This window comes from Labeo rohita, chromosome 22, assembly GCF_022985175.1.
Source record: "Labeo rohita strain BAU-BD-2019 chromosome 22, IGBB_LRoh.1.0, whole genome shotgun sequence".
Lineage (NCBI taxonomy): Eukaryota > Metazoa > Chordata > Actinopteri > Cypriniformes > Cyprinidae > Labeo > Labeo rohita.
The window spans coordinates 46,193,119-46,264,335 of record NC_066890.1 but is presented as its reverse complement, the minus strand read 5'-3'; the positions used below and the strand labels follow the sequence as shown (position 1 = coordinate 46,264,335).

The 71,217-nt window shown below is 36.8% G+C and overlaps 4 protein-coding genes across 4 annotated transcripts; 1 reads left to right on the top strand and 3 right to left on the bottom strand.

The window, feature by feature from the left end:
• Positions 1 to 18,352: 18,352 nt before the first annotated feature.
• Positions 18,353 to 21,774, bottom strand: LOC127153646 (hepatocyte cell adhesion molecule-like). Its single transcript, XM_051094854.1, has 4 exons — positions 21,597 to 21,774; positions 19,362 to 19,688; positions 18,867 to 19,169; positions 18,353 to 18,725 (listed from the first exon to the last, which is right to left on the bottom strand). The coding sequence occupies exons 1-4, from the start codon at positions 21,640 to 21,642 to the stop codon at positions 18,574 to 18,576; spliced, it is 828 nt and encodes a 275-aa protein (XP_050950811.1). The 5' UTR covers positions 21,643 to 21,774; the 3' UTR covers positions 18,353 to 18,573.
• A 5,586-nt stretch (positions 21,775 to 27,360) lies between these two features.
• Positions 27,361 to 45,635, top strand: LOC127153419 (uncharacterized). The gene is made up of 10 exons (XM_051094473.1): positions 27,361 to 27,527; positions 28,243 to 28,560; positions 29,290 to 29,604; positions 29,738 to 29,845; positions 30,216 to 30,412; positions 40,878 to 41,072; positions 41,505 to 41,562; positions 43,420 to 43,731; positions 43,956 to 44,093; positions 44,916 to 45,635. The coding sequence occupies exons 1-10, from the start codon at positions 27,455 to 27,457 to the stop codon at positions 45,131 to 45,133; spliced, it is 1,932 nt and encodes a 643-aa protein (XP_050950430.1). The 5' UTR covers positions 27,361 to 27,454; the 3' UTR covers positions 45,134 to 45,635.
• Positions 32,303 to 37,458, bottom strand: LOC127153645 (uncharacterized). Its single transcript, XM_051094852.1, has 7 exons — positions 36,922 to 37,458; positions 35,318 to 35,653; positions 34,676 to 35,002; positions 34,435 to 34,560; positions 33,326 to 33,634; positions 32,616 to 32,861; positions 32,303 to 32,455 (listed from the first exon to the last, which is right to left on the bottom strand). Exons 1-6 carry the CDS (start codon positions 36,962 to 36,964, stop codon positions 32,857 to 32,859), a joined length of 1,146 nt encoding a protein of 381 aa, XP_050950809.1. The 5' UTR covers positions 36,965 to 37,458; the 3' UTR covers positions 32,303 to 32,455; positions 32,616 to 32,856.
• Positions 45,636 to 47,088: 1,453 nt separating the features above from the next.
• Positions 47,089 to 67,392, bottom strand: LOC127153644 (uncharacterized). The gene is made up of 18 exons (XM_051094851.1): positions 67,260 to 67,392; positions 61,889 to 62,215; positions 61,292 to 61,636; positions 61,069 to 61,197; positions 60,908 to 60,937; positions 60,607 to 60,636; positions 60,165 to 60,185; positions 55,652 to 55,678; positions 54,332 to 54,355; positions 54,080 to 54,109; positions 53,784 to 53,807; positions 53,426 to 53,455; positions 53,249 to 53,275; positions 52,842 to 52,871; positions 52,658 to 52,687; positions 50,536 to 50,574; positions 50,123 to 50,296; positions 47,089 to 47,692 (listed from the first exon to the last, which is right to left on the bottom strand). Exons 1-18 carry the CDS (start codon positions 67,303 to 67,305, stop codon positions 47,670 to 47,672), a joined length of 1,386 nt encoding a protein of 461 aa, XP_050950808.1. The 5' UTR covers positions 67,306 to 67,392; the 3' UTR covers positions 47,089 to 47,669.
• Between the last annotated feature and the right edge of the window lie 3,825 nt (positions 67,393 to 71,217).

Below are 71,217 nucleotides of genomic sequence, written 5' to 3'. Positions count from 1 at the left end.
TGAGTCAAGTCAAGCCACAGCTGATCTTCATAAGCCAAGTCAAGCCACAGCTGATCTTCATGAGCCAAGTCAAGTCACAGTTGATCTTCATGAGTCAGGTCACACCTCAGCTGTTCATCCAGATGAAATTCCGAAATTCCAGAGCCATCACCCACGGAAGGATCACCAGAGGTGGCGGCTAAGGCTGCAGAACCTCCAGAGATGGTGATGCCTGCTCCAGATCCTCCTGAAGTGGTGGCTATGGCTGCAGAATCTCCTGAGGCAGTACTGTTTACTTCAGCTCTGGTCCCAGTAGTAGCACATACTTCTGAACTCCTGTCCTGCCCTGTTCCGGCCACAGAGCCACTTATGAACTCTCTGCCCATCCTGTCACGACTATGGAGGCCATCAGTGAACATTCTGCCCGTCCTGTTATGGCTATGGAGGCCATCTGTGAATTCTCTGCCCGTCCTGTCACGGCCATGAGGGTCGTCAATGAACTCTCTGCCCGTCCTGTCATGGCTATGAGGGCCGTCAAAGAACTCTCTGTCCGTCCTGTCACGGCTATGAGAGCCATCAATGAACTCTCTGTCTGTCCTGTCACAGTTATGGAGGCCATCAGTGAACTCTCAGCCCATCCTGTTACAGCTATGGAAGCAATCATTGAACTCTCTGCCTGTACGGTCACGGTTATGGAGGCTGTCAGTGCACTCTCAGCCCGTCCTGTTACAGCTATGGAAGCAATCATTGAACTCTCTGCCCGTACGGTCACTGCTATGGAGTCTGTCATAGAACTCTCTGCTGCGTCTGCTCTGCCCTGGAGGGCTCCTGCTCTGCCTGCTCCGCCGTGGAGGTCTTCTGCTCCGTCTGCTCCACACTGGTGGGCTTCTGCTCTGCCTGCTGTGCCCTCGAAGTCTTCTGCTCCACCCTGGAGGGCTCCTGTTCTGTCTGCTCCACCCTGCAGGGCTCCTGGTCCATCTGCTCTGCCTTAGAGGGCTCCTGGTCCGTCTGATCTGCCCTGGTGGGCTCCTGGTCCATCTGTCCTGTTCTGGTGGCCATCAGCCTCGCCTATCCCACCGGCTCCGCCCTGGTTCCCTACTCTGCTGGTCCTACCTCAATCCCAAGGTCCTCCACATGGACCTGGCCCGCCTTCCCTCACCTTGTCCCACCTCCGCCCCACCACCCACCTGGATTGTTTGTTGTTTGGAGCGTCTGGGCCCTGATTATTAATTCTAACAAAACTAAAGTACGAATATTCCAGAAAAGACCCAGATGTCAGGGAAAGAGACACAATTTCACCCTTGGTACGACCAAAATTGAACATGCCACAAACTACACATACCTCAGACTTAAAATAAGTGCAACTAGTAAGCTTAATTTGGCTGTGAATTAATTGAAAGTGAAAGCAAGAAGGACCTTTTATGCCATCAGAAAATCTATCCTGTAGCGAATTAGCTCAAAGGGAAAATGTATATAAATAATTACAATTAATTATATTTAATTACAATTATGTATATCGGCTGCCAGTAGTAACTGTAGCAGGATTAAATTTCCATCAACTAATATGTTTGTCCAGCGCACATTCAGTATAATTTTATATCAACAAAAAATGATAATTTCTTGGCCAGAGCAAATAAATTTCTCAAAGTACTATTGCATTAGAACATGTAGCTTGAATCGGAATAGTAAAGGGACATTAATTTTGCAAAGCAGAACCAGAATCAAAACTCATGTAATTTGTGCACAAGAGTTTTATTAATGAAGGACTAGCACATAACTAATCTAAACAAACAAACATAAAATCACTCATACATGAGAGAAGGGCAAGTAAGAAGCAGTTAGAGAGACAAAAAAATGTAGCTATGAAAAGAGTCAGTTAACCACCTGAGTGAAACCATCAGTGCTGTCTACAGCCTATACTAAACCTCTAATTTGTTTAGTTAAATGTACGATACTTGCATTGCCTTGGTCGTTGAACAAGTGTCCGAATGCAGTCTTGGGTGAAAGTCTTGATGGTTTGGAGCAATGGTGGTTTTGGAATCGCGATCACGTTTTTCCAGGTCTGAAGAGTGATGAACTCCAAAGATGTTCTGACTCGATGGTGACTGGGAGTTTCTTCCCAGAAAATGAAGAAAAACCAAGAGCTGAGAGAGAGAGAGAGACCCTACTGATGTTCTGTGGTCCTTGGGAAATGGAAAGACAAGACTGCAAGGCCTGGCGCAAGCTTAGGGAGGTCCCGAAGAGTTCTAGCTCATCTTCTTAGGTTATAAAAGAACCCCTGACTGACTGAGGCGAGTCACGCATGTGAGACGAGTGAAGAAACTAAAAAAAGAAAGTGCACAAAACTTTGTGGTCGAGAGCCACACCTCTATATTTTTTTCACGCCCTGTGCCGGCTCAGGCTCCCCGTGAATCCTTCCACATGGGCAGCAATCGGAAGATTTTGCAGAAGAGAGGGAAGAGAGCGGGGGATCACTTGTGTGATACATTTAAGTTCTCTGGAGGCTACACCTCCAGGAGGTCTGAGAGCCCATGGTGACTTTCACCTTTGGAGGGAAAGTTTACGACTCTTTGTCTGTGAGCATGGTATTTTGCATATGTAATTCGATTGGGTGTTCATGCAAAACTACTAATGATTTTTAAAACACTAATATGTTGCAAGGGTATCAACATATAATATACACCATCATTTAGATCATAAAAATACAAATTCAAAGAGACCAAACATGGCATAGGTAAGTTATACTACACTAGAGATCTATCATAACAAATGCATACAACAGAATACAATGAAAAACACAACCTACAGTAATACTATACACAATGACCTGGGCTATGTGTGATAGGAAGGTCAAAGATAGGTTTGTCTGTGAATGAATAAAAGTAGTCATTTCCCATAGCAGTATGTTTCTGTTTTAGAGAGATTTAAGTAGGGGAAGATTCTCTCTACATACTTGTAGGTTGTAAAGTTTATCTGATCTGGCGGATGTATTCTGGTTGCCATGGTAACCAGTGGCCTGGTGGGCCATTGGAGACGTCCCAGCAGTCAGTGTTGTGGCTTGAGTGAGGGGGTCTGTGATTATTTATTTCAGTGAAAAATTGATTTAATAAATCGATTGAACAATTGTGTGTCTGATTGGCCCAAACGCTACAATCCAAACTGAAATACCAATTAGAATCTGGCTAAAAATATTCCAATCAGTCAAAGAACCTATTGCATTATATTGCAGTGGAGTGTGGGGTCCTCTTCTAAATCATGAATTTGAAAAATGGGACAAAAATCAGATTGAAGCCTTGCATGCTGAGTTCTGTAAAAGTATCCTCAGAGTACAGAGGAACACACCGAACAACGCATGCATGTTTTATTCACACAGACAGCACGGACACTGACTACTTTTATTTCTACAACCAAAACGGTATGCTGGTGGTCTGCTTGGTGGACTTGTTGCACACTCACACAGTAGAACAAGTAAACAAACATGGTGATGTTCATGTTGTTTTTCCAGTGCATACGCAGTTGGTGATTTTGTAGCCTACTGACGCATGGTCACAGAAAATGGGAGGTACGCGGTAGTGATGGGAGAAACAAACCTTTTCGAAACTTCAAATCAATTGAACCAACTGCTTTGCAAAATGATTCACTGCTTTGAAGCACTTAAAACGCTAGTGATGGCTGCTGGTCAAAAGTGTATAAATGCAACAAAAAACTCAAGGCAAAAACATGCATAAAAAATTGCATATGTTTTATTCAAAGTATAATACATTAACTGCAATAAAAAAATACCAATAAATGTGAAGTGTTTGTATAATATGTGGTTTTTAAAATATTTTATATTAATTAGCAGGGCTTGTTTTGTGTGTTTTATGCAGAGCTTGTATATACCCAGATAGCACATATACGTCTGCAAGATGTCTGTTAAAGATTGCTTGATCTGAAAAGCATCTGCTGTTTACAAACATCTGACATACATCTGCAAGATGTGAGTTTTACAGACTTTCCAAGCCACCTTTCCATCTCCGACATTTGGATACGATTGACGCATTTCTCCTCCTAGTGGCAGTCCCATAGAACTTTCAAACTGGTCATGAAGCAACCTTTCAAAGTAGATATAACTGCCGACCTCCGGTATACACCTCCAAAATGGGGCGTGAACTCCAAAAGTGGGCAGAACCTCCAAAATGGGGCGGGGTCTCGTTGCGCAAAGACTTTCACCATTGGCTCTGGATTCAGACAATTGTTATTAACTTACATTTCAAAATAAAACTTTTTAAATTAAACATTGTGTTTAGTTGATCTAAAATAAAAAAAAATAAAATATGCTGTATAAATAATTATGCTCAGTGGCAAGTGGTGTTCAGACTGGAGTTTGAACCTCTGCTTAATTAAATCAACGGGAATCACCCATGAGCTCTCCCACAAGCCATCCCAACGCAGTGCAGGGGAAAGGTTTTACTTTATCGCTTTTTTTTTTTAGCAACAGGGAGTCCCGGAGCTCGAAATTCGCAGGGTAGGAGGGGGTAGTGGGAGGAAGCCACGCCCTATTTTGGAGCGCCCACCCCATTTTGAAGTTCCCACCACCATTTGCAGATCTCCAGGCTGCAGTAATACCCTTCTCAACCGTTACCCTTATTTACCACAATAAAACGAATGATTTTAATAAATATGATGAATGTATGAATATATCCTCCAGTACTACAAACTAGTGTAGAAACACCCCTGGTAACAACAGAACTTGCAACCAGTTGGCTAACGATGCTTTTGAGAAAAGCACTCCAGGACAGATAGCTCCTGCACATGACGTCTATCTAAGAATTATTTTTATTAAAGGGGCCATCGGATTCCCATTTTCTACAAGTTAACATGATTCTTTAGGACAGGGGTCACCAAACTTGTTCCTGGAGGGCCGGTGTCCTGCAGAGTTTACCTCCAATTTTCCTCAACACACCTGCCTGTGAGTTTCAGGTATACCTAGAAAGACCTTGATTAGCTGGTTTAGGTGTGTTTGATTAGGGTTAGAGCTAAACTCTGCAGGGACACCGGCCCTCCAAAACCGGGTCTGGTTTGATTGAGCGTGATTCGGCTTGTACCGGCCCAGATTGCCCCTAGGTCTGGAGCTGGTAACACTAACATCTATTACACCCAATAACCGAAATAAAGATCTTTGAAAAAAGCATCATATAACCTCTTTAAATGTTTTAATTAAGTTGGCTTGAGAAAGCCAACTTACTGATCTACTATTTAAGATTCTTCTTCTTCTTCTTCTGAGCTAAATTTCGCTATCCTACAGCTTTCAAGCTAGAACCACCAAACTTGGCCCAAACCTTCAGACTAGTCTGACTCGGTGTGCTATATCTTTTTAGACTGATCCGGCTTACAGTTTTCGTGAACCAGACTTTCAAAACCACCAAAAATCCCATAGACTTACATTGACGGAATGTTCAAATGAGCAACACTCTTCAACACTTCCCAGAATCCCTTGAGGCTCAATAAAGCTTCCCTTCTATGTACTATTTATTTATGTACTATCTAAATCATGCTAGCAACATGCTAGTAACATGCTAATCATGCTAACAACTAGGGCTGTGCAAATAATCGCATGCGATTATGATGCGCATCTCTTCAGTAATGCCGGTTCCGTGATTAGTCGTAAATTTCCATCACGTGCAGTCAGACGCATTCATTACGGAGCGGCACTCACTACAAAGAGCCGAAAGAGCCGAAATTCACTGACAAGCCGCGCAATATCGCATTCATTATCGCCTGCGATAATGAATGCGATATTGCGCGGCTTATCAGTGAATTTCGGCTCTTTGTAGTGAGTGCCGCTCCGTAATGAATGCGTCTGACTGCACGTGATGGAAATTTACGACTAATCACGGAACCGGCATTACTGAAGAGATGCGCATCATAATCGCATGCGATTATTTGCACAGCCCTACTAACAACATGATAGTAACTTGGTAATCATGCTAGCAACATGTTAGTAACGTGCTAATAACATGCTAATCATGCTAACAACATGATAGTAACTTGGTAATCATGCTAGCAACGTGCTAGTTACATGCTAATCATACTAGAAACATGCTAATAACATGCTAGTAACTTGCTAATCATGCTAACAGTATGCTAATCATGTTAGAAACATGCTAATAGCATGTTAGTAACATGCTAATCGTGCTAGCAACATGCTAGTAACATGCCAATCATGATAGAAAAATGTTAGTAACTTGGTAATCATGCTAGCAACGTGCTAGTTACATGCTAATCATACTGGAAACGTTAACAACATGCTAGTAACATGCTAATCATTCTAGCAACATGTTAGTAACATGCTAATCATGTTAAAAACATGCTAGTAACATGCTAGTCATGCATTAAACATGCTATCAACATGCTAATCAGACTAGAAACATGCCAGTAACTTGCTAATCATGTTAACAACATTCTAGTAACTTGCAAATTATGCTAACAACATGTTAGTCATGCTAACAACATTGTAATCAGCCTATAAAAATACAAACAACAAGCTAATCATGCTAAAACATGTTAACAACATGTTAAATCATGCAAGCAATGTGGTAAATCAAACTTTCAGGCTAGGCCAATAAACAAACAAACAACAACATAAATTAATAACAAAATAAATGTTGTTCTGTATGTCATCCCAGCTAGCTATGAAACATTTTGAATAATAAATGCTGTGATTTTGTATCAATAAAATAATGTGAAATGAAGTTACTCACAATAGACAGTAAGATTGAATTTTTTGACTTGGTCACTTGGCCCTCCCTTGATGTTTAGTTCATAAATTCCAGAGTCTGTATTTCTGGTGTTTGTGACAGTCAGAGATCCATTGTGATCCAGCTGCAGTCTGTCTCTGAATCTCCCATCAGGACCATTATATAATGAGATCTGACTGGTGTGCATTAGAGCTATGAGAGCACCTTCATCTCCAAAAATCCACAGTATTTTTTTCCCCAGTATTTCAGTAACATCAGTGTTTAGAGTGACAGAATCTCCCTCCATTACAGATACTGACTTGATTCCATCTGTATCAATGCCAAACACACCTGCAGACACAAACAGTTATTTGAGCTGTGTCTGAAATCACTCCCAAATAGTAAATAAATCACTCCATAAATAGTGCACTTTATTGGGTGTCAGCCATTTTGTAGTGGTGTCTGAACTCTGAATGAACTTCATTCACTTCATGTATATACATTGAGAAAATACATTTATATATACTTTTTTTTAACTAGATAAGTGAAATTTTACTGATAACAAAGTTATGTTAAAGTGCTCCTATTATGCCATTTTAAAGGTTGCTAATATTGTTTTATGAGACTCCTAAAACAGGCTTACATGTATGCAAGATCAAGAAAAACTTTAGTTTTCTCCGAAAATAGATTTAATTTTACCTCATTTCTAAATTATTCGTAAACGATACACGCGAAGCAGTTTGAAGAGTCAGTCTCTCTAAACCCCTCCTTTCCGTGAGCTCTCACTGCTCTGATTGGTCAGATGGGGCAGTCCTTTATGACTGGTCTACTGCGTACAGCGTGTCGGAGAATGAAACGCCCATTGCCATAACTGAATGACAGCCCTGGAGACTTGTCAATACATAGATAAGATAGTATCGATTTTACCTTACCAATGTGACATGTGCATGTTTGGTACACAGCATAACATACGCAACGACGTATTTTGAACGATCGCTAGAAAATACAATCTCTGTAGATTCATCTTTTGGAAGTGAATATAAAACAAATTTACTCACAGCTTAGGATACAGCGTCTTCTGGACATGAGGTAAACCACATGGAAATTTTCTGTTTGTGGGCGGGCAAGTGGTTTGCGACGTAGAACGTGGGTGGACGTTATGCAAATATGTTACTTCCTGACGTGCGGCCGTAACAGAAAAAGATTCGAATTTCTGACTACTTATTTTACTTTTTACTTTATTTATTTATTTTATTTTATTTTATTTTTTGATAGACAATAATTTTATTTATCGTGCACTGTCGACTTCACAACTTTGCAGATTGTTCATGTTCACATACAGCTACATGACACTGCATGAAAGGTCATATTTGAAAAGGCATAATAGGAGCACTATAATTTAGGCATTGTTATTTCGGTGTTTTCTCAGACATGTGTTTTTAAGATTTTGATAAACACTTTGTATTGTATTGAATTGGAGTACTTGGATTAATAAAATGTGTAACTCTAGGCTGTAAAATAATTGTAGGGTATAAGTGTTTGTATTTTTACAGTAAGCATTTTAACAAATATACCATACAATATCTACAAACTATTCAACATAATCCAATGTCAAGCCAATGTTTTCCAAATAAACAAAATCAGATAACTCAAATAAATCTCACAAACTGACTAAATCTCACAAATGTTGATATTCAAATGAAATTACAAAATTAGAATAGCGTAGTTAGCCGTTCATTAAAAGTGCTCAGACGACATTTTGTGCTATCTGTGGTCAGCTGGAAAAACAAAAATAGATAGATAGATAGATAGATAGATAGATAGATTCTACTATTCGCTCACAGCTCGGGATTTGCCAAATGGACGTCCCCAACTACCCTTGCTGCAAAACTCATTAATTAAATATAATGCCTGATAGTTTTTTACTGAATAACGGAAAATACGCATTATATGACACATTTAAAGAGTTGTTTATTTCTGACGCCATATAAATAGATAACTTACCAACCAGAAGCAATGGATAACTCAGCAAATTAAAGACGCGAATCATTTTCTTCAAATGTTCGCCTAAGTCTTCTTTAATATAATTCGGCAGAAATGTTTTACTGGTCTGGTCACGAATCTCTAGTGTTTTTCTAAAGACCGCAAGCTCTGTAATTCAAAAAGAGACGAGACGAGCCATCTATACAGTGAAGTGATGTAAAGGTTGACAGTCAGTGAGAATAAACTCCCGTGCGCGCGCCGCCTTTCGCTTGTGTCAAGTTTAACCCAGGAAACACAAAGCACGACTTTTATTGGTGTCCAGTCCTCTTCCCTTTTCGTACCCTTACGAAAATTATTATTATTATTATTATTATTTATTTCTTGTAGTTAAACCATAGTAACTACAAAATTAACCATGGTTTATATAATAAAATCGTAGTAACTACAAAATAAGCCATGGTTTTACTGCAAAAACCGTATTTATTTATTTATTTATTTTTTTTTCTTTTTGTAGTAAAACCATAGTAACATGGTAATTACAAAAGAACCATGGTTTGTCTATGGTTTTTTGTATTAAAACCAGTAACCACAGAATTAACCATGGTTAAAGCATTTGCAGTAAAAGTGGTAACTACAAAATAAACTACACCAACCATGGTTTAGCTATGTTTTTTTGTATTAAAACCATAGTAACCACATAATTAACCATGGTTTTACTACAGTAGCCATGGTTTAACTATGTTTTTGTAGTAAAATTACAGTAGCTACAAAATGATTTTACTACAGTATTGACAGTGAAATCATAGTAACTACAAAATTAACCATGGTTTTACTACATTATTGACAGTGAAACCATAGTAATGATGAAATGAACCAAGCATCTGTGTTTTCTGGTAAAACCGTATAGCACAAAATTTAATATGGGTGCACTATAATATGTGTGCTGACATTTTTATACCCTGGAAGAAATAATTAAGCATGATTCTGTAAAGGAAAACAAGAAAGAAATAAAATAATAATTCATCTGCAATTATTCTGCAGGTAAGTGGCATTATAAAGTGTCAAGTCAAGTCACCTTTATTTATATACCGCCTTTAACAATACAGAATTGTGACAAGACGGCTGTACAGTATTAAATAGGAAACAGTACATCAACAATGCCAAAGTCAACAGTAAACACTCACATTTTAGGTAAAGGTAGTTAATCAACAACAATAAAATAAAATGCAATATTGTGTTAAGAGAAAGTGTCCCCAACTAAGCAAGCCAGAGGCGACAGCGGCAAGGAACCAAAACTCCATCGGTGACAAATGGAGAAAAAAAACCTTGGGAGAAACCAGGCTCAGTCGGGGGGCCAGTTCTCCTCTGGCCAAAGTTCCCGTGGTCTTGTGCCGACAGCCGACTAGGTGATGTGGTCTTCACTGTGGATCCGTCTCTGGGGCTCATCTAGTTGATGTGGACTCCGCTGACATTCAGGGCTGTAGAGGTCGTCTCTAGGTGCTGATCCACCATCTAGGCTGGGTTCGGACTAGATCCGGGGGACTGCAATGACCATCTGATCTGGATACGGACTGGATCTGGTGGTTAATGTGACCTCGGAATAAGAAAGAAACAGATTAATATTAGCGTAGAGTAGCGTAGCGTAGCGCACTTTTCAAAATCCTGTTCAGCACCGTAATTTTAATACCACGCATTTAGAGAGCGACTCCCCAATGCGTGCAAATTAGGCTACATTACATATTTAGGATGTTATTAGTATGTAGCCTATAATAATTGTGTAGTTGTCTATAGCTCTGTATCATGTAAAAATTTGGTCTCTTTTTGCACTTTGAATATTGAGAGAGTAGCCTACATTGGTTATGGCTGCACTTACTGCACTTATTGTTCGCACTTAATACGACTAAGAAATGAGTTTTGTTTTATTTTACTTTATTTTATTTTTGTTTTGTTTAATTTAATTTTATTTAATTTTGTTTAATTTATTTAATTTTATTTTAATATATTTTTTTATGTATGTTCAATTTGTGCCTAGGCTGCTTTAGGGACCTTTATAGAAATTTACTTTACAGTACAAAAAGAAGGCCAATAAATCATTCAAATTAATGTTTACAGGGCTATAGTAAAGACCTAGTGAGCAAACTGACTGAATATATTTTGCCAATATATCGCCTTAGACAATACTTCCAATATTTCCCTTACTGTACGTACAGCACACAAGAATTTTGTATAAACATTATAGAAAAAAATCACTAGGCTATATGAGTAATACAAGCTTTACAGTTTGGCAATGTGATATTTTAAAAGTACATTACAATTTTATCTTTAAATTATTTTGAATGAACTATTGATCTTCCTTTTGAACAGTGAAGTAAATTTGCAGACGGTCCCTAAAGCAGCGAAAATTACGGTCCTGTGGTATATTGTGCGTTCGTGGGCCGTGCCCCCCGAGACAAATCCCCCGGGACACAAAATGGGGGAAAATGTTTTCGATTTTGAATCCCATTTCTACATACTAATAACATCCTAAATATGTTATGTAGCCTAATTTACACGCACTGGGGAGTCGCTCTTTAAATGCGTGGTATTAAAATTGCTTTTGAAGGCGCGTGCGCGTTTTACTTTCGGTTTTGTTTGAACGATCGCGGGAACTCTCGGCGGTGCTGAACGGGATTTTGAAAAGTGCCCAGTGGAAATTACGCTCCTGGTACATCGTATGCTATATTAAAGGTCTTTTAAAAACACTGTTTTAATACATTAAGTCACGTTAAGCGTTTAAAATGCCCCAGCATCAGGAGATTCCGCCGGAAGTGCCGCTGCTTCCTTTTACAGTGAAATCCTTTCCGTTTGCACTGAAAAGTTCACGCACATCCACATATGAAATAACTTGCATACATGTTTATGCACAGCTAAAGCATACGTCTTATTTTTTTCAGATCAAAAAAGATTATTAAAAATGCTTGCACTTGTGCATTTACCAAATTGTAAACTTTTTCTATCTTTTTACAAACATGATTATATGCAACGCATTCCATATCCCAACTGTTCTGAAGGCATACGGTAGGGTTTGCCGAGAAACACATCGAAAATGTAATCTGTTACTAAGCGAAAATCTCCATTGTGCATATATACCCGTGCATTTGTGTGCGTTTTATACGAGTGTGCGGCAGTTCGCGCCGGCGCGCCTACACTGTAAAAAACTATTTGTTGAGTCAACTTAAAATAATTTGTAACCTGGCTGCCTTAACATTTTAAGTTCAGTCAACTCAAAAAAAAGTTTATTCAACTTGAAATGTTTAATTATACTAAGTACAACTTAGATATTTGAGTTGAATCAACTTAAAATTTTAAGGCAGCTGGGTTACTTACAGGGGCGGATCTAGAAAATAATTTTTAGGGTGGCAATGGGGTGGCATGGGGTCTATGAGGGGTGGCAACACCAAAGCAAACCCCCATGCATAGTTTTAGGGGATTTATAGTCTGACATACACAGTTGTGTTCACAAATATTGCATTACCATTAAGTATTCATCTATACTGTTTAAAATGAAAAAAATAAATAAAATAAAATAAAATCAATTTCAATATTCATCATGGCACCAAGTCAATACACAACATAAAAAACTTCAACAGGTTATAAATGTTTCTGAGCTTGTATCACTAAAGAAGACATGCAGTTCTATTAAAATTACATAGGCTACTTAGATGGTATAAATCACGTTTTAGTGCAAGTTTAAGAGCAACAAAAACTTCTGAATTTCCTAACATTAGAAAGAAATACAATAGTATAAAAGCACTGAAACTGGATCAGTTTTTTAAAAAAAAAAACATGTTTGATTTTCTATTAACAGAGGTCTGTAATCACCCACACAACACACTATCAACCATATACTCTAGCAAAACCCCAGAATCTGCATAGCAAGAGCCTAGCAACCACCCAGAATACCCTAGCAACCAACTACCAACACTTTAGCAAACATCTAGAACATCTAACTGACCAAACTATTTGTTTTTTAAACAAGACTTCAAAACAAGCCAGCATTAATTTGTCTTTCAAACTTTTCAATCTAGTTATCACAGGTGTTCTTAAATGCTTACACACAATTCGAATACACAAACGACTTTCCTTCCCAGTGAACACTCATGAGATCAATAACACTATAACAAAAAACCCATATTAGGGTTCAGGAAGTATTTTTGCAGCTCAATGTTTATTACAGTATACAACATAATTTAAAAACAGATACAGATGTATAATTCAGCAATAGAATAGTTCAAATACCAAATAATTGTATTTTAACTTGGTATGCACCACAATACAGTACAGTAAATCTGATTGATGTGTCATCAGTTTTGCTACCTAATGTTTAACTTACTCATTGTTAAACTTTTTGAGAAATGTATCTTTTTGACAGTTGAATTAATGGTTTGGGAAAATGGGCCATCTAAAATCAGTTATATTATGTTAACAATTGAGAAAATTACAATACGACTAGATTCTTACCTAACTCTGCAATTAGTTTCTGTGATCGGCATCATCTTTTTGATTTCATGTTATTGTTTCTTCGGATATAGGCCTTTTTTGCCATATCCGAAGAAACAATAACATTAAATCAAAAAGATGATGCCGATCACAGAATTTAATTGCAGAGTTAGGTAAGAATCTAGTCGTATGCACCACAATACACAACAATTAAAGTATTGTATCACCAAACAATTACGCTATGAATTTTTCCGGACGGGGTTAGATTTCTCAGAGGAGTTCTGAGTTAGTCAAGCAGCAGTAATCTGACTCAAAAATAATCGGTTTATAAGAGTCATTGGTTAATGAAGCTTACTACACTGGGCGCGCTGCATACACGCGCAACCATCGTGCACAGTTCACTGAAAGACGTGTTTGCCATATTTTGCTTTATGCTACCTCGGCTGAAAAGTAGCACATGAAAAACTGCTTACATTTATATTTTATTCTGTGATAATTGTGGGGTGGCACAGCTTTTTCTTAGGGTGGCAGTTGCCACCCTGTGCCACCCCGGTAGATCCGCCCCTGGTTACTTACCCATCTGTTAAGTTTAGCAAACACAAATATCTAAGTTGTTACTTAGTACAACCTAAAATTTCAAGTTGACTAAACTTATTTTAGTTGCCTGAACTTAAAATTTTAAGGCAGCAGGGTAACAAATCATTTTAAGCTGACTCAACAAATTGTGTTTTTTATTTTTTACAGTGTAGGAAAATCACACAAGAGAGTCATTCTGAACCATCAAGACAAATAAAATTATGATTTGAAACACAATGCTTTCTTTACTGAGGTGAATCTGTTCTGAGACAGTAATATACAGCCTAGAATGTGAGCAAAGAGCACTCCCTCATATAATCACTAATGTCACTCACTTTCACTTTCGATCTTACGACATTCCGTTAATACACTCTCTACACTGCACAATGAATCTCTTATTTACATTGTATCTACACTTTGTTAGAGAGGATTCCCGAGCTTGCAGAACTCCGCAAACTCTGCATTTTGAGCGGTGAGTGTCTTATTGCGTTCAAGAAACAAACCGATATGTCTGTGATTGGCTACATTGTTTCACACTGCAAATATGTTTGGGCAATATCAGATGGGGTGCCTTGATTCTCTGGGGCCCTAAGCGGCCGCTTACTTCGCTTATTGGTTAAGTCCGCCCCTGCTAAAAGTAACAGATCTTACAGATCGGGCATACCGAGTTTAAACAATTAATTTTTCATTAAATAACTGATCGTTTCGCTATATAAGACTCTTCTTCCTCGGCTGGGATCGTTTACAACTGCATTTGGGATCGTTTGAAGCCACATTTAAACTGCATTTTGGAAGTTCAAAATCGGGGGACCATATCTATGGAGTGATTTTTGTGCCAATATTTATGAAACAAATCCAGAAGAAAAAGCAACTTTCAAACAAACGCAAAGTGATTTGCAAATATAAAACTCTATTTGAGAGAAAATGCAGTGGTATAGACAAACATATATATTGTGTGTTACAACTGTGAGACTCAGTTGCCTTTTTCTGAGAAAACTTGGCTCTATTTTCTCACAAATGTGTGCAGGCAGATTTTCTCACAAATGCAGTTGAGCAACTTCCTTTTCCAAAAAAAAAAAAAAAAAAAAAAAACAGCAGATTGCGCTGTCGGTCAATTTACACTAGTCTCCTGAGACCCAAAACACTTTTGGGTCTCAGGAGTCAGGGCTTTCAGGCAGGGCTTATCCAGCTATCATCAAAGTTTGTGAAAGATAAAAATTTACCTAATTAATCTAAAGACCATTTCTAATTCTGTAACTCTCCTTAGAATTCATCCACCAAAAATATATATATATATATAAATATATATTATGTATCAATGCTGCGTACGCACAAAAACTTTGCTTACGCCAGTTTTCACGCCCACGGTCGGATTTACTAACAGTGAAATTAACGTGAGAATATGCGTTCCTCCACGCCAACTTCATGTCTGGTGTGCGTGCATTTCTCATGTCTCATGTTCACCAAAAATATCTTAAATTGTGTTTATCTTAAAAGGGTTTGGAACAACAAAGGGTGTGTATATATATATATATATATATATATATGTGTGTGTGTGTGTGTGTGTGTGTGTGTAGGGTAGTTTGAGCTATATGTGCTAATCAGGAGATTGTGCTTGCCCCAGGGTGTCGGTAAAAACATGGCACAGGATTCAGAACAGTCTGAATTTGCTGATGTAATTGTGTGGTCTGAAATAAACAAATAATATAATTACAGCATATATACATGATATTATACATATAATATTTACATTTACATGTAAATGTACATGTAAATATTATACACCTAATAGTCACCTTAATACAATTCTTAGTAGACTGCAATACTTAAATTTCCCTTTAGATGGCGCATGATTCAATAGACCATTCATAAAGAACCATTTACTTCACAATTGAATGAATCAGCCATTTGAACGAATCAAATGAATTTACCATCACTTACTGGCAGTTTTAGTTTACTATTAGAGTATCATTTCATTAAATTTCATTATCATTATCATATTTCCATAGTAATGCCTCACGCTCTCACTCTGCCGATGTAAATCTCACGTCAAATTGGCAACCTTTCTTGCGATTTTAAACAAAGTTTCTGTGTTGTAAGTTTTAATACCAAAATCAAACGATAAAAACCGTTTTGGCGCACGTAATGTGGCGTAAATCGTAAATTGTAGCGCTTCTGTTAATGCCACTGAAAAACAGAGTTGCGACAAGCTTTGATCTCGCCGGCGTCACCGCCACGCGGTCACGTGATTCGCGAAGCTCTCAAAACAAACCAGCCTTGACAGTATATTTAAATATGTTTACGTAGGATAGAGACAACAGCTTCACTATACAGGTATTTGCAGCAATTTTTGGTCAATATTACAGCATATTATGCATTGATTTTTACATCGATGTGTAATTTTATTCTGGAGAGTGATGGAGAGGCAACCCTTACGAAAAAACAATATGGTTTTAATGAAACCAAAAAAACATGGTTACTATAGTTAAACCATGGTAACCACAAATTAACCATGGTCTTGCTACACTAACCATAGTTTAACCATGGTATTTGTAGAAACTATGGTTATACAAATGGTAATCAATGCGCCAAAAACATGGTTATTACACTTTTACTATAATAAAACCATGGTTAATTTTCGTAAGGGTTAATGTGGTTTTCTTGTATTTAACCCTCAGGTATTGCTTACTTATAATGTGACCACACAGTTTAAAGTGCCCCTATTATACCTTTTCAAATATGTCCTTTCATGTAGTGTGTCATGTAGCTGTATGTGAACATAAACTATCTGCAAAGTCGTGAAGCCGACAGTGCACGATAAATAAAGTTATTGTCTATCAAAAAAAAAAAATAAATAAATAAAAGAGTCGACTCACATTTGTCTAAACGAGCCGTCAGGACTTCGAATATTTTCCTGTTACGGCCACACATCACGAAGTAACAGATTTGCATAATGTCCGGCCACAATCTACGTGGCGAATAAGTTGTCCGACCACAAACAGTCAAATTTCCATGTGGTTTACGTCACATGGAAATTTACACATACACTATACAGAAGACGCTGTATCATACGCTGTGAGTAAAACTGTTTTATATTCACTTCCAAAAGATGATGAATCTACAAAGATTGTATTTTCTGGCGATGTTTCAAAATACGTAGTTGTGTATGTTATGTTGTGTAACAACCCTGCACATGTCATGCTAACCGGCTAAATCACGTCTGTGTAGTTCTGTTGTTCAGATGTGGACCCACTGTAATCTGACAATTTGTGATTGATGCAGCTTGACTGTCTGTCTGTCTCATTAGTAATGATAAAGGATGGCGCACGAATAAGGGCTTTCACACCGAATGCAGAAAGCGCTGTGCTATGAAACCTATTCGTTTCAATGTCTTCCGCCCTGCAAGGACGACTTGTGAAGGGCTGCACTGAACCCAGCAGTCAGCGCAGCGCTTTCCGCGTTCGGTGTGAAAGCCGCTTAATGCATTATACAATGTTGAAGTTTACAACATAGAGGTGTGCCCGGTTCGCTTACATAAGCAAACTGCGAGCGCTTTCCATGCTAGACCGTGCTAACCTGTCGATCAGCCACTTCAGCCGTTTCATCATCAGACTCCGGCTCGAATTGTTATGGTAAAATCGATGCCATCTTTTCTATGTATTGACAAGTATCCAGGGCTGTCAGTCAGTTATGGCAATGGGCGTTTCATTCTCCGACACGCTGTACGCGGTAGACCAATCATAAAGGACTGCGCCATCTGACCAATCACAGCAGTGAGGGCTCACGGAAAGGAGGGGTTTAGAGACACTGATTCTTCGAACTGCTTCGCACGAGTCCTTTAGGAATCTTTTAGAAATGGGGTAAAATTAAATCTATTTTTGGAGAAAAGTGTTTTTTGACCTTGCATACATGTAAACCTGTTTTGGGAGTCTATTAAAACAATATTATAAACCTTTAAAATGGCATAATAGGGGCACTTTAACTATTTTTCAGTTAAATAAATGTGCTATATTTTAGTTAAATAATATTAATTTAATATTTTAAGGAGATAATTTAGTACTAAATACTATTTGTTCAATTATTATGGTCCAATAATGGCTTAATACATGATTAGCAACAATATATATACATGTTACTTATATTAAAATTAGTGTAGTATTTAAGGTTAAATAGAGGGTTTTAAATTCCAAAGCAAAGAGGCAAATTAGTCATTTTGTGGTTGGAAAAAAATGCCATGGTTTACCCAACAGGTACCTGTATGGCTCTTTACTAAATATACATGTATCTAGAATGTTGCAGGTCATATATGCTTACTTATTTTTAAGTTCTTTATATAAATAAATAATAATAATAATAAAATAATAAATGATTAAAAACTATATTTAAAAAATGTGAAATTTAAAAAGTTAATAACTTACATCCTTTTTTAATGTACACACAATGAATGCAAGCAAATACTGAATTTAAACCAAGTTTAAAATGGTGCTAAAAAGGCATTCAGCTGCATTCTTATCCCCTTATATATATATACATACATACATACATACATAAATTAAGAAACCAAAATGACACATGAATGTGGTGATCAGCAATTCAAATTATTTGTTTAGCACTTTTTTAAACACACATACTGTTACAGAGGAAATTTACAAAGAATAGAGCTTTACATATTAACATGTTTTTAAAATGACCTGCTTGCAACTACTGCAACCTTGGTTTTAAAAAAAGAGACACAAGATTTTTGTGATATCAACATCATGCCACACATGCTGTTGGTTGAGGACAGCAAGGACATCACTACATGTCCAGATGTGAGAACATACAGTAGGATTTATTATTAAGGGCCTTGTGATGATGTCTGTTCTATACTCTTCTGTTTTGCATTTCTGGATCTGATGTCATAAACTACAAAAGCTACAGCAGCCACACCCACCAAACCAGTGATGACCAATCGGATTACAGCTTCAGTAACACCACAACAGTAGATTTCTAAAGGAGAAAATTAGGATTTCAATTAGGATGCTAAAAGAGGTTCATTTATTTGATGATTTTCTTTCTTTCTTTTTCCTTTTTTTAATATATTAATTTATATCAGTTACCAAACTAATGCTAACATTAACACTGACATACCTGAACATGTGTGGCAAAGTTGGGTGATGTTGAGATGTGTGGTCTGGTTGCTGATGGAATTATTTACCACACAGCTGTAGGTGTTTTTATCCTGATATTCCACCTCCAGAGGTAGAGAGAGACTGATGCTGAGATCAGACACACTGATGCTGGACAATAAACTGTTTCCTTTGTACCAGGAGAGACTCACATGACTCACATTCACCACTGAACACACCAATGAACAATTCTGCTGTGATGATGATGATGATGATGAAGAACATTGGGAAGAGTTTCTGGTGGTGATGGGACCGAGCAGATGAGCTGGACAATAATCAGAAGTAAAAATACTAAAACAATAGTAATTTTGTGCATTTGTGTTGACAAAGTTATCATGATGACAGTCAAATTAAAGTAATTGTAATCTCAATTTAAAAATTTATCAAAAACTTATGAATCACACATATTTTTATTTTGTGTTTTTGTATCAATAACAGAAATGAACAGGTTACTCACAATAGATGGTAAGATTGAATTTTTTGACTTGGTCACTTGGCCCTCCCTTAATGTTAAGTTCATAAATTCCAGAGTCTGTATTTCTGGTGTTTGTGACAGTCAGAGATCCATTGTGATCCAGCTGCAGTCTGTCTCTGAATCTCCCATCAGGACCATTATATAATGAGATCTGACTGGTGTGCATTAGAGCTATGAGAGCACCTTCATCTCCAAAAATCCATAGTATCTTAGTTCCCAGTATTTCAGTAACATCAGTATTTAGAGTGACAGAATCTCCCTCCATTACAGATACTGACTTGATTCCATCGGTGTCAACACCAAACACACCTGCGGAACAAAACAAAATTCGAGACAAATTAAAAAGTACCTGAGAGAAATAGAAAAGCACTAACCACACCTTAAATGTATAGACAAAAAAAAAAATGTCATTAAAAAAAATAATAATAATAAATAGCTAACAATTTTTTAATAGTTAACACAGAGAATCTAGTATGCTTAATAATTAATATAACAATTATCTGAAGAATTATAAAATTATGTACAGTACATTAACTAAATAAAAATTTTATTTGACTATATACTGTAGAACCAAATGTCCCCATAAGGATTCACTCGAGATCACATACAAATCTTTTATCATGGCAATCTATGTAACCGTATTCTTTTTTTACCCTCCCAGTCATGTAATGAGGTTTGTCTACAGACTTTCCTAAAGTAAGCTTTGTGAACTCCATGGGTTTGTGAGTTATTGAGAAGTTAATAATTATTTTAAATAAATCTGCAATATATCTTAAGCATGTTTAAACTAATTACACAGTGTTTCAGTATATGAGCAGTTCGGTTCTCATTAAATGTTGCTCCATATCCATTTCTGAAGGTGCTTTTGGAAAGTGCATTTAATTAAGAATAAAGGATTTTGAAGGGCACAACCCATAGACACTGTGCTCCCATGATTCTTAGCACATTTTAATTCTGGCAACGGTGCCTTCTTAATTGGTTTGGCATGAAGTGCATTCCCAGTCATAGCTTTTGGTCCCCATCAACCTTCATCCCTTTATTTAAAAGGATTAGGGCATAGGGATAAGCCCTTCAGAATGTAATGCAGCACTCTTCCCTGATGATGCATTTACTGAACAGAAACCTTTCCCAGCATCCTTTCAGTCACATGAGATCAAAGCAATAGCAAATGACAATGATCCAATCAATTCCTAATATAGACAGGCATGAGGTGAGCGAGGTCGGGACCTTGGAACATTTTTTTAATGGGCAAATTCAAAGTTGCTAAATCTTGAGGCAATGCATTTGGGTGCGCCGCGCGAGGCACAAACTAACACGGGGTTGTAACACTTATGGTATTTACTAGTTGCCAATACCAACACTATATAAAGAAAAACGTTCGCAAAAATTCAAAAATCTTTTGAAGATATCGTTTAACTTTTATTTTACCATAGCAAAAGTACATTTTTCATCTCAGGTTTTAGTATTAGTTTAAAATGAGACAAATCTGCTATTATTTTAATTGCCAATCCGTTATATATCAGTTTAAATACTAAAGCCTAATGCTTCGCTAACTAGCATAAGACACTAACCAGTTTTAAATTCCAGTTGTGCAGATGGTAAAGTTGTAACACTTAATTTCCCCGCTATTATTGAACTATGCTATTCTATGATATTAGCGATGAAATTTACTTTTATGGACTTTAATGAGTAACCACGAGAACCGAATAAAGGCTGTTCGGAAATTATTATTTCAAGAAATGTAAAGCATTTCGGCTTTATGTGTTTCCTGTTCTGTGAGAGCTGTGTGTGGAGGGAGGTGAGGGTTTTGTTCATCTGTTTTTTTTTTTTCCCTAAATGTTTGAATATGTTTCTTCAATTTTTTTTTTTTTTTTTTTTCATCAGATCAGATAATATTTTAAGATGACATATGGTCATGTTACAACGTGCCCTTCAAATGTACCCCACATACGGGGCATGTTGTCACACTTCACTTACATTCTTTTGAGGTAAATAAAGACAAAACTGTACTGAAACAAAGCGACATATTTCTACTAGACAAGTGTTAAATTGATGTGGATAAAAATTATACTCTGAGATCCATGATGGATTTACACAAACTGAGAACATCAAAAAGTGGCAAGAATCATTAGCTGCGTCGCGCACGGCATGTAGGGCAATTTCAACCCTTTTGTTTTACAAGTGTCAAAAACTGAAGCCACAATGTAGATAACTTACCAATGAGATGCCACAAATAACAGAGCAATGCAAACAGGCGAAGCATTTTCTTCAAAATTCGCCGACGACTCCAGTACCAGTTGGTAAAGATGTTATACCGACACGCACATGAACATCCAAAAAACTCTTAAAAGCCCACGAGATTTGTAATTACATAACGGATCATCTGAAAACAAGAGCTGTCTGCGGTGGAGTGATGTTGTGAAGGTCGGCAGTCAGTAATAAACTCTGGAGTGCGTGCGCCCCCTTTCGTATGTGTCAAGTTAAATTCAGGAAACACAAGGCACGAATTATACTGGTGTCTTTTTCCCGTTTCGTAACCCCTTTCGAGTTGAATGTACTACCAGTTGACAAAACACAATATTTTTATATATTAGTTTCTTAAATGCACGACATGTAGATATAAGATTAACAGTATGTATACGTATGAATCAACGTTTATACAATTGCATAAGGGCTTCTGTATCTTGTTCTGGACTATTTGCATCTGATTAACTGTAGGCCTCATTTTTCTGAGAGAAGGTACCTCATTTTTGAGTGAAAAAATAATTTGTTATGAATAATTTTCACAATATGAGACAAAAAAATATGAAAATTTGCACTGTGTAACACACTGCTTTAATGTTTAATTAGGAAGTTTGCTTTTAAGTGCTTTTATTTTGTACAAAATTGCAAAAAGTCAAACTTGTGGTGTTCCCGGTCAAAAATGACCAGATTCGAAAACAACTGCTCATAAATGTGTTATTATTATATATTTTCACCAAATATTGGATTTGATCTTTTTGTCAACTTGTTTTCTTTCATTTAGGACAGGTTTTGTTTCTCAATTTGCATCTGAAAGTAGGCAAAACTGTACAAAATTGCACAAAGTCACACTTGTTGACCCCCCCAGTACAGTAAAACTACACATTTTAGAGTGGCCTCTAGTGTGGCCAGCCCAAGGCACACCTGTGCAATAATCATGTTGTCTAATCAGCATCTTGATATGCCACACCTGTGAGGTGGATGGTTTATCTTGGCAAAGGAGAAGTGCTCACTAACACAGATTTAGACAGATTTGTGAGCAATATTTGAGAGAAATAGGCCTTTTGTGTCCATAAAGGTTTTAGATCTTTGAGTTCAGCTGATTAAAAAAACGACTCTGGCTTTTGCCGCAATACATCTTTGCCTACAGTAAGTTTCAATATCCTGGAACATTTCTGGCCAATAACATCTAGCTCTGACCAACTTAAAAGTGCGTTTTACCCCCTAATGCCCATGTTCATCATGTAACCTACGAAGAACCTCCTCCTTCAAACTTTGGGGCAGAAGCACCTGTTTAATTTGGCCATGTCTAGTATCCACAAACTGGCGATACAGGACTCCTTCCTCCTCTACCAACTTCTCCCATTGCCGCAGGAGTTCCAAGGTCTTACCAACCTCTTTAGCCCTCGCCAATCTGCCAGGTTTAACTTGCTGACTCCAGTACACTTACAATACAATAATGGGGTCAGTCTGCTGTTGGGCTGCCCACACTGCAGGTGAAAACATGTGGAAAACATGGGGAAACATGGGGAAACTACATGTGGTTGTCTGCTTGTTAACCATCACTGTATGGCCCTTCTCTGAAATTTGATTAAATATGCTCCCCCCAAATGCAGGTTATTTAATATGCCCTGGCCTATATTCAATTTCAAATTCAAATCTAGCCCACTCTGAGACCCATCTCTGCTCAACGGCACCAAACTTGGCAGTCTGCAGATGGCTCAATGGATTATGATCTGTAAACACAATAAATTTGTAACCCAACAAATAGTCACTAAACTTATCTGTGACCATTTCAATGCCAACAGCTCTAACTTCATGTCACTGTAATTCTCCATTTTCCGCTCCGATGGTCTCAGCCCACAACTTGCATATGCAGTTGGTCTTCTTCCCCCTTTCCCTTATTGGGACAGAATTGCTCCCAAGCCACGATGACTAGCGTCATTTTGTAAATAGAAGGGCTTTGTAAAATCCACATAGCCAAGTAACTAGCTTCTCTTTTAATACCTGGAAAGGTAATTCACCAAAGGGTACTCTCATGGTCTTTGACTTACCTGCCTTTGGCATGGCCAATGAGGCAAGGGCATGCAGGGGTGCTGCCAACTGAAAAACCAAAAAAGATCTAAGTTTTGTTACTGTAGTTGGCCGGGTTTTCTCAGGATCTGTTGTGACCCCCTCAGTTGATATCACATGTCCCAGATAAAACCTGGCACTGAAAAAGCGAACATTTACTCCATTTTACCTTTAGGCCACACTCCTGAAAACGTGAGAGCACTAACCTAAGACGACCAAGATTCTGTTCAAACCCAGCAAGCAATAGCCGTCATTTCAGACCCGATATAGTCTGGCTATGTGTGACCCCCTTCTAGCCCAAATAACTCTGAATTTGGATACATGTCATTTTATGGCAAAATAATTTGTGAGATGTATGATATTCCATCATGTGAGCACAGTCAACATCGTTTACCAAGTGTTTGGTTTCATTTCTTTGACATATACGTTCTTTGCACACCCTGTGCATAACCTCGGTTTAGCTCATAGTCAGACCGGCTATTTGTAGCCCACTCATAGGCAAATCTGATTCACTGTAGTTTTTGGCCAGGCAGCACATGAGATGGTTGATACCATCATGTTCGAAGTGTCAATTATATCTACAAAGATGTAAGTGTCATTTCATGACATGGTATATATGTAGCCACAATTTATATATATGTAGCTCTGAACTGGATGGACTACGTGTAGTCTGCTTTTAGCCCACCCAGCGAAATCGAAGCAATCAGTGGTCTAATTTTAACGGCTTGGCTATAACCTAATATCAGACCAGCAATAAGCATGGCCAAAATAGACTTCAAATTGTTTACATGTCATTTTTCCCACGCAGCTTATTATTAAATGCAAGTAAACTTTTGAAACATTTAAATTAGCATTATTTTATATTTTAATTATTTTATAGCATTATTAAATATAACATTATTAATTATGCCAAAATAATGTTAAATGTTTCAAAAGTTGAATTGCATTCAATAATATGATGTCAAGCATCCCACAAGCTGTTAAATGTAACATTCATACACATTATACAATATTATTTGACTTTCATTTTATAAATAAATATACAATTACAATTCCCAACCGCTAGATGGCAATTGTCAACCTACTGAGACAGGACTACTGGCAACGCCAGACTTGAAAGTAGAGATCACTGTTGCAAGATTCCGTGATAATTCCGCCGTTTTGAATTGTGTTTTTACAAGAGAGAGCACTAAGTTTACCTGTCGGAAAGCAACGGGCAAACAACAAACGATAAAGCACATTCCTACTTGGTCTTGTAAGTATCTGTGTTTTCGTTTTGATATGTGTTCATTGTTTATATATATTATTTGTTATCATGAGTAGGAACCGTGACATATGTGAAGGGAGATCATAGTTGATAGTGATCAGGGACTAGGCCCCACGGTTCAGTATTCATGTGATCAGAGGATTAAGTGCAAAATTTAATAGATAATACAGTGAAAGTTTGTCATTTGTATGTGTTTACAAACTCACGCGATTTTAAAACAGCATAACGTCATTTTGTCCGAGGGAAAACCACGCACTTGGCAACACTGTTGCTGAATGAAACATCGCAGGATCTACCCATCATGCGGTATTTTGATGTCATGGGGGATGGGATCTCGCGATGGGGTGAGATCTCACCATAAAGTTGTCAGCACAATTAAAGTGGCTTTTTTTTTTTTTTTTTTTTTTTTTTTTGGCTAAATGTCATGAGAAATGCATGAGTGTTGAAATCATAGACTGCAAACATTTTTTAGATTTTGATAAAATTAAGTAATCCAACTGTCAGAACAACAACAAAAATAATTTTAAAGACACATATGTGCACTATATGGGATTATGTTTGCACTTGTATATTAAACAAATAGGATCCCGTGTGTTGCCCATTTTGAGCCCATGCACACATTTCCCATTAATTACCCAACTGGGAACCACATGGGAAGCCAACCTGAGTTCACCCATGTGCCATGTGGATCTTAGCTGGGTCAGCCAAGTGGGCCCCAGATAAGATGCCAATTTGAGCCCATGCGGATTTTATGTGTAGCATATTTTGAGCCAATACACACATTTCCTAGTATTTACCCAACTGGGAACCACATGGGGAGCCCACCTGGGTTGACCCATGTGGGTCGTAGCTGGGTCACTCAAGTGGGCCCAGATAAGATGCCCATTTTGAGCCCATGCCCACTCCGTACCCCTGTAGCACATGTAAAACCCATGTGGGCCCCACATTAACGTGTTTCCTGGGAACTTGGTACAAGGAGGTGGCATTATGTCACAAGCATGGCTCTAGCATTGTGCATCCTCATAATAATGATCACATTTTCCAGAATGGATTTTTCAGACCCCTTAAAAAAAAAAAAAAAAAAACACATTTAGTGATTTTAACAAGCCACCAATAGAAGGCGACAAATTACCAGAAGAGATCCGCAGGGACCATTACAGTTTCTAATACAGCCAATACAATTCTTATTATAACCAATACAGCCATTACAAATGCTGATGGTAAAAATGAAATGGTTTCATTTTTGCTTTACACGTTTCATTTTTTCATTACGCATTTTCCATCAATATTTTACATTTTCTCACTCAAACGCTTAAATGAATGAAAGCCATTTCTACCACATAAGAAAAAAAAAAAAACTTAAAAATTATATAGGCTAGGCTAATTAATAGGTAGCCTACTCATAAATTAGGACATAAAGAGTTGAAATTATTACTTATAAAGTCAACATTACAGAAGCCACAATTATGACATAAGTCGAAGTTATGATATATGACATACTTAGTTGAAATTTGCCTATATTATGACTTGAAATGGGATTCCATATCATTTTGACTATTTAAGTAATAATTAAGTAATAATAAAGTAATAACTTTTTCCTGATGATTTTTAAGTCATAATTTTGAATTAATAAGTTATTAATAAGTAATTAATGTCAACCACAACATATTTTTAATGCATGATCTCTTTTTTCTCCGAATGTGGCGGAAATGTATACAGTGAGCTGTGTTTCATAACTGTCCAGAGCACGTTTATTAAGTCAAACCAAAATTTATTCAGATACCTTCAAAATTTCTCACATTATCAAAGTTTATTCTCTATAGTTTAGAAAATGGTAATAATTATGACAAGAACTCAAGGGTCCAAAAAAAAAAAAAAAAAAAAAAATCATCTTGATAATGTCAGATAACTTTGATAGAATGTAACAAAATATGATAAGGTCAAAGTGTCAAATCACATTTTTGTTCCCAAATTTGTATACGTTTTAGGGGTAGCCCATTATATGAACAATTTCCAGGTATAAAACATCACAGTTTACTTTATTTTGGTATCCTCATTTACATAAATGAACTGTAAAACCAAAAAAAAAAAAAAAAAAAAAATCAAAAATTATATCTGGTGTCTGAATAATTTTTGGTTTGACTGTATGTAGGCTATATATAAAGAAAAGGAATGCACTGTCAATGACATAACATTCTAAGTTAAGGTTTCTGTGGAGCAAAAATGGGTGTTTCTGACTTTGTGGGTTGTGGGTTTGTGGTGTTTTCAAACTGTTGGGTGTTACATGCAATAAATATGATACTCCTTACCTGACCCCACCCCCAAAACTTACCGTCACACCGATCTGGTAACTTCCTTTACTTTCTTTCAGAGACCTTTGCTTGTAAAACCTGCTTGTGTCAACTAGCAGTGGGAACGCCTACTAGCGACTGGGAACTGGTGACATGCAGCTACAAAGTTGCTTGAGGTGTTAACAGAACGTTTATTTATTAGAATGGTGGGCAAACGGCCAGAGAATATGCTCCAGTCATTTATTCTGTGTGGATTGTGGGTGTGGCGTATAGTTGGTAAGTTAAATGTGTTTTTATGACTTCAAATTCTGCAGTTTAATTTGAGAGTAATACGCTTCGGAAACTAAATATGTTTACTATTTCAAAATAAATCTAATGAACCTTCACTGTTTGCAACATATATTTAGCATTTATTTCAAATATATTTTGGCCACAAAAATAAATACATATTTTTTGCCATACGGGGTAGCCTACCAAAATAAAATGTTTTGTCTTTTTTTATATACTGTTCATTATTAATACAAATTGTCATCTGTGTTACAATATTCAACATGTTTCAGGCATTCATTTAGTTCATTTACAGCATTTAATTTTCTCAGTATACAATGAAATGAGTCCATGAGCCAGTCAATAACTGTAACTGGATGAAGAAGCTTAAAGCGGTCTCATCCACAGATCATGTTTTATGTTTCACTTCTGTTTACACATCAAAATGTGTGCGGAAGAAAAAACACTGAGGAGGAACAAATCATTTAAGTAATGCTCATCAGCATTTTCCATTTGTCCGGCATAGACATGGTTTAAATCAGATATTTATTGTACACAGAGATGTATTATGGATTGGGACCAAAGCTCAGGGGTCTTTCACTATAGGAGTAGGAGTACATAAATGTATTTTGTTTGTGTGCCTTATAGCCCATACAAGGCTCAGATTGTCATTTTCTTTGTGCATCTTATTCAGTAACAAAACATGTTCCTGTTTGTTCTCCAGGTGTGTTTGGTGTTAATTCAGAAGAAATTAAGTCTGTATCAGTGATGAAGGGTGATTCTGTCACTCTAAACACTGAAGTACAGAAATATTTGTTCATGCAGTGGATGTTTGGAAGCGCTCGAATAGCTGAAGTCAACAGACTCGCACAAACCAGCTTGACATATGATGGTCCTGAGGGGAGATTCACAAACAGACTACAATTAGATCAAACTGGATCTCTGATCATCACAGACACCAGAACCACAGATTCTGGGATTTATCAACTAACAGTTGTCGACAAAGAGACCATTTACACGAGTTACAATGTTACAGTCTATGGTAAGAGAATTACTGCATAGTTTTCTCTTAATTTGAATTATGTCTTTGTTATTGTAATATTTTAAAATGGTTCTTTTCTATTCATTTCAGTATTTGTTCCCATAGTTAAGAATGTGAATGTTAAACGGATAGTTCAACCAAAAATAAATATTCTGTCATTATTTACAAAGTTCTTCTAAACATGTTTGATTTTCTTCCTTGTGTGAACATAAAAGAAGATATTTTGAAGATTGTTGGTAACCAAACTATTGCTGGTAGCCATTGACTTCCATAGTAGGGAATAAAAATACTATGGATGTCAATGGTTGCCAGCAACCAGCAACTACTTTTTTTTTTTTTTTTTGTTTCCAACAGAAGAATGAAATTTCCACAGTTTTGAAATAATGTGAGGGTAAATAAATGATGACAGAATGTTAATATTTTAGGAACTATGCCTTTAAAGCAGTCAGATCCAGAGATGAGCATTTTGTTTGCATTTTGAGTGTTTTGTTTCACTTCCGTTTGCACATGAAAGTACTTAAGTAACATTAACTCACACTGAACTCCTAAACTTTTATTGTTATTGATCTCTTATTCATCTTAGGTCTTAATTTAAAGTTTTGGTTTGCTTATCATTCAACATTCATATTAGTAAAATGTCTGCATACAGATTTAAAGATTAATTTGGTCATTAATAACCAACATAATGATCTTAGTTTGTAACAAAGCATGTTTCTGTTTGTTCTCTAGATGTGACAGATGAAGTGAAGTTAATATCAGTGATGGAAGGACATTCTGTCACTCTAAACTCTGATGTTACTGAAGTACAGAGATATTTGTTCATGCAGTGGATGTTCGGAAGCTCTCGAATAGCTGAAATCAACAGGCTAGCACAAACCAACTCGACATATGATGGTCCTGATGGGAGATTCAGAAACCGATTAAAGCTGGATCAAACCGGATCTCTGACCATCACAAACAGCAGAACCACAGACTCTGGACTTTATCAATTATCAATTGTCAGCAGAGAAACCAGATACGTAAATTTCAAAGTTGCAGTGTACGGTGAGTAATAGAATTTCAGCATAATCATTTGAATTGCATTGAATTGCAATTGCATTCACCTGTTTTCAAAATTTCTTAAACACACATTTTAATGATATCAACTCATTTAATTAACAAAAATCTTCATCACCAGAAACAACATCAAGCATAAATTGTGTGTCATCCAGCTGTGCGGTGAACAGTTCAACCGCAAACCAAAATGAGGAATCCAGCATTACTGAACTCTATCAGCCAAGTTCAAGTAAGTCACTGGATTAATATGAGGAACATTTGCTTCCGTGATTCGAAAGGAACAGAAAACAGATGTCAGGCATTGACAGAGAAGTGAACATTAGGCAAAACACAATTAAAAAACATCATGGAGAATCAATCACAATTAGAAAGATTCCTCAGGGCGCCCATAAAATAGTCTAGAATCGCTTCTGTTAGCCATGTTATTTGGCTAAGCAGGGAAAGATTGCAGACAAGCATTCACACATTAAGCTAATGGATTTTTTTTCTTCTCCAAAGATGCTTGAGCTATTAATAACCCACAAAATTCACACCTGTAATCTGTTTGAAAGAGAAGCAAATGCACAGTTGTGATGAAGTGTTCTTTTTTTTCTTTTCAGAACACATCCACTGTTGTGGTTTTGCTGAAGCTGTGATTCGATTGGTTGTTTCTGCTCTAGTGGGTGTGGCTGCTATTGCTATGCTGATTTATGACATCAGATCTACAAGAAGTGAGTTGAACAGGACAGAAGAGACTGGATATCTCTATCAGACCCATGGAGTAAAATCAGACCAACAGTATGAACCAAGCAGAAGGGTGAGTTCCAGATATATCCAGATGTAATGCAAAACACACACAACACCTTTATTGTTCCTCACACAGCTGTTTATTAACACATTATTTTTGCATTCATTGGTGATATACTGGATGTATTTGCACAGAATATGACTTTTATTGATTTATTAAATTATTTACATTGTTATAAATTAAATAATTAGCAACAAACACAATGTCATGATCTCAAAAGCTTTTGTACTCAGATCTTTGAAATTACTTTGTCGATCTGAATTTGTTTTTATGGAGATGTGGTGGGGATTTAACCTACCAATAAAAATAAAATGCTACATTAACAACATTAACAGCAGTGTTGGTGGTAACACATTACAAGTAATGTGAGTTATGCAATCAGATTACTTTTTTCAAGTAACTAAAGTAATCCATTACTTTTTAATTTGCTCTTTTTCAAATAATTAATGCCTGTTACTTTGTTTTTCCTTTTATTGGCTGACAGCTCTCCTGTCCCCATGCTAATTATATCATGATATTTTCTAGTATTTATTGCAATATTTATATCAATAATGATATAATAGTACCATTCAAACTGGGTTTGGCTAAGCAATAGCTGCATGCAGTCTTGAGTGACTCAAGAAACAAACATTTATCTAAACGTAAAATTAAACTGCAGTAAAATGTCAAAATCCCTGGTAGTCCTTCTGGCAAGCATTCTTCAGATTATGGTACAGCCCTAGATTAAATTCAACTAGCTTGAATAAAAATATGATAAAATAAAAGATAGGACAAAGGTCAAAACATCAATAAAAGACACAAATATATTATTTACATTATTTACAGGCTGTATTTTTAAATAAAATTTAAGGCTTTTAATGACCATTTTTAAAATATTGCACAAATAAAATTAATACTATATGAGTGGGATAGGGAAGTGTCTATGGTTAGAAATTAAGTAAAAGTAACATAATTAGTTTCTTAGGGAGTAATGCAATATTGTAATGTATTGCTTTTAAAAGTAACTGTCCCCAACATTGAGAGTAACAGAGAATAAGTAAATACATACTGATAACACAGATAACACTCTCATTGTAATGTACAACATTCCTGTTCAGTGAATTATTGATGCATGTTCAGACTATTTCTGCACCACACTGACCATCCAGAATTATTTCCAAAATAGTAAACAATGTTAGGTTTTGTACACTCTTAAAAATACATGTTCTTTATTGGCATTGATGGTTCTATAAAGAACCTTAAACATCCATAGAACCTTTCAAAGGCAGAAAACATTATTTATAGTCGAAAAAGTTTCTTTAGATTTTTAAAAAACGAAAAATGGTTCTTAAATGTCATTACTGCAAAAACACCCTTTTGTAAAGTATTTGTTAATGTTGTTCAGCTTAGTGTAGCACTGCTTTTCCAATACCAATGGTTGGTAACTGTAGCACCATGGATTATTGGAAAGTGATTATTGGAGTGTTGACACTGAATGGTTAACTGTGACATCTGGCTCACTATGTTCTTCTGTAGTGATTTTAGTCTTAATACACTTTTGATTTTGTAACCTGCTGTTACATAGGTGCTCCTCAAACAAGGCTTCATTTTAGCTTTTTCCAGCATACAGGTTTGTTTCTTACTTTCAAAGAAGAATTTTGTAGTTGAGGTTTAATGTTGACGATATCACACTGAATAGCACTGGTGGGCGTGTATTATTCCATTAAAGTGACCATGTCTCTTCCTGCTCATTCACTCCATCCTCTTCATCTGCATCCAACAGCAGCCTCAAACAAGGCTTAATTTTTGGTTTTTGGAACCTGGAAGAACATACAGAAACAATCATAGAAATTAAAAAGAGAGAAAGCAGTACCTTTGCTATACATACACATATTTTATAGATGATTTTACAGCTAAAAGTTGATGATGGCACAGTGATTGGCACTGGTGGGCCTGTCTTATTCCATTAAAGTGACCATGCATCTTCCTTCTCATTCACTCCATCCACTTCATCTTCATCCAACAGCTGCATTACTACAGTGTCTAATTCACTCACATGGTTTCCTGGGGAACCTGGAAGAATATACAGAAACAATCATGGAAGTTACAAAAACAGGAGAAAGCATTAGAAATTTTAACAAAAGTATGTTATATACATAATCCTAAAGATGACACAAGAGTTCCAAATCACAGAACTGTTGTATATACAATTAGATAGTGATGTTCTACTCACCGGTGACAGTCAAACTTACTCTCCTGAATGTCGTCTTTTCAGTGTTAATGATCTGTAGTTTAAAATGTCCAGAGTCTGATTTTGTGATGTTTGTGATGGTCAAAGATGCAGTCATCTTGCCCAAACTAAGTCTGCCTCTGAATCTCTTATTAACAGTAGTTGTTCCTGAATCTTTTTAGCAACAAGAAGGTTTTCAGCTCCAAACGTCCACAGTATCAGATCATCACTCTGTATTTCAGCATTAGTCTGGAGAGTAACAGAACCTCCTGCCGTCACTGACAATGTCTTTCACTTCATGTCACAACAGCACACAGAAACAGGACAATTCAGTATTAGTGACTGAATTAATTTTGCCTGCCATTTTTATTTTTAAAACAACATAAAATCAGACTAATATAGCTGTTGATGTAATGCTGTACTAAATGCATGCGAATTATAATAAGTATATATTAAAAAAGTCTTATTTGGAGACTATTTTCAAAAAAAAGTTGTAATATATATATATATATATATATATATATAAATGTCCTAATTCATGCAATGTCATGACAGAACTGTACACTTTTCCCACATAACATTGTGAATTTACAATATGGCACTACTTTCAACAAATCTAAAAGTAATTAAAATTTGAGTACTTTCCGAAAGTGTTAGTTTCAGATCATCTAAATCACTGCATGGTCTTTTACAGACAAAGACTTATTACTTACCACTGATGGTAACAAGAAATTTCATGTATTTGTTTCTGCCTATGCTGCTGATCTTGAGTTTATAGAGTCCAGAGTGAATGGTCCTGATGTTACTGATAGTGAGATCTCCACTTTCATTCAGATTCAGTTTGCTTCTGAATCTCCCATCAGCACCCTCATATGTGCTTCTGTCCCCATTTTTGATTTCAGCAATGAGATTGTCATCAGTTTCATAGCACCACTTTATCATAACATCTCCATGTGCTTCAGTAAGATCAGCATGTAGAGTGACAGATTCTCCCTCTGTCACTGTCTCTTTCTTCTCTTTGACTGACACAAAAATGCATAGAAATATGAGTGTTAAGGTGAAGATCTCAGTTACTGTACATTCATACACTCACACCATAAAGTTCATATGACTCATGCTATATCCAAGTCTTCTGAGTGAGAAATGAAAACCCTGCCACAGCACGTCAATGCTTTTGGGAAAACACTGGCATTGAATCAACAATTTTAGTTTGTTTGTTGCACAAAATTATGATTTGATTTCAGAAGACTTGACATATATGGCTTGAATTACAACATTACGATACTTTTCCCATTTAGACATTTTTAACATTGTGTTTAGTACGAAGTGTACGGAAAGGGTTTTTTTAAGTTGAACATTGTTTTTAAGTTGTTTTTTTGGGTTTTTTTTTTTTTGTTTTTACAGTGTGGGGAAATTAATTTTTATTTTAGTACAAATAACAACACATAAAACATAACTGTATATATGTATGTATGTTACTGACATATTTAATGGAGACAAACTTATTGAATGCCATAGTTGAAAGCCAGGCTTTGATGACATAAAGACCAGAAATGATGGATTAAACTGAAATAAGATTCTGAGCTGACAAGAAAATATAGAAATTCACTAAATATTAGAAATTTTACTAATCCGATGCTTATTTTAGAACATGAACATCCTAGTCTCTCGTTTGATTTTAAATGGGGAATATATAGAAATTCACTGAAATCTTATTTGTGCTTATTTCAGAGCATGAACATCCTAGTCTCTGGATTGATTTTAAATTAAATGGACAAACAAATGACTTAAATGGAATATTATTTAAGTATATTAAACTCACCCATTTGCCCCTTTAATTTAGAGATCCTGTGGTGATAATAAATCACAAAAGCAATCAAGATCAGCAGAACAGGAGCAATAACGCCAACAACTATTCCTGCTATAACACCTGAAGAAAGACCTGGATCTAGGACAGGTAGGAAGAGAGACACTGAAAGTGTCAGTCAATGTGATGATCTGAATTTGTTTCAAATATATGCTAATAATACCATTAATATCGTTAAACTTGAAAAGTTACTTACCACGGACAGAAACCAGGAATCGCTGTGATCTCTCACTGCCTCTGATCTGTAGTTCATAAAGTCCAGAGTCTGTGGTTCTGGCATTCTTGATGGTCAGAGATCCAGTCTGATTCAGCTGCAGTCGATCTTTGAATCTCTCATCAGCATCATGTAATGAGGTCTTGTTGGTCTCAACGTCAATTTTAGCCAGGAGTATGCCTTTATCTCCAAACCTCCACAGCATCAGAGCATCTTTGTGTGTTTCAGGATGAACATGTAAAGTGACAGAATCTCCCTCCAGGACTGATAATGATACTGACTTCATTCCATCCGTCTCACCAACCACAGCTGGAAAACAAGCCGTACAATAATAAAATGTAGAGTTTCATAATATTTCACAATTTAAATTCTGAAAGAAAGTTAGTCACATTATGAAGACCTGCTTGTGCTGTGCAAAATCTGGAAACTCACCTAATAAATGCTTGCTACAAACAGATGTGTCAGTTATTCAAATGCAACCAAATTATTACTAACCCTGATTAAATATAAAGAGTGTGAAACATAACTCATTAACAAAACAAAAAAAAAAAAAAAAACTCAGAGTTTAGGATGACTAAATTATTAACAACTTAAACTGCATCACTGTTACAAAGAAAGACTTACCAGAGACAGTAACATGAAATACTTTGGTCGTAGTCTTTTCACTAGAGATGGTTAGTTTATATTGTCCTGAGTGTTTAATTCTGGTGTTCCTGATGGTGAGAGCGCCAGTTTTTTGATCCATCTGCAATCTGCCTCTGAATCCCACATCATCAGTGAAAAAAATTGGAGTCAAGCCATCCTTTCTTCTTATTTGAGATATGAGAGAGTCTTTAGGTCCAAACATCCATAGTATGGTATCATCATTAAGAATTTCAGAAAGATTAGTTTTTAGAGTGACAGAATCCCCCTCCAACACTGAAATGTTCTCAGTTTCATCTGTCTCAGCATCAGACACTCCTGTAAACAGAAACAGTTTTACTGAAACAACATAACTTCAGCAAACAGATTCACTTGAAATCATTGCATGAGCTGCTAAAAAGACAGAAAAGACATTACTAATCTCTAATTACTAATTTAAACAGAGGTTGGCAATTGCATTCTTACCAGTAAGAACTAAATTGGAGAGCTCTACAATTCAGTTCCTACTAGTAAAAATTTATGGCATTTTATCTGAAAGTATTCCCAGTTACTTGTCCTAATTGCATTCTTACTAGTAACAATTCAAATTAGAGAGCTCTACAAATTAATTTTTACTAGTCATATGTCTCTACTGACTTCCATTAATTTTTAATTACAGAGCACTACAACTGAATTTTTACTAGTAAGTATTACAATTAGAGAGCTCTCTAATTAATTTTTTACTAGTATCATTTCGGATTAGAGGGATCTCTAATTTAATTCTTATTTGTAAAAAAATGAGCTCTGCAATTAAACATTTTTAATGTGTTTTTGACCAGTATAAATTTATAGAGCTCTGTACAGATCACACAGGTATGTCTGCAAGATGTCTGTTAAAGATCACTTTATCTGGAAAGCATCTGCTGTCTGCAGATGTCTGTAAGATGTCAGTTTTACATACATTCTAAACCATAAACTAAATCTTAAAGACATCTAATAGAAGTCTGATAGGAAATCCTATAGATGTATTGCAGATGAGCAAACACACTAAAACATATGTCTTGCAGATGTAAATGCAGACATCAAAGAGATCACTCTGTGATGTACATGTGGTAATTGCATTTTTACTAGTAAGAATTAATTTAGAGAGCTCTCTAATCATAATTGTTACTAATTAGAGAGTTCTCTTGGAATTGTCACTTGTGGTGTAAGTATTGAATTGTAGAGCACTCTAATTGGAATTGTTACTAGTAATAATTGAATTAGAGAGCTCACTAATTACAGTTATTACTAGTAAGAATATAATTGTAAAGCTCTGTAACTGAATTGCTACTAGTAAAAATGCAGTTTGCTGCAATGAGTAATGCTTGGAATAATTTAAGCTAAGACAGCTTGCCATAAATGGAGACATATGACTAGTAAAAATTAATTTGTAGAGCTCTCTAATTCAATTCTTCAACTAGTACGAACTAAATAATTGAATTGTTACTTGTAAAAATGCAATTCCGACGAGTAACAGTGTGAACAGTTTAAGCTAAAACAACTTGCCATATCATATCACCTTAATCGTGGTTTCAAATCGAAACCAAAACTGCTCCAAAACTTACCGTGCATTACTAATAAAAAAATAAAGAGCATCATGTTCGTCATGTTCTTGTAGAGATGCGAAGAATCTAACTTTAATAAAGCTGATCAATGAGATTATTTTATATATTTATTTCGTTTCGCTTGATCTTAGCTGTTTGTCGTCCAAGCCCCGCCCAGTTTGACAAGCGTGAAAAATAAACTCAAAACACAGTAACAATGAAAACTAGATTCTAACGAAGATACGTTTCACCAGCTGACAATTACAACTTTTCTCAACGATGTGAATGACTTCTTAAAAAGACCTGTTTTTTATCCTTTAAAGAAAAACGATGGAGTCTACAGTGTACAGACTACAGTTTTCTTTCTTCATCGGACAGCTTGTGAGCGTTTGCCTATCGCAACTCAGTTACATATTCTGGTAGAGTTCCCAGCTGTTACGTACGGAATCGTCCCGTATATAAGGCAACAAATTAGCCTTCGGTATTATTATTATTCACTTCGAACCATTGGGCTATTGCGCAACAGACTTCTGTGTTATCGTCGTCTTCTACTCTCGAGTTTTGTTTTGTTTTTTTGTTTTTTGCGGATTGGCAAACCAACGTTAAGGTGCATGTCCGCCACCTACTGGTATGGAGTCTGGAACGCAACTATTAGTTTAGTATTCGTTTGTGGATTACAACAATTGCAAAAAAACAAACAAACAAACAAACAAACAACAAAAAAAACATAAATAAAAACAACATTCAACTCTTCAAACTCCTTCCATTAATCTTGTCTTTTTTAAAAAAAAAACTTAATATGTATTCTTGACTGCACTGACCCATATCCTAAAAGTGTCTTTAACTACTACTTCCCATCAGTTCCAGTTGTTGGAACATCAGATATCTCTCCCTTTCATACGTTATGAAACACATTAAAAGAACATGCTCAACCGTTTCTGGTAGTTCACATTTATCACATTTACCAGTTTCATGTTTTCCAATTCTGTACAAACAAACTCAATCTAGATAAGATAATTTATTTGCTAACTTACTCTCTTTTTACCAACACACTCCTGGATCTTAGATAAATGCCTTCCTTTACTTTCATGTTCACATATTTTTTGTCATTTCTTTTCAACTTCAATATATATCAATCTCATTAATTCAGCTTTACTTATTGTTATTTGTAATTCAACTTGTGAATGTTCCAGGGCCTTCTTTGCAAGCTAGTCAACACTTTCGTTCCCTTCTATTCCAATATGAGCTGGAACCCAGAAAAAAAAAAAAAAAAACAGTAACCTTAACTGCCTTATCCTATAAATACTCTGTAATATCTCATATAATATGTCCTGTCGAGCTTCTGATTTTCCACTCTGTAAACTTGTCAGAGCTGCCGCTGAATCAGTGCAAATCACGACCCATTGCAGGGCAAGACATATGGCTAATAACTCAGAGGTATATTGTAATATTCTGTAAAGTTTCTTTATTTTACAGATGTCGTTCTACAACACGAGCTGGGACCGACTAGGGCAACAACACCTGCTCACTTCTGAACTCCGTGTGGATCGCTCTCTGTTATATTAGAACGCCCTCCAGTGGTCACACTCATAATGACATAACACTTAATACTTCACTACATATATACAGATACATGATCAGAGATTCTCCTAGCAATTTTGATATTTAATTGCAATTTAATATACACTGCAGCTGCTGTTCTTCCCATCCCTGGGTCTTTAGATCCATCTGTGTATATCTGCAATACTGAATAGTATGCATGATTGACATATTGTTGCATGACTGAACTATTGGGATGTTCATGTTGATGCTTTGATTTCTTTATGAATGCTTAAATCAGCAAATGGCATTGGGAACAACCAGGGAGGTATTGCAGGGATCACCACTGTTGGTGTGATATCAAACTCATCAAGACCCATTCTCTGTGCTTCCTTCCCAACAATCAAACCAGAACTTGCAAACTTTTTATATTCATACTCCAAGAATTGTCTTGAAAAATATTCTTGACTGGGTGACTTGCTCCTTAATACTAGTCCAATATGCCATCAGCTGAAGTCTGCGTAACCCTAGGGGGATTTCTCCCATTTCAACCTGTAATGATACCACTGGTGATGACCTGAATGCTCCAAATTTGCATAGCCTGCGTTTGTATCTTCTCAGTCTTTTTTGTCCAAGTTTTATTTGCAGAACTACACACCATACAACCATAATCAATATTAGTTCTTAGTACTGCTTTATATATTCTTTCCATTGATTGATGCCTTGCCCCCATTCAGCTCCAGATAAACATCTTAATATATTTACCCCGGATCACAAAACCAGTCATGACTTATGCATAAGGGTAAATTTTTCAAAATTGAGATTTATACACCATCTGAAAGTTGAATAAATAGGTTAGGACAATATTTGGTTGAGATACAACTATTTGAAAACCTGGAACCTGAAGGTGCAAAAAAATCAAAATATTGAGAAAATTGCTTGCACATTTTTCTGTAGTATTAAAAAGCAACTCTTATTATAAAGCACATGTTCATATATAATGAAAATTTAAGATGTCTAAATGAGTTCAGGGCAGGTCTAACATGATTGGGTAGTTTGGCCATGTGACCATAAACATTCATTTCCTAGTACTGCCCTCTGAATGGAAGGATAATGTCAAAGCTCAGAAATGACAGGTACATTTTCTAAGTTCATTTTTAAATAGCCAATACATCTTTTGCATGCATCATCATGAAAGGGTTATCTATACATACATATTAAAATTATATTATTACATTACTTTTTTCTGTTGTCAAACTGCTGATAAGTGAAGACGGTCACAATTGTGACCGGTGGTATAACACAGGGAGTCTAGGTGTATAGTGTAAATGCATTTACAAAATTAAAAATCTCCAGCCAGCAATTAGTTTAAAGACTGGTTTAACTTGTTGAAATTTGTTTTATTCCATTAACAAGAAGTAAACATTGTCTGGCTCAGTTTCAAAAATAACAAAATAGCAATCTTATGCAGCAGTTTAACACAAATATTCAAATGAAATGATGACAAAATGACAGATTATAAGAACATAGAGGAAATTATTATAAACTTCATTATAAATGGAAATAAATAGCGTAGTAATGAAAAAAATGTATATAAAAATTAAGGAATAAATATTGCAAAAATAATAAATAAACAAATGATGAAATATGAGCCTAAGGTAGGAAACATGTAACAATTGGCCTGGCACACTTCTCACAGGAAAATGTTGTGCGACCGTCACAGACACGACATCTGACAAACCTATTTCCTGCACAAAAAAAAAAATACTTAGACTGTTATTTATCTTTTACATAGCTTTTATATAGCTATTTGCAGATGTTATGATTCAGAAAACATCTTTATATATGTAATCTGCTTGCCTGTGTTTATTGGCCAGTGAGCAACACCATCAAACCTGTGTATATCAGTCACAGCAGCCAACATTGAGGATGGCCTCCCATGACCTTTTGGTGCAGTACCAAATTTTTTCAGGAGACTTTGGGCAACTACTCGCTGAAATCCAAGAAGATCGTAGTCACCATTCATGACATCTCTGTGGAAAAGCCAACTGTTGACCACAGCACTGTGAAGAGTCCATGCATAAATTGGCCACCACCACTTTTTTGATCTTATTGTGCTGTGATAACAGGACACCTGAAGATCATGTAGATCTACTCCTCCCATTTGCTGGTTGTAGGAGTGGATTATTTGAGGTTGCTGTAGGTAGTCATATGCCTTTCTTTCCTTGTTCCATCTCTTAACTGGTACCTCAGAGTAGACATCTTCCACATTGCTTGCAACAGTGACCACACAGGCCAATCTTTCAGGAGCTTAATAGCTCATACAAAATTCTGCCATTCAGTAAGTGGCTGTCAGTTGATGAGAGCATGATTCCCTACTATGGGCACCACGGGTACAAACAGTTCATAAAGGGAAAACAATCCGCTATGGCTATAAGGTTTGGAGCCTGGCATCCTCAGGGGGTTACCTTTACCACATGAAGCCTTATGCTGGAGTGCACCCAATGGGTGAATTCCAGAAGTTACAGAGGGGCTCCACCGAAGTTCTGTCTGAAGGAGAAAAGCTACTGGTGAGGTGGAGAGACAACAGTGTGGTCACTGTTGCAAGCAATGTGGAAGATGTCTACTCTGAGGTACCAGTTAAGAGATGGAACAAGGAAAGAAAGGCATATGACTACCTACAGCAACCTCAAATAATCAAAGATCAAAAAAGTGGTGGTGGCCAATTTATGCATGGACTCTTCACAGTGCTGTGGTCAACAGTTGGCTTTTCCACAGAGATGTCATGAATGGTGACTACGATCTTCTTGGATTTCAGCGAGTAGTTGCCCAAAGTCTCCTGAAAAAATTTGGTACTGCACCAAAAGGTCATGGGAGGCCATCCTCAATGTTGGCTGCTGTGACTGATATACACAGGTTTGATGGTGTTGCTCACTGGCCAATAAACACAGGCAAGCAGATTACATATATAAAGATGTTTTCTGAATCATAACATCTGCAAATAGCTATATAAAAGCTATGTAAAAGATAAATAACAGTCTAAGTATTTTTTTTTTGTTGTGCAGGAAATAGGTTTGTCAGATGTCGTGTCTGTGACGGTCGCACAACATTTTCCTGTGAGAAGTGTGCCAGGCCAATTGTTACATGTTTCCTACCTTAGGCTCATATTTCATCATTTGTTTATTTATTATTTTTGCAATATTTATTCCTTAATTTTTATATACATTTTTTTCATTACTACGCTATTTATTTCCATTTATAATGAAGTTTATAATAATTTCCTCTATGTTCTTATAATCTGTCATTTTGTCATCATTTCATTTAAATATTTGTGTTAAACTGCTGCATAAGATTGCTATTTTGTTATTTTTGAAACTGAGCCAGACAATGTTTACTTCTTGTTAATGGAATAAAACAAATTTCAACAAGTTAAACCAGTCTTTAAACTAATTGCTGGCTGGAGATTTTTAATTTTGTAAATGCATTTACACTATACACCTAGACTCCCTGTGTTATACCACCGGTCACAATTGTGACCAGAGATGAAACACATTTTTTCATGGACTTTTCAATTATTTTTATAAAAAATTGACATTGATTGTTTAATATCCTTACAAATACCACACAAATTCATATATGTCATCTCTAGGAAAAATTTGGGATTAAATGGGTTAAAGTTGTCAAAATTAAGTTCTTAACAATGTATATTACTAATCATAATCATTTTCATATATTTACAGTAGGAATTTTACAAAATATCTCCATGGAACATGATCTTTACTTACAGCTTTTTGCATTTCCTTTTCCACATACAAAACATTTCTCCCCCTAAACCATAACGCTCCATCATCTGCATACAATGATCTGTTGACACCAATGTCAACATTAGAAAAATTCTATTAAAAGTTAAATAGAATAGGACTACTTACACTGCCTTGTGGGAGACTTCCGTGTCAAACAGGTTTGCTTTATTTGATTAGCTCCCCCTGTCTTTTTCTGTTCATATGCAGTATTCTGACTGTACATTGTTCTGTTCTTAAAGAGGCTTTTGGCTGCTTTATTTTTTAGTAACCACCAGTTGGCGACACTCTCGATGCTTTGATTCTCTTCTCTTGAAGAGTCAGGAGAAAGCGTCAGTGTTTCATTAAGGCTTCATTCGCTCATCCTTAAGTTCATGTTCCTGTTAAAAATTTCTCGGTGCGATGAGACCTGTTTTCCGGTTTGGTCAGGTGATGTACGTTCGATATAGGCTATACTCCACTGAAATAGTGTCTGTGGTTTTAACCTGATTAGAGAGCGGTTTTATGAATTTATAGACAATATGACACTTGTTTAATTAAAATGAATAGGCCTGCTTTGCCAAGCTCCCATAGAACAAACAAAACCCTGAAAATTTAATATATATTTAAATAATTTGTTAAACACGTTTAATATATACTTTAAATAACTTTTTTTTTTTTTTTTTTTTTTTTTTTTGCAGTTATACATAATATTCCACCTCCGTTTATTTTAAGCGGTAAGAAACCCTATTTAGCCCCTAATGTCAACAACATGCTATAACAGCCAGTAGTAGTAAGAACGCCTACTAGCGACCCTCGGTAGACCCAGTATACTATTCTTCTTATCTCAGACATTTACTAGCGGTTGACAAACGGCCAATATGGTTCACGCTTTTATTTTGTTCTTTGTGAGCTTGTGGTGTCTTGTTGGTGAGTTGTATTCTTGATATATTTTTAGAGTAAACAGATTGCATATATAATTCGCATAAACCGTTTATATCTCATAAAAAAAAAAAAGAAAAGAAAAAGAAAGTGAAAGGGATTCTAAAACAAAAATCCTAAACTTCGTTAAATCAATCTGATCCACCCATAATTGTTACATAATGCAGATCACTATAACTGACAGTTTGGTCATATACTACTATATACTTTTTTTGGTCTTTTACAAAATATGTGTATGTTTCTCTCTTTATCTCTCTAGATGTGACAGATAAAATGAAGTATGTATCAGTGATGGAGGGAGATTCGTTTACTCTACACACTGATGTTACTGAAATACAGAAATATCTGCTAATACAATGGATGTTCGGAAGCACCCGAATAGCTGAAATTAACAGACTGACGCAAACCAACTCAACATATGATGCTCATATAAGATTCAGAGGCAGATTAAAGCTGGATCAAACCGGATCTCTGACCATCACAAACACAAGAACCACAGACTCTGGACTTTATAAACTAACAGTTATCAGCAGTGCAACCAGCTACATGAGTTTCAGTCTTATGGTCAATGGTGAGTAGACAATATGATTTTATTGTTTGTTTGAATTATTTCTTTATCATTGTGTTATTTTAAAAATTATTATTTTATGTTCTTTTCAATATATCTTAAATGCACATTTTGTTATATTAATGGCTTCATTTCCATTTATAATATGAATCTATTATAAATTAAGATCAGAGTTGTGTGTGTGTGTGTGATGAGAGTAATGTCACAGTAATGTTTGTCATTATCAGAGACTCAACAAACTACTTCATCACCACTGAAAAGCTCATCAAGCTCAAATTTTTTGACATCCACCTGTGCAGTGAATAACTTAACCATCAACCAGAGTGAAGATGTAAACATTACTGAGGTCTCTCAGCCAAGTTCAGGTATGTCTCTCGTAATATAGATGATAACTCTGTTAAATGTGTTTATTTATCATCATATTAGTTTATGTAAAACTTTAAAAGATTTAATTATGTAATCCAGTAGACTGAAGTGAAAATGGAAACCACACTCGTGCATGTGTGACCAAACGTAGGTGTTGCTTTGTTACTGCTGATGGGTGTAAAATAATCAACCACATAAACCCATAAATTGCAGCATTTTAATTTTCATTATATTTATGCATTCAACAGATGCTTTTATCCAAAGTGCTTACATTGCATTCAATGTTTGCATTTGATCACCTCATGCATTCATACAGAAATAATTACCTATTTGTGCACGTGAGGGTGACATGCATATGCTTTTTTTTTTCTTTTCACTGGAACAAAGAATAAACCGCAGATGAGCAGCAGTGGTGTGAAGCGGGTGCCTGAGGGCCGTGTGTGGGGGTGGTGCCCAATGTTGCTTAAAAACATTAGTGTTCAAAGTAAAAAAAAAAAAAAAAAATCTCTTGGAAAAAAAAAAATCACATAATCTCACAGGTTTCTAGGATACATTCATCTAGGATTAAAGATGTGGCTAAAGCACTGAAAACAGTCTAGAATTGCTTACAGTTAACAATCCTAGTTAATGTCATTTGGCTAAGCAAAAAAAATGTGCATGCAAAGACAAACACACAGTAAATCTTGTGGATGTTCTTCCTTGTTAGTGAATGCTTGAGTTCCTAATAATACAAACTCATAAAGCCAGTACCTATGAGTCTGTTTGAAAAAGAGTTTATGTATTGTAACACATCTTTTTTTTTTTTTTTTTTTTTTTTTCAGACCATGTCCACTGTTGTGGTTTTACTGAAACTGTGATACGATTGGTTGTTTCTGCTGTGGTAAGCATGGCTGCTGTTGCTTTTCTGGTTTATGACATCTCATCTACAAGAAGAGAGCTGAACAGGATGCAAAAAAGTAGACATCACCATCAGACCCATAGAGTAAAATTAAACCAACATCAGTTAAACAGAAGAATCAGTTCCAGATATGTTTACTGAAGATTGCTGGTGCAATCCCAAAAAGATACAGATACATTTTTATTAGCACAGAATGACTTTTTAATTGATGTGGTTCACCCAAAAATGAAAATTCCACCAATAGATCCTCTGCAGTGAATGGGTGCTGTCAGAATGAGAGTCCAAACAGCTGATAAAAACATCACAGTGATCCACAAGTAATCCACACCACTCCAGTCCAGTCCATCAATTAATCCATCAAATCTTGTAAAGGTGAAATCTGTGTTTGTACGAAACAAATCCATCATTAAGATGTTATAAATTAAAACTATTGCTTGTCCTCTATGCATAATATAATTTTGTCCAGTGAAATGTCATCTCGGCTGAATCAAGAGAGAAATATGCACAGATGTTTTTGCTTGTTTGTTTGTTTGTTTTCTTAATGGACTCGTGGAGCAACCATTGACCAAAAGTAATGGTTTATGTGATGGATTTGTTTGTTATAATAATGTTTTTTGACTTTGCAATATAGTAATTGATGGACTGGAGTGTTGTAAATTACTTATGGATTATTATGATGCTTTTATCAGCTGTTTGGACTCTTATTCTGATGGCACCCATTCACTGCAACAAGTGATGTAACGCTTCAGTTCCACTGAAGAAACAAACTCCATCTTAGATGGCCTGAGGGCAAGTACATTTTAAGCAAATTTTCATTTTTAGTAAACTATTCATTTAAATATACATGTACATACATACATATAATCATTACCCTAAACAAAATAAAATGGCAACACAAATAATGGATCTCCTAAGCTCTTGTTCTTTTGCACCCTTGAAATGATCCCCATAAAGGAAATTGGTGTGTAGTTTTGGTGATTTTTATGTTTTTATTTTTTTTATTTTATTTTATTTTTTTTTTTTTGTGTCTAAATAAAGATTTTTTTGAAGAGTTTGTGTTTGTTTTTTATTATTTAATGAAACTTCAGCTTTGACTGGTTGTCTTTCTATAAATGTAATTAATTGTAATTTCCCCTACACATCTTTAGGGATGCTCATATTAAAGAAGTCTCCTATGGAAATAAATCCCTTTTATGACAGTGATTATATACTTCCCAAGTGGGATGTAAATGCGAAAGCATAGTTAAACGAGAGTAAGTTAAATTCCATATCTCAAGCACTAACTTCTCCTTCGACATTAAAAATAGGAAAAAAAAACACTCAGGCAAAATATACAGAGAGAGACAAAGAACATAAAAGACAACAAAACCATTTACAAATTTAAATTGAGAAAACAAATGCATGGAGCAGATTCACTAACCCATTCCCAAATTTTTAACAGTAAAAGAGACAAACACTTCAAATTCCGGGATGGAAAAACAGGTTTTCTTCAAAACATATCTTTGGATAACATATTCAAGCATTTTAATTGAACATAAACGTGCAAAGTTTTCAGTTTAAATGAAAAGTAACAGTATAAAGAATGGTAACTTAGGTTAGTAATTGGTTCAATTTCATCCAGCACTAACACTTCAAACTGGAAAAACATTCAAAACACTTTGGATATCTTGTATGATTTTAATTTGTATAAACATGCAAAGGTTACAGTTTAAATGAAAAGTAACAGTATAATGCCATAGAAGAAGGTTAGTTTGGTTAAATGGTTCCAGCAAAAGCATCACACTGAATTAAACACTTTCTGTTTCTTGTAAAATGGTTATTTATGAACATGAGGAGAAGGTTACACTCAAATAAAGGTAAGAAAGAGATGGTTCTTTAAAAAACTTTTTTGTCTAAATGGTTCTTAAAGTGGCATCACTGTGAAGAACCTTTTGTTTCAAAAAAGGTTATTTTGGCAAAAGATTTCTTCAGATTATCTTTAAGAAAGAGATTTGTTTAAAGAACATTTGATTAATGGTTCTTCAATAATATAAAACTTTTAAAGCACCTTTATTTAATGGTCTTGAGAAAGACTTTGATCAAAGCTGAACATCTATCTATCTATCTATCTATCTATAATCAAAATTGTTTTATGTTAAAAAGGTAACAGGTATGTAGTGTTTCAATGTTCAACTGTAACTTCTATTTATTTACATAGCACTAATGCAACTTTGTTGTCCAAAGTGAAAAAAATACACACACATAACTAACACACAAATAAAATAAACATTTGTAAGAGGTCTGCAAATCAAATCTCTACTTTCAAAAGGCAGACTAAAAAATGGAAGGAGCCTGCCAGATATACAAGACATTCCACAATTGTGAACCTACTGCTGAAAAGGCATAGATAGTGACCTAGCTGAAGTGTAAGACTCCAAGAGACTGCTGATATAATTTGCAAATTGGGGACAAATTGTGTATTCATCAACACATTTCTCTGTTTATCTGAAATCAAAGAAGCTTTTTAAACACTACAACTGGATTCTAGAGGTTTGCAAAAGACAGAGCTGAAATGTTGATGATGTCACAGTGATTGACACTGGTGGAAGTGTCTTATCTTACTAAACTTTAAAGGTGTTTCTTCTGCTGCTGCTTATTCGCTCCATCCTCTTTCTTTCAGCTCATTAAAGGTGTTTTTTCATTTACACTTGACTGATGTTTCTAAAAGGAAACAGAAACAATCACATAAATTAAAATGAAAGAAATCTGGAAACCAATCCTATAGTAATAAGAAATCAAACTGTCAATACTTTACCTTCAATTTACCGTTAATAAGTTAATAAGTTAAATCTTGTTTGACCACATGCTCTTTTTTTCGCAAATGAACTTTATATTTGTGAACTCACGCAACATGCAAATTTAAAAGTAAAGTTCACCTTGACATTTTTGATGCGTTGAAAGATTTAGAACCAGTTTCTCTCAGGACAAACACACTTGCATTTATTTCTGATTATCTGGCACTTTGTGTTCAGAGGTTTACAGTATGTACAGATCAAAGTGTTTGAAATGAAGCAACTGAATGAAGCTACATCACACATCAGATAATGATCTTGTTTTACAGCTAAAGAGTTTCAGTGCAAACCACAAACTCTCACCTGCTTTCAGCTCTTTCAATTCGCTTCCATATAATCTTTTTTTTAACAACAAACACAGACAAATTAGACAATGAAACTTTACATTTATTAGACATGATGGTCACATGTAAACTAGGGGGAAAAATAGTTTGAGTACATTTGAGAACTTTGGCTGATGGCATACTTTTAGTAAATAATGATGGGTTTGCTCTTCACAATTTGACTTTGATTTTGGTCCTTTTTGGAGATTGACATAAAATCTAATTTTGTTATTTGCAAAAAGAGCAGCATAAAGATTACTGCTGAACTGAATCTGAATCTTATTTCATATTCCTCAAAAGAAAGTCATTCAGGTTTAGAATAATGTGAAAAGATTTTTATTTTTTAAAAATAAATATATGAAGGCAGTTTTGGGTAGGTCCATCTCAAGATGCCCAATGGATTTCGCTTAAGAACTTTTAATTTTTAGTTTACAGCAGCTTTTACTAGCTTTTAAACTGTTAAATTTCACAGAAATGTGTGCCACACAGACAAAAGCACTATATAACAGGAGTGAAATAGTTCTGATTAAGATATATATACACTTTGCTAAAATAACTCTTGTTGAACATGTCGGTTTAAAATGCTGTCTTTATAACACAAAACAATAACTGAATTTATAAAATTTTACATAGCACTGACTTCTTAATAATGTGTATCATTACCAGGATAATCCACAGCTGTTTTTTTTTTTTTGTTTTTTTTTATGATGGGTGTTCATGAGTCTCTTTTTTTGTACCAAGCAATTAAACTATTAAAAATTACTAAAAATATAAAATTAAAACCCTCATGCGGTCTTTGGGGTCTTTTTGACCCGCAAATGACTTTCGCTTAATTTTTAAAAAATGTTCGCTTTGTCGAAATGACATGAAACTTCCTGAACCTGTGGGCACTATCTAGATCTTCAAAAAAAAAAAAAAAAAAAATTCATTGGAGTGATATCTTGATTTTATGTTAGTGTTAAAAAAAAAGTTACGTTCATGGTCTTTGGGGTCTCTAGAGACCCCATGCAACAAAATTTAATTTTGTAACAAAGTAATAGGTTTTTTTTTTTTTAAACAAATATTTTTTTCCTGTTTATTAATGTTTTTGCTACATTTGTGCCATTTTCAGAGGATTTATTATGATTTTTTAAATATATATAAATTAATAAATAAATATTAAAAAATAGGTTTTTACACAAAAACAGCTTTTTGTGTAAAATTCACTTTATAAAAGACCCACATTTTTAACTTTAATTCATGGTATACCATGGACCATTTGACATGGTTTGGTGTAAGATTTTTGCCCATCATTTGTAAAATGCCCTTTTAAAAATAAAAAAAATTATCATTTTTACCAGTAGATGGCTACAGAGCTCCACTGTTTACTTTGTGCTATTTGACCAACTAAAAGGTATCTTTTTACAAGTTTTGCAGTTGGATTGATATTTACATAAAATAAAATCACAATTATAACAATTATAACAATAGAAATTACAAGATAAAATCCAACAAAAAAAAAAAAAAAAAAAAAACCTGACTTTCAGTTAGTCAAATAGCACATAGTAAATAGTGGAGCTCTGCAGCCATCTACTGGTAAAAATGATAATTTTTAAAGGGGCATTTTCCAAATGATGGGCAAAAATCTTACACCAAACCATGTCAAATGGTCCATGGTATACCATCAATGAAAGTTAAAAATGTGGGTCTTTCATAAAGTGAATTTTACACAAAAAGCTGTTTTTGTGTAAAAACCTATTTTTAAAATATTTATTTTCATTAATTTATATACATTTTAAAAAATCATAATAAATCCTCCGAAAATGGCACAAATTTAGTAAAAACATTAATGAACAGAAAAATATATATATATTTTTTTTAACTATTATTTTGTTACAAAATTAATTTTTGTTGCGTGGGGTCAAAAAAGACCCCAAAGACCATAAGTGTCGTACGTACTGCGAGGACCGCACAAGGGTTAAAAGACAACGACTCACCATGTGTATGTTCACCTCTGATTACAACGCTCTTCCCTTCCTTTAGTTTGAAACTCCCACCATGTGTCCTTCCTCTCGTTTTACTTATGGCAGTCTCTTCAACATAAATGTGTGATTCCCTTTCATCTTCCTCCATCTCTGGTCTCGTTGTCTCTTCTTTTGTGACATCATCACCTGGAAACAGAGAAATACAAAGCAGACATCAGACTGTTTTTACATACGAACATCAGAGTTTGAAATTACATGAATATCACAGAAAAATAGGCTGAAATTGGTGGTGAGGGGCTGTGGGGTTTCAAACAATGCTTTGTATTGTACATACAGTAATATAATAGTAAAAATAACAGGGCAAGTTTTTTTTTTTTTAAGTTTAGAAATATTTTGTATACAGCTGTATCAGCTGTAATACTTACATGTTTCTTGTTTAGTGGTCTCCACATCATCTGTCAAAGCTGCACACAGAAAAAGATATGAAGAGATTAGAGAATGATCATGACAAAAACCCTGAGAAAATACTGTGTGATTTTTCATGTGCTTCTAATTATCACTTCATCATCTGCACAACTTTATCTTAATAGCCTGTAACAATTACAGTAATGCTGTGTGAACATTAGTGAAATCCATCATTAATGTGAATTAACACTAAACAATACTTTCCACAGTATTTGTTAATGTTAATTTATATTTTAGCAATACTAGATTACTACAGAAATTGAATAAAGTACAAACGTAAACTTAAACACTGTATAGTCTCCACCTTGGATGGCGGAAGCATATGGATTATTCATTAAAAGATCGCGATCTCGCATGTCTATAAAACCTTGGAAATCGCAATCACATTGGAATATTTAAATCAAACCTGCTTTCGGGCAACCGCTGATCCAGAGAGCTGTGGTCATATAAGTTAAGCTTTATATTTGAACAAGCTTCACGAGCAGGATACACGGTATAGGCTACATTTCTCTGTTGCAGACATTACATTATAACTAAAGTATTGGGTTAAATGTTCATTAGAGCCCTGCACGGTATAGGCCTTAAAGAGTTCAAGTATAAAACAATGTTAGTTTCAACGTTAAACTTAGATAAATGTGCGCTATTAGACCCATACCCAATCGTTTGTGCGGAGAGTGGAAGCTAAAGCTGCATTGCAGAACATGGCAGCGCCATCGCGATCACTTGCATTTTTTTCAGTGGAAACAATTTAAAATATTCCTTCATTTTTGCTCATAAAGGTAAGAATAATACATCATTCGGAACTGTTAAGGGTCTACTTGTATTTGCGTGCACTCACAATATCAACAAAACGTTGCAAACGGTGCCTTTATTGCCTCAACGGGAGCGCTTCACAAAAAAAAAGAAGAAGAAAAAAAAAAAGAAAAATGAACCGAAACTCAGCAAATACATACCTCACAGACATGATACATATATCTATAGAAAGCCTGAAATTATTACTTAACGAAATAAAACAAAAAACTCTTTCACAAAAACAAAAAGTCTTTCAATGTAATCTGTAAAGATGCATTTCTCTAAAGGCGAGTCCAAAGAGGAGATGATGAGTCTGGATGGGCAACTTCATCCTTACTACACTGACTCAGAAAACACTGGTTTATTAAAAAATAAAAATAATTCAAATATCTCCTTAATATTTTCCCCGACACGTTCATTGTGATTATGTTTGCCGGTGCTTTGTGTCAAGTTTCAGCCTACTGCGTGAGCTTGAGCGCGGATCTCTTTCAGCTGCGCTGATTTGCTGCTGCTGGTGGAGACACTAAACGCTTTCGGAGCCGGTCTCGAAAGTGAAGTCTCTTGTTGCTTCCACCAGCGCGGAAATCATTTTCATCACCATAATTGGTGTATGCAAAATATAAAAATAAGGAGAAGCCTAAAACAGGCCCGAAGCCCGACCCGCGTCTGAACTATGAAGTGAAAATTGTCCCGAAGCCCGGACTTATTTATAACATTTTAGACATTTATAAATAAACTAATTTATAAAATTAAATAAAATATTTTAACTAATAACTATACTATTAATATTGTTATTAAAATGTTATTAAAGGCTCCAAATAAATAACTACTGCTCAACCTCAGTCTCCAAATTAATCACTACTGCTCAGACTCGCCTCCAAATTAATTTTCATTTCTGAAAGATGACAGCAGACATACTGAGATGTTTTTTCCACTTTTCTATAGTGGAATGCTATTGAAATTTTTTTTTTTTTTTTTTTTTACAGTTTTAAGCCAAAACATGTTTAAGTTCAAAAATCCTAACTTCTACCTCATTTCTGAGAGTCTAGTTTATGGCGATCTTTAAAGGTCCACCATTAAGGAAAGTGCTCATAATGATGAGCTCTTCATGTTAGATTTGTATTTGATTCACCCAATTTGCTTGTGGGTAACAAAAAGTGGAGAGACATGCTACAAACAGAAGGAGATGTGCAGAAAACATTCAGTCTCCTGAAGACAAAGAAACCAATGACATGTCTTTGAAATTCCCTCGATGGGAAAATCACTTGCTGTGTCTGCTGTAATACTTACGCAGTTGGTCTTGTTGTACAGGTTTCTTGCCTGTCACAGCAGCACATAGAAACAGAAATAAGGAGATTATAAATGAATAAACATGTCATAAACACTGAGAAGATACTGTGTGATTCTCCATGTGTTTTTTTTAATCACTTCATCATCTAAATGACTTTTTATTAAAGCGATCGGTAAAACTTACACATTTCCTTTAGTTTTTCTGAGATCTCGTCTTCATGTCACAGCAGCACATCAAAACAGAAATGAGGAGATTATGAGTAAATGAACAGGTAAACATGTGAGAAGATACTGTGTGATTCTTCATGGGCTTCTAATAATCACTTTGTGATGTAAATTACTTGTTATTAATGATCAGTAACAACTGCCATAATGATTTATATCACATGATGTATGTGATTCAGTCATCAGTGTATTAATGTCAATACTGGACAGTCCCACACTTCATTAATTATTGCAATAATTATTAAATTAAACAAGCAGCACTTATAGTAAAAATTATGAATATAAACTAAAAAATCATTTTACATTTATACACTGCTGTAGCACAAAAACTGATTATTCTCTTGCTGCATTAGTATTAATACGTACACAGTCGTTCAGGGATCTTCTCTTCACCTGTCACAGCAGCACAAAGAAACAGACAAATAAACAAATGTTACATGTGTGATCAGATGAATATGACAGAAACACTGACATGTTAGATATCAAATATAGCTGTGAATCACAAAGACCTGATAATGGCACTGTATCAGCTGTAATACTTACGCAGTTGCTCTAGATGTTCAGAGATCTTTGCTTCATGTCACAGCAGCACATAGAAACAGAAATGAGGAAATCATAAGTGATTTACTTCATTATCTGCATGACTTTCAAATAATGATTAGTAACAATTACAGTAATGTTGTGTGTGAACATTAAATGATCATTAAAGTGAATTAACAATAAACAATGTTTCCCACAGCATTTAATGTTGTTTTAAAATTAGTTCAGTGATGACGTGTCACTGAATAACTACTTATTGACAAATTATTGCTTAATGATTGTTACAATTATTAAACATTTAAACTCTACTGTAGCACAATAAAACTACTTTTTCTCTTGCTGTATCAGCTGTAATACTTACGTAATTCTTTTTCATAGAGATGGGCTTCATGTCACAGCAGCACATAATAACAGAAATGAGAAACAGAAATGGTAATCATACAGGTCTGAATGAGTTTATTGCAGCATTTTAACAGAGATTCAGATACCAGTATATTAATGTCATTCAGCTTAATACTGAACAATCAGACATTTACTTACCATACTAAAATAAAAACACAAGCAGAACTTGGGGTTTAAAAACATAGCTATATTATACACTTGAACTGTACTGTAGCACAATAAAGCGCACTTTTCTCTCGTATCAGCTATACTTACACATCTTCTTTAGTTTTTCAGTGATCTTCGCTTCATGTCACAGCAGCACAAATAAACAGAAATTAAGAGATTATGAGTAAATTAACAGATAAAAAAAATTTTGTTTATTGTTGTAATATTGTATGTGTATATGTGATTCAGTCAGTTTATTAATGTCATGCAGCTAAATACTGGACATTATACATTTACTTATCTAGAAATCTACTTCAGCATAATAATGCTCATTTTTACTTTCACTGTATAAATTCTTACCTATTTCATTTTCAAAGACACCCACTTCATGTCACAGCAGCACATAGAAACAGAAATGAGGAGATTATAAGTAAATGATCAAATGAACAAGACAGAAACACTGGCAAGATACTGTGTGATTCTTCATGTGCTTCTAATAATCACTTCATCATCTGCATTTTTTTTAAATCAATGATCAGTAACAATTACAGTTATGTTGTATGTGCTAAAGTCAACATGAAATCTTTTTTAATCTGACTTTTTTAATACTATAAAATATTACAGTGTTTATTATTAGTGATTTATCTTCTCTTCTTATTTCAGGAGGCATTAAAGGGGTCATAACACGAATTTTGTTATTATTTTAATATGAAGAGTTTATTTGCAAAAAACAAAAACGCCACTTTCTAAATGAATTAATGAATGAATGAATTAATTAATTAATTAATTAACAAACTGATTGCCATGCATTCTCCACATATAACGCGATCTGAAGCCTAAACACGTTTTGTCAAAAAAGCCGGTATTGTCCACTTCCAAGGCATCGCGAGTTCAGGTTTTATTGCAGAAGCCGACAAGCGTCCTTGTGTTTGTGAACAGAAGCCGATAAGTCTACTTTGGCGAATCAGCGCGCTGTATTCAGGTCAGGTGACAAAGCTACTTCCACTTTGAAAAGACTTGCTGGCTGAGAGGAGTTTCGTCCAAGCTGACTAAAACTGATCGATAATGCATAATTTCGACGAACTTGATGAACCTGTAATATCTTCTTTAGGGCGTAAAGGAAAATATAAGCTGAAACGTTTTCACAGAACCTTGCAAAAGCAGCGCATTACAATGGTGAGGGAAAAGGTCCGTGTATTGCGTGTAATCATAGCATATAGTCTATGATCACAACAACAACAACAACGTTTGTGAGGCATTTACATTGTCATCTGAGGAGACAAACATTAAACAGTGTTTTTTTTTAACTCTAAAACTTGAAATGTGGAGTTATCTGCTTTTGCTATAAAGCAAACTTTTAATTTGTATAAATAAATAAAAAAAATAAATAAAAAAAAAACTGTATTTAAGTTATTGTTACTTAATCAAAACAACCCGACTGCAGTTTGATTGATATTACTTGAAATGCGCAATAAAAAAAAACCTGATTTCTAGAAAAATAAAAATAAATAAATAAATAAAAAGGAGTTATCGGTTTTTGCAAATGAACTCTTCATATGTTCCTTGAGGTTCTTCTATAATGTTAATGAGTTATTGCACTATATATTTAATTTTCATAGCACATTTCTAAACTACTGCTTCACAATAAAACTGTTGCTATACAGCAGTTTTAATACTTACGCTGTTCCTTTTTTTCAGAGATCTCACCTTCATGACACAGCAGCACATAAAAAAAAAACAGAAATGTGGAGATTATAAGTGAATGAACAGATGAATATGACAGAAACACACTAATCACTTCATCATCTGCATGACTTTTTATACAGTTGTTATGATCTGGTCAGTGAGCTGCGGACCGCTCACCACCAGACGTCGCTCTTGCGTTTTTGTAACGCACGGACTGCCACACTACACCCCGGACTACACTCCCCATCAGCCATTGCACTTCCCCCCCGTCCAATCAGAGACTGTATAAATACCCCGGTCTTCCTGTCACTCCTCGCCGAGTATTGAATTGTTTCTCATTCTTACAAAGCGTTTCTCCTAGTTTTCCCCGTGTCTAGTTTCCTTGTTTACCTCGTTGTTTTGATCTCTCGCTTGTCTGACCACTCTCTTGCCTAGCCCCTCTCGGATAACGTTCGCCGCTGATTTGACCCTCGCCTGTTTAAGGATTATTCTTGTCTCGCCGTCCATACACCTGTCTGCCATTGATTTACCCTGTCTGCCTGACCATGTCTTTGTCACGTCCCTTTAATAAAAGCTCGCATATGGATCCGCTCGCATCTCGTCTCATTCACCCCGTTACAGAATACTCGGCCAACACAGGATCCAGCAGCTTCACCCCCGGACAATCAGCCGATACGGACACAGACAGAATTCTCTCCCGGATCAAACAGAAGACACACACACTCGAACAGTATATCCGTGAGTTTATTGCAATTTCGAATTATTCCACTCTCCCGGACTGTATAAAGATTGAGGTGTTTTGTGACGGCGTGAACCAGCCCCTCCGTGCGCGACTGAGACGCCAGGGTCCGCGCTCGTCGTTGGAGGCGTTCCTGAACTTTGCATTATTGTGTGTGGGTTCGCTGTGCACTGTGGGGGTCGCGGAGAGGGAACGCGACAACGCGGAAATGGCGACCGCGCGTCCCACTCGCAAACTAGCGGTCTTGCCGGATCACGACGCCACAAACAAGTTTGCCGCCTGGATCGCTCGAGAAATGGCGGCCGTGTCGGAGCGCGCTCATGCTATGGCGGCGTCAGCAGAGCCCGCGCACAAGATGGCGGCCGCGCCGGAGCGCGTTAACGCTGTAGCGGCGACAGCGGTGCCCGTTCACAAAATGGCGGCCGCGTCGGAACGCGTCCACACAATGGCGGTGACTGCAGAGCCCGTTCACAAGATGGAGGCGAAAACAGAGCTCCTTCATGTCACAGCTGCCACTCAAGAGCCATTTAAAGGTACAGTTACATTTCCTGAGTCAAGTCAAGTTTCCAAGTCAAGTCAGATTGCAACCGTGTTTCCTGCGTCATGTCAAGTTACAGCCACCTTTCCTGAGCCACTGCACAAGATGGCTGCCACGCCAGAGCCACTGCACAAAATGGCTGCCACGCCAAAGCCTCCGCCCGCTAAAGCCCCGTCAGTCAGGCCGGCGCCCGCTAACGCCACGTCAGCCAAACCACAGCCTGCTCAGGACATCTCCGTCAAGTCACAGCCTGTTCACGCCATGTCTTCTGCTCCTGAGTCTACACCCATCATGGCCGCCCTCCCTGAAGCGGTTCCCGAGTCAAGCAAAGTCACAGCCGTGGTTCCTGAGTCAAGTCACGTCCCGCCTGACATCCCAAGATCGCGGCCTATCATGATGGCACATGTGCTGGATTCACCCCTGATGGCTGTACGGGCAGCTAAAATGGCGCTCCTTCACGTCACGGCTGCTACCCCAGGGTCAAGTCAAGCTTCCAAGTCCGGTCAAACAACAGAGTCAAGTCAAACCAAAGCTCTTGTTCTCCACGAGTCAAGCCAAGTCACAGCTGTTCCTCATGAGTTAAGTCACGTTACAGCTGTCGTCCCTGAGCCAAGTCACGTCACAGCTGTCGTCCCTGAGCCAAGTCACGTTACAGCTGTTATTCCTGAAGCAAGCCAGGCCTCTGCAGATCCTCGTGAGTCAAGCCTAGTTGTCAGGTCCTGTCATAATGCAGCTTCCGTCTCCAGTCAAGCTTCAGCGTCCCGTCAAGCTTCAGCGTCCCGTCAAGCTTCAGCGTCCAGTCAAGCTCCCAAGTCCAGTCAAGCTTCCAAGTCCAGTCAAGCTTCCAAGTCCAGTCAAGCTTCCAAGTCCAGTCAAGCTTCCAAGTCCAGTCAAGCTTCCAAGTCCAGTCAAGCTTCCAAGTCCAGTCAAGCTTCCAAGTCGAGCAATGTCAAGGCGGCTGTTCCAGACTCAAGCCACGCCCCGCCTGACGGCCCAGACTCAAGCCACGCCCCGCCTGACGGCCCAGACTCAAGCCACGCCCCGCCTGACGGCCCAGACTCAAGCCACGCCCCGCCTGACGGCCCAGACTCAAGCCACGCCCCGCCTGACGGCCCAGACTCAAGCCACGTCTCGTCTGGCCACCCAGAGCCTTACCATGACCCGTCTGACGGCCCAGAGTCAGGTCATGCCCAGTCCCCAAGTCAAGTCACACCAGACCCCAAGTCAAGTCACATCTCGTCTGACATCCCAAGACCACAGCCTATCGGGATAGCCAGCGCCCTGGACCCACCACAACCTCCCGCTGCTGCTCTACCCTTAATGGCTATTGCCATCTGGTGTGTGTGGGCTGCACATTGTGCTTCTGGGGTCACGTCTGCTCCCAAGCCTGCTCCAGAACTCCTGTCCAAGCACAAGCCTACTCCAGAGCCCCCGCCAGTTGGAGAGGCCGCGCCAATGCCTCCTGAGGTGTCAGCTTCGGCTGTGGATCCTCCCGTGGAGGCGGCGTCCCCTACAGACTCTCTGCCTCTCCCCATATTCTCTCTACCTCCCCTGTCTCTGCTGTTTCCAGGTCCCAGGCCATAACGCGGTTTCCTGCTCCGCCCCAGCTCCCGTCTGGTCACAAGCCTGTTCCAGAGCTCCCGTCCGGTCACAAGCCTGCTCCAGAGCTCCCGTCCGGTCACAAGCCTGCTCCAGAGCTCCCGTCCGGTCACAAGCCTGCTCCAGAGCTCCCGTCCGGTCACAAGCCTGCTCCAGAGCTCCCGCTGGGTCACAAGCCAGCTCCAGAGTTTTCGCCTGGTCACAAGCCTGTTCCAGAGTGCCACTTGGTCGGAGAAGCTGCGCCAATACCTCCAGAGGTGTCAGCCATGGCTGTGGATCCTCCCTTGGAGGTGGCGTCCCCCTACAAGCTCTCTGCTTCTCTCCCTTCTCTGTTTGTCTCCTCTGTCTCTGCTTTCCCCAGGTCCCAGATCGTAAAGCGGGGTCCTGTTCCCGCCCGGAGGGCCGCTGCGCCTCCTGTTCCGCCCCGGAGGGCCGCTGCGCCTCCTGTTCCGCCCCGGAGGGCCGCTGCGCCTCCTGTTCCGCCCCGGAGGGCCGCTGCGCCTCCTGTTCCGCCCTGGAGGATCGCCCCGCCTCCTGTTCCGCCTCGGAGGGCTCGGGCGTCGCCTGTCCCGCCTCCGGTTCCGCCCTGGAGGGCTCCTGCGCCTCCTGCTCTCCCTCCGGCTCCGCCCTGGAGGGCTCCTGCGCCTCCGGCTCCGCCCTGGAGGGCTCCTGCACCCCCTGCTCTGCCTCCGGCTCCGCCCTGGAGGGCTCCTGCGCCTTCTGCTCTGCTTCCTGCTCTGCCTCCGGCTCCGCCCTGGAGGGTGCCTGCGCCTCACGCTCTGCCTCCGGCTCCACCCTGGAGGGCTCTTGTGTCGCCCGTCCCGCCTCCGGCTCCACCCTGGAGGGCTCTTGTGTCGCCCGTCCCGCCTCCGGCTCCGCCCTGGAGGGTTCCTGCTCTGCCGGTCCTGCCTCAATCACCGGGTCCTCCGCAGGGACCTGGCCCTCCGGCCCTTGCTCTGTCTAACCCCCGCCCCACCGCTCCCTTGGACTGTGGTTTGTTTGGAGCGTCTGGAAGCCGCTCTTTTGGGGGGCTATGTTATGATCTGGTCAGTGAGCTGCGGACCGCTCACCACCAGACGTCGCTCTTGCGTTTTTGTAACGCACGGACTGCCACACTACACCCCGGACTACACTCCCCATCAGCCATTGCACTTCCCCCCCGTCCAATCAGAGACTGTATAAATACCCCGGTCTTCCTGTCACTCCTCGCCGAGTATTGAATTGTTTCTCATTCTTACAAAGCGTTTCTCCTAGTTTTCCCCGTGTCTAGTTTCCTTGTTTACCTCGTTGTTTTGATCTCTCGCTTGTCTGACCACTCTCTTGCCTAGCCCCTCTCGGATAACGTTCGCCGCTGATTTGACCCTCGCCTGTTTAAGGATTATTCTTGTCTCGCCGTCCATACACCTGTCTGCCATTGATTTACCCTGTCTGCCTGACCATGTCTTTGTCACGTCCCTTTAATAAAAGCTTGCATATGGATCCGCTCGCATCTCGTCTCATTCACCCCGTTACAACAGTAATGCTATATGATTAAAAGTCAAATCACCAATGTAATTTAACAAAAAACAATACAGTACCTCTTTGTTATATTTTTATATTATGTTTTCTCTTGCTGTAGTGTTAATACTTACACAACTCTTTGAAGAGTTTCACTTCATGTCACAGCAGCACATAGAAACAGAAAAGAGGAGATTAGAAACAAACAAACAAACAGATGAAACACTGAGAAGATACTGGGATTCTTTTACTGGCTTTTTCCACAATCTCAACACTTCATGGAGGTCTGGGAGAAATGGAAGGATCATGGATGAAAACATTTATGGCCCATGAGGAATCACTTCAGTGAAGTTCACTTTATTTTGTTGCAGATCATTAAACCATTACACTAAGTCAGAAGCTCATCTGAAATACATTTTGTAAGGTGCCTTTGTGTACAAATACTGCCTGCAAAGGTAATGCAGTGAGGCAAGTAAGCAGCGTAAGCTTCCAAATGCAGCCAGTGATTTGTTGACTCTGCTTTAAATGAAGCTATTTTATTATATAGTTTCTTGTTGTATCAACTGTAATACTTACACAATTGCTCTAGATCTGTAGACATATTTGCTTCATGTCACAGCAACACACACAGAAAAAAGAAATTAGACAGAAATTAGGACATATAACTGAGATTGTTGTAAATTCAGCATTTTAAACACAGAGATTCAGTCATCAGTATACTAATGTCATTCAGCTTAACACTAAACAATCACACACTTAATCAGAACTTGTGGTAAAAATGAGAAATACTGAGTATAAATTATATTATACATTCCCAAAATCCACCATAGCATAATACAGTTCATGTTTCTCCTGTTGCATTGGCTGCAATACTTACGTAGTTTCTCTAGTTGTTCAGAGACCTTTGCTTCATGTCACAGCAGCACAAAACAAAAATAAGGAGATTATAAGTAAAGATGAACATGTCAAAAACACTGAGGAAATACTATGTGATTCTTCATGGTTCATCTTCATCTGTGTGACTTTTGTATGACTTACCTATTAGTTTTTTTAGTTCAGAGAACTTGTGCCGAAAATAAATCACAACACCAGCAGCTATAGCTGCAGCCACCAGCAGAGCAATACTAGCACATATTCCTGCAATAGCACCTGGTGGCAAACCTGGCACTGCAATTATAAAGAGAGACAGATATAATATCTAAATTATTAGTAGACACTAGATTTGTAGAGTTGTACTGAAAGAATATAGAATATAGCCTACCAGAGACAGTAACAATGAATCTTTTGAATAAGATCCTTCTGTCACTGATGATCTTTAGTCTAAATTCCCCAGCATGTTCAGTTTCGAGGTCTGTGATGGTCAGAGATCCAGTCTTACTGTCCAGCTCCAGTCTGCCTCTGAATCTCCTGTCGTCACCAGCATAGTATGATGTATGATTGTCTTCTGTATCACTTTTAGCAATGAGAGATCCTTCAGCTCCAAATCTCCACAGTATTAGATCATGTTTCTGTAGTTCAGTTTCACTGTGTAGAGTCTCAGAATTTCCCTTTGTTGATGACAATGCCTTTGTTTCATATTTATCTTCAACAGACTTGAGTAAGGATTCTGCACAAATAGTTTCACAGCCAGAGATGACAAGTTGCCCAGACATTAAATAGCAAACATTACATTTTACTGATTCTAAGTTCCAGGTAAAACTAGCATACCAAATGTATAATTGTCATATAATTATCTTAAGCTATGACTTTCCTGAAGTCAAACAAACCCAGCCCCAAAAGCCTAAGTCATCAGTAAATAAGACAGTATAGTAGTCCATTACCTTGATAATTACTAGATCAACAGATTTAATTGACTCACCTGTCACAATCACTTTGAACATATGGGATTTGATGCCTGCAGTGCTGATGCTCCCTACTTTATATTCACCCGAGTGTTTGATTCTGATGTTCCAGATGGTGAGAAATCCAGTTGGATCCAGATTAAGTCTGTCGCTAAACATCACCATCAATTTATCATCATTATATTTAACTTTACCAGTTCCTTTATTGATTGTTGCTATGTTAGTGCCATTAACTATCCACTCTATTAGACCGTCTTTCTGCATTTCAGTGAAATTAGCCTGAAGAGTGACAGAATCTCCCTCTGTCACTGTCTTTACTTTATCTGGATCAACACCAAACACACCTGCAGAACAAACAGAAACAGTCAAGGATGTGCATTTATTCATTTACCAGATGCTTTATCATTTATCAAAAATGACTTACAAATAATGAAATAAAACAAATAATTCCCAAAAAAAACTCAAGATACGTGGCATATATATGTATATCCCTCTATGGTACGGTGTTGCCATATGGCAACAATTACTTTCCACTTATTTCCTTTTTATTCTGAAAAAAAAAAATATATATATATATATATATATATATATATATATATATATATTGCAATATGTTAATTAAAAGGGCGGCCTTAAGGTAGTCAATGATGTGCTGTTTTTAAGCCACATGACATTTGAATGTTCCTTCAAACACTTTCTTTCCACTGTCACCCCAACATGGAGGACACCTGTTGAAGTGCTCCAGAAATTGCTCTGTAAACCTAATTTCCGATCTTCTCTTCTCAAGGGGGATTTTTTAATTTTTTTTTGCATCATCTTTGGTTAGTAAATTACATATGTTTATTCAGAAATCAATATTATCTAACATAGTTTTTCTGTAAAATGAGAAAATATCAATGTTGCCACATATGGCAACACTGTACCACAGTGGAATTGAAGTAATGTATTTCCCCATTGGGAATTTTTATAGATAGTAAAATCAATAATTTGATTGTAATTATTTATTTATTTGAAGTGTTTATTGTAGTATATGTGTATAAATGTATAAAAAAGGAAATTATTTAGTCTTTGCAAAACATGAACACAACAATATGTTACGGAAAGGGCAATAGGAAGAGTGCTGAGTTGCCTCTTCCATGTGATGACAATGAGGATAAGTTAGTCTTCAGTGACCGTAATAATGAGTGTGTTTGTGCACGTGTGTGTGTGTATGTGTGTGAAGAGTTAAGATGCAAAACCAGCTAAAAGCCATCTTGGTCAAAAATGAGATAATGATACTGAGTGAATGCTTCTGACACATATACCAAACTCACAAAATTCCAGCTTCAGCCCAATCGGGAGTGCCAGTACTTACATAGAAACCTATACACAGTAGCCAGAAAGAAATGCTCTTTTTAAAGAAATACGTCAGATGGATTTAGAGGCTTTTGCATCTGAACTCTTCATATATATATATATATATATATATGACAGCTGTTTTATCACGTAATAGAAAGTGTAAGGCCTTCTCAAGCCGTACAGCTGACCCATCTAATCTGCGGCCTATTAGGTATCAAACTAAGACTGCTCTAGAGACAAAAAGTAATGGCATCAAGTTAGCATTTTTAAACATTTGCTCACTAAAAAATAAATCATTTCTGATCAATGACTTAATAACCACATACAACCTGGATTTTATGTTTCTAATTGAAACATGGCTTGAAGACAGCTGCAGTGCAACAGTCCTCAATGAAACAGCCCCTCCTAACTTTACTTTCATGAGTGTCTGCAGAGCTGTTAGGAGAGGTGGAGGTGTAGCTGCTCTATTTAAAGATGTCTATCAATGTAAGCAAGTGTCATTTGGTCAGTACTTGTCTTTTGAATATCTAGGGATTGTGCTGAAAGGTGCTCCACGAATTCTATTTAACATTATTTACAGGCCTCCAAAATACTCTCCAGCCTTTGTTGAAGAGTTCACAGAACTGTTACCAATGATTTCCTCAGAGTTTGACTGTTTTGCTATTGCAGGGGATTTTAATTTCCACATAGAAAATGCAGAAATCAAAACTACAAAAGAAATTATAACCGTTTTAAACACTTTTGACCTGATTCAGCATGTGCGTGGACCCACACACAATCGTGGACACACTCTTGATTTACTCATTAGTAAGGGTCTAAACATTTCATCTATTGTCATTAAGGATGCAGCACTAGATCACTTCTGTATTTTCTTTGATATATTGATCTCTGCTACCACTGAATCTAGATCCGTCTCTGTCAGAAAGAGATGTATTAATGAAAACACTAGTGTGCTGTTTATGAAGGCTATATCTTCAATGCCAAGCATTTCTGCAGACTCTGTTGATCTTCTCCTGGAGTCCTTTAACTCAAAAGTTAAGAATGTCATTGATGATATTGCACCAGTGAAAGTCAGTAAGACGACTGGCAGACAAAAATCATGTTGGAGAAAATCAACAGCAGTACAGAGTATGAAAAGACAATGCAGAAAAGCTGAGCGGATGTGGCGGAAGACAAAACTTGAAATTCACTATAGCATCTATAAAGACAGCCTTCATGCTTTCAATGTGGAACTAGCCACAGCATGACAGAAGTTCTTCTCAAACCTTATAAACAGTAACCTAAACAACACTCGCACTCTTTTTGCTACTGTTGAGAGACTAACAAACCCCCCAAGTCAGATTCCCAGTGAAATGCTCTCTGACAGCAAATGCAATGAGTTTGCCTCCTTCTTTTCAGAGAAGATCATTAATATCAGAAAGGTGATTAGCACATCCTCAAGTTATGCAGAGGTTAGACAGATATGACCGCAATTTCAAAAAGAAGTCACTTTGTCTGTTTTTGAAGCAACTGATAGCAAAACTTTGGAAGAAATAGTACAGCACCTTAAATCCTCAACCTGCAACCTTGACACACGTCCCACATCTTTTTTCAAAAGTGTGTTTAACTGTTTAGAAGCAGATCTCTTAGAAGTGGTGAACACTTCACTTCTTTCTGGGACTTTTCCAAACTCCCTGAAATCTGCAGTTGTTAAGCCCCTTCTGAAAAAAAGCAATCTTGATAACACCATATTAAGCAACTATAGACCAATATCTAATCTTCCTTTTATAGGCAAGATTATTGAAAAGGTAGTTTTCAATCAGTTGAACAACTACTTAAACTCAAATGGATACCTGGACAATTTTCAATCTGGTTTCCGACCGCATCACAGCACAGAGACGGCGCTCGTTAAGATAATAAATGATATTCGCCTAAATTCTGATCCTGGCAAAATATCAGTGCTGGTACTACTAGATCTTAGTGCTGCGTTTGACACTGTCGATCATAACATTCTTCTAGAGAGACTGGAAAACTGGGTCGGGCTTTCTGGGATGGCTCTCAATTGGTTCAGGTCATACTTAGAAGGGAGAGGTTATTATGTGAGTATAGGAGAGCATAAGTCTAAGTGGACGTCCATGACATGTGGAGTCCCTCAAGGCTCAATTCTTGTGCCGCTTTTGTTTAGCCTGTATATGCTCCCACTAAGTCAAATAATGAGAAAGAACCAAATTGCCTATCACAGCTATGCTGATGATACCCAGATTTACCTAGCCTTATCGCCAAATGACTACAGTCCCATTGATTCCCTCTGCCAATGCATCGATGAAATAAACAGTTGGATGTGCCAGAACTTGTTCATGCCTTTATCACAAGCAGGGTGGATTATTGTAATGGTCTCCTCACTGGCCTTCCCAAGAAAATCATTAGACAGCTGCAGCTCGTCCAGACGCTGCTGCCAAGATTCTGACTAGAACCAGAAAATCTGAGCATATCACACCGGTCCTCAGGTCCCTACACTGGCTTCCAGTTATATTTAGAATTGATTTTAAAGTACTTTTACTCATTTATAAATCACTCAATGGCCTAGGACCTAAATACAATGCAGATATGCTCACTGAATATCAGTGCAGACCACTCAGATCATTAGGATCGAGTCAGTTAGAAATACCAAGGGTTCACACAAAACAAGGGGAATCCGCTTTTAGCTATTATGCTGCCCGCAGTTGCAATCAGCTTCCAGAAGAGATCAAATGTGCTAAAACATTAGCTATATTTAAATCTAGACTCAAAACTCATCTGTTTAGCTGTGCATTTACTGAATGAGCACTGTGCTTCGTCCGAACTGATTGCATTATGTATAATAATTTTCTGTTTTTAGCTGTCTTAAATTTATTTTAAATCAATTTTTAAATCATTTTTAAATCATTATATCAATCAGTTTTTACATTTTTTTATTTATTGTTGTGATCATTGTTTTTATGATTGTTCTACTTCCTTTTTTGTGATTATTGTTTTTATTATTGTTTTTATGATTATTCTACTTCCTTTTATGTAAAGCACTTTGAATTACCTTTGTGTATGAAATGTGCTATATAAATACACTTGCCTTGCCTATATATATATATATATATATATATCCCTCTATGGTACGCATTATGTTCTAACCATGATTTTTATTTATTTATTTTTTTTTTTTCCACATAAGCTTTTATTACATAATAAATAAATAAATAAATAAATAAATAAACATGTTTGAGGGGGTATTTAGGAAAATGTTGCCATATGGCAATGTACCACAATGGAAAATGGCCCAAAATTACTTTTTCTATTAATTATGATTTAATTTTCAATTCAGATGCACATTTCTTTTAGAAATTGATGTATCCAGTCTTAATTTCCATCAAATACACATACAGACACACACGTTTGTTTTGGTGAACTGTGGGGACTTTCCATAGACTTCTATAGTTTTTATACTGACCAAACGGTATTGTCTATCTTCTAACCCAACCCTAACCCTTAAACCTACCCCTTACAGAAAAAAATGTTTGCATCGTTACATTTTCAGATAAACATCATTTACTCTTTTTAATCTTTTTTTTTTATTTTTTATTTTATTTTTTTACATTGTGGGGACCGCAGGCCAAACGCATATATGTAAATCTCTCTTATGTCTCAGTCAGAACGAAAAATATCCCATCAATATAGGCTATGCGTCAGCACCAGTACAGGGGTGTATTAGGAATTTCACAAGGGGTAAACATTCGTTTTATTACTTAACAAATGTAGCTGCTAATGTGTGTGTGTGTGTGTGTGTGTTTGATTGTCAGTTTGCAGCTTTTGAATGATTCGCCAAATTATTTTATGTTGTATTTCAGTGATATCAAGGAACTTATAGCATATTCATGTAAAAAAAAAAAAAAAACTTTATAGTTTGTTCTATGAAAATGAACGAGTAAATGAGCATTTGAAGACAGCATTTGTCGCACAGGCCAAGTAAACCCCGGCATAAAGTAAAACCGAAAGCATTAAAAAAACAAACAAAAACAACTCGAATTACTAAACACTTACCTTCTGTGATGAACAAGAATAAAATAATTGAAAAACATATCTTCATATTGTTGTGAAGTTCAGTGAGGGATGCGTTTAACAAGGCAGATTAGGCTATAAATCTCAGGTGAGTTTCCGCACCAGCGCTAAGGTGTGTGATTCAAAAATGTCGTTATTCCGGTGAGGGCGGTCGCAGAACACAGAGGAGTTGAGCGTGACACGTTGAGACAGGATTATGATATTTTTGTGTATGAAAATCGTAAAAAACACAGTGCTCAAAATTAGAGTAGCACTGTAGCACTAAAGAAGATTACAACTAAACTTTTGGAGGGTTACAGCTGTCAAAAATGAGTAGGAAAATGAGGCCCTTTCTTTGAATGTTTTCAGCACATCTGCCGCCTCAGGACATCACTAGTTACTCACACTGCACTGATGTTCTCTTGGTCCACTCTTTTTCCACTATAATAACACTTCTATAATTCAGTAACTGTAGTGGGTTTCTTAGCCATAGCTTTCTGGCCAAGGATCTTCCAGAGATTTTAAATCATGTTTAGATCTGGACTCTGGCCTGGCCAGTTCATTATTTCAGTGTTCTGTCACTGCAGAGTGCGCTTTCAGTCTGACTTCTCTTAAACATTATGAGACAGATCCACACCCTGTTAGCACTGAACTTAAGAGCAATTCTGCAGTGTTGAACCAATTCCCCATTAAGAGTCTCCGCATTTCCCTGTCTTCTCTTGCATTTGTGTTACATGCACTGCAAAAACTAAATAGTTGAGAAAATGTAAATAATAAAAATAAATAAATAAATAAAATAAGGCAAGCAAGACATTTGAGTCTGAACAATTGTTTTTAGTTTTTCTCAGTAAAGATACTTTGTTTAGCCAACACAAATTTGTTTGTTCATGCAATGCTGATTGTCTTATTTTGTTATTTTGAAATGTTCTAGAATGGATAACATTATATTTGTATGTAAATGACTCTACAAAACAAAATATCCAGTGATTGAACTAGAGAAAAAAAATTACCATTTACAAATCTGATTGTCCAACAATTGAGCAGATTACAACCTGATGTTAGAAAACAAAACAGATGAACCCTCAAATTGTTGTGTTCCCATTATAGTTTAGGGCTGGAGGAACATGTAACAGAATAAAATGGTGTGATGTGTGGAGGTAGCAACCAAAAAATCATGTTTATTTTATAAATGTGGGAGGATCCCAAGGCCACCGCCACCAGACTGCTCACTCAACCACAGAGAACGTGAATATCATTTCTAAATCTCTTTCAGAGACCTTGGCATTGTTGTATTTTATCGGTATATAAAATACATGATACTAATTTACATTGGATATTATATAGCTAATTTCAGTTGATAACAAATAATTGCTTATTTGTTTGATGCGTAATAAGGTTCTTCACCTTATTTATTTCAGAGTAGCAACAGTTTACTTTTCCAGATAACATACAGTAGCTCTGACATAGCAACACCCAACATAATCACTTGTATTTTATGCATCTTATGCACTTTATGCCTTTTCATTCAGGGTATTCATTTAGTAGTTGTTGATAGCTCTTGTCTATCTTTTGTTAGTAAAATTAATTTTATTATACTTGTGTCTTCTTTGTGTTGATAATACATTAAGGTTGTACAAGTTAGAGTTCCCACCAATCTTTCTTATGTGATGTAACCACACATTAAGTGACACGTGATCCAAGAATCATAACGTCAGCTGTGACATGAGTACCCATCACTACACTATTTCGCCTCCCTAGGTTGGTGAAAGCAAAATTCACTACAACACTTACCAGATGCTTTATTATTCATTAAAAATGACAAATGAGGAAATACAACAAACAATTCCCAGACAAATAAGAAGAAGAAGAAGAAGAAGAATATAAGTGCCATAACAAAAATTGAATAGAATGTGAACATACAAAAATATTACAAATATTTTCATAAATATATTATAAAACCCTCACAATTATATGACAGACTGGGATTTAAACACAGGTTTCCTTAAACACCACGGAAAAAAAAAAAAAAAAAAAACTGTGATTTTAGCTAATGCTTTAATCCTGTTTAGCGCTGAATCACTTTTCAGACTTGTCACACAGGCCAGGTTATCCTGGCATAAAGTAAAACGGAAAGCTTTAAAGAAAACTAGAATTCGAATTAGAACGCTTATGAACAAGAATGAAAAGTCAATCTTCATATTGTTGTGAAGTTCAGTGAGAGTTGCGTTTAACAACGTGTGGCTATAAATCTCAGGTGCTCTTCTGCACTAGCGCTAAGGTTTGCGCTTTTAAAATGTCGTTATCCCGGTGAGGGCTGTTGCAGAACAGAGAAGGAGTCGCCGTTTGAGCGGGACAGGTTAAGACGGATTTGGGTATGAAGGCGGATTGTAATCAAATTGTACCGTGAGTGTAGCAATGGGATCAGTTGGTGATGGTGGATATGGAGGTTAGCCAAACTAAAAATGGCAAGAAAAAAAATCATGGTCTGAAGCGAATAGTGGTAGAGAAAGTAATCTCTGCAAAAAAACTGGTAAAACGATTGGAGCTAGAAAAGGTCTAGACCAGTAGATCAGATGATGACCAGCAGGAAGAGTGGAAAGTTATTGTTATGCTCAGTAATTCATCCAGTTCAGGTAACCAAAGCAACTGAAAAAGAAATAGGGAAAATAAAATATGCTAAATGAAACAGCAGGAGATGATTTTAAAAATGAGTAGCCTTGATGGTGGAAGGATTAAAGGGAAAGGTATCAGAGTTAAGAGAATTGATTTCGAATATACCTCTGGAAATGTCCTTCAAGGATTTGAAGAATAATATTCAATGTGGAAAGTCCTAGAGGCCAAAAGATTCCAAATTGATAAAAGTGGTGTTAAAGCAGATAGCTTGCCTGTAATGCTTGTTTTTGAAAAGATAGTGCCTTTTGAAGACCAAACAGTCTGATAGGTGTTAGAATGTATGAGTTTTCATTACACCGTCACTATTGCTTTGTGTCTTTTTACAGATGGTTTAATATGTGCTGAGATGTTTATGTGTTGTAAATCTAAATTACAGCAATGTCCATCTATGAAAAATGAATGTTACTTAGCCAATATCATAGCAGTGAGCATTTAGTTCTGAGTCGACAATCCACTACGCCTATTCAAACAGAGCATTCTGCTGAGGGGCAATGGTGTAGTGGTATACACTCCATTTATGTCACCCCCAGAGTGCGCTTTCAGTCTGACTTCTCTTAAACATTATGAGACAGATCCACAACCTGTTAAGCACTGAACTTGCAAGCAATTCCAGCTGCAGTGTTGAACCAATTTCTCATTAATAGTCTCTGCAATTTCCTGTCATCTCGTGAATTTGTCTTGTGCAATGCAAAAACTAAATAGTTGAGAAAATGTAAAAAAAAACAAACAAACAAGGCAATGCAGCAAGACTTTTGAGTTGTCTCAACAATTGTTTTTAGTTTTTCTCAGTAAAGATACTTTGTTTAGCCAACATAAATTTGTTTGTTCAAGCAATGCTGATTGTCTTATTTTGTTAATGAAAACATTATTGTTACAGCGGAGAACATTCCTGTTGGAGAACATTGAATTACATAAGCAAATTATAGCCTAATGTATTAAGAATACGTTGAAATATAGTTAAAAAAAAAAAAGGTTTATTTTATAAATGTGTAACGATTGCAAGGCTTCAAGATGGGGCAAAAGCCAAAACAACAAACATATCTACTCTGACCAGTAGAGAAAAAATCTAAGTGACCTATTAAAAGAAATGTAAAAGAAACACAACAAAACAGCCTAAACCTCCCAATTAGCGTTTGTTGCAAAGACTTGACATATATGGTATGAATTGATTTGAACAACATAATAGTGCATTTATAATACTTTTCCCTTTCAGAGCTTGAATGTTGTGATCATTATCATTATCAAGCATAAACAACAGCAAATGCGTTTGAAAGAACATGATTTGAGG

Excerpts from the sequence above, each read along its gene's own strand:
- LOC127153645 (XM_051094852.1), bottom strand. The coding sequence starts at position 36,964 with ATGACGAACATGATGCTCTTTATTTTTTTATTAGTAATGCACG. Across the intron at positions 34,561-34,675 it reads ATTCCTGGTTTCTGTCCGTG|ATCCAGGTCTTTCTTCAGGT; the intron begins GTAAGTAACTTT and ends TACCTGTCCTAG. Across the intron at positions 33,635-34,434 it reads TAAATTAAAGGGGCAAATGG|TCAAAGAGAAGAAAGAGACA; the intron begins GTGAGTTTAATA and ends TTTTTGTGTCAG.
- LOC127153419 (XM_051094473.1), top strand. The coding sequence starts at position 27,455 with ATGGTGGGCAAACGGCCAGAGAATATGCTCCAGTCATTTATTCTGTGT. Across the intron at positions 27,528-28,242 it reads GTGGGTGTGGCGTATAGTTG|GTGTGTTTGGTGTTAATTCA; the intron begins GTAAGTTAAATG and ends TTTGTTCTCCAG. Across the intron at positions 41,563-43,419 it reads ACAACATTTTCCTGTGAGAA|ATGTGACAGATAAAATGAAG; the intron begins GTGTGCCAGGCC and ends TTATCTCTCTAG.
- LOC127153646 (XM_051094854.1), bottom strand. The coding sequence starts at position 21,642 with ATGCTTCGCCTGTTTGCATTGCTCTGTTATTTGTGGCATCTCATTG. Across the intron at positions 19,689-21,596 it reads TTATTTGTGGCATCTCATTG|GTGTGTTTGGTGTTGACACC; the intron begins GTAAGTTATCTA and ends TTTGTTCCGCAG. Across the intron at positions 19,170-19,361 it reads ATTCAATCTTACCATCTATT|CTCATCTGCTCGGTCCCATC; the intron begins GTGAGTAACCTG and ends ATTATTGTCCAG.
- LOC127153644 (XM_051094851.1), bottom strand. The coding sequence starts at position 67,305 with ATGAAGATATGTTTTTCAATTATTTTATTCTTGTTCATCACAGAAG. Across the intron at positions 53,276-53,425 it reads TGAACATCTAGAGCAACTGC|GTGAAGAGAAGATCCCTGAA; the intron begins GTAAGTATTACA and ends CTGCTGTGACAG. Across the intron at positions 52,688-52,841 it reads AGAAAAACTAAAGGAAATGT|GCAAGAAACCTGTACAACAA; the intron begins GTAAGTTTTACC and ends CTGCTGTGACAG.